At 36.3% G+C, this 72,089-nt stretch overlaps 1 protein-coding gene across 1 annotated transcript; it reads left to right on the top strand.

The window, feature by feature from the left end:
- The first annotated feature begins 15,877 nt into the window (after positions 1–15,877).
- LOC141629702 (uncharacterized) lies at positions 15,878–16,876 on the top strand. Its single transcript, XM_074442671.1, has one exon. The coding sequence runs from the start codon at positions 15,878–15,880 to the stop codon at positions 16,874–16,876; it is 999 nt and encodes a 332-aa protein (XP_074298772.1).
- The last annotated feature ends 55,213 nt before the right edge of the window (positions 16,877–72,089 follow it).

Raw genomic sequence — 72,089 nt, 5'->3', positions numbered from 1 at the left:
AGTTAATTTAAAACGTCATTCCCAAAAAAGTGGTTTAATTCCATAAAATGAACACTTAATAATTGAGACTGATTTTATAAGATTCACAAATTAGATTAACTTACAACATCTACCAATATTCCATTTTGTAAGCATTTGACAGTGTAAATGTTGAATGGTGATACGCAAAACAACATGTATCTCAATTATATATGTAGCGGCCTGTTTGGAGGATTTTGGTTAGATCTCTAAAAAATAAAAATTTGTTTTTGGCTATCTATCATTAAGACTGGTTGTTCCCTATGAACTTCATGTGAAATATATAATATAAAATCTAAATTTTTAGATGTGAGATATATTTTTGAGTTAATTAACAGTCAAATTTTTCAAAATTTGACCTCCAAAAAACAAATCAGGAGTTTTGTGTGGATTGGAGGGAGTAGGATATTAGGATACTACTCATAAACTCGATTAGTTTTAGATTAATTTTATTAAAACTATAACTCATTTTTGTTTATTTGAAATGTTATCTATTAACAAAATCAAGTTTCATTATGTAACATTTTTATTCTACTCTTTATTTATAATAAGAAAATGAATAAAATTTCATAACAGAGTTTCAATTTTAAGAAAATGGCTTCAAATTAGTAAATATATATGTACAATCGTTTTACTTCTTAACCAATATATATGAGTTTGACCTAATTTATTATACTAAGGAGTACTTTATATTCAACTAAACCCATATGAGATGCTTCATAGTTAACCATTAACAAAAAAAAGGACTATTTCCACTTTAATTTGCTGCCCTGAGGTTTAGCCTAATTTCACTTTAGTGCCGTGAGGTTTGCATAATTTCACTTAGGTGCCCTGAGGTTTTGACTACTTACCACTTTAGTGACCTATACATAACATTCTTAGTATTTTATACTCCCTCCATTCATCTTTTATCTTCCCACTTCTCTAATATATGTGGGGAGTATTTTATTGAAATGGGAAGATAAAAGACGAATGAAGGGAGTATTAAAAAAATATTTTAACGTAAAGGCTTTTTTTTTTCCAATATTATGTTGATTATACTATTTTGTATGCAGTTTAATATCCAATTTTGCAGTTTATTTTACTGAAAATGTAATTAAGATAAAAGTTGACTATTAAATGTTTTAGGTCTCCAAAATGAAATTTTCTTCAAAACTCAGGTTACCAAAGTGGGAAGTAGTCGAAAACTCAGGACACCAAAGTGGAATTATGCAAACCTCAGGGGATTAAGTGGAATTAACCCAAACCTCAGGGACCAAAATGGAAATTTTTCAAAAAAAAAAAAAAAACTACGGAAAGCTATTGTAAAAACTATTGCACTTTTAAATATACAATCAGTATATGACCAAGTAATAAGTCTAATAACCAGCCATACGCAAACCGCGGTAATAACTAAGTGAATAAAAACACATAAATGAATTGGAATTTAGAAAGTAAAAAGTTGACGTAACCGCATAATTTTGTTTATTTGACAGTTCAATACATTTTTAATGTCTATTATGGATTTGATATGAATTTGAAACCAGTTTGAAGAAAAAAAATCGATGATATAATAGTAGATTATATGTAGTTATTACAAATTTTATATATATTTATCGTACACTGATTTATTCATAGTTAGCTGGTTCTTGGATTATTAGTCCCACATCAAATCGTAATTCTTGACTTTGTTCATTTGTATTTAATTTTTTGGCTCATTTGACAAAATTGATATGAGATTTATTTAATATTTTTAAATGGCACCTCAATTTTTTTTAATCTTATGTGAATATTATTGGTAATCTAATCATACACATTTGATACGTTATAGAAAGTCAGAGTTAAAACTATTTCATGCCATCGTTAAAGTTGTTTATTTTTAATATTGTCATTGTAGAAAATTTCTCTGCCAAATGCTAAGTAAATGTTAATATTTACTTATTTTTCCTATTATGACATGTTACTTTTTCCTGAAATATTTTTTTTTTTCAAAATAAAAATTAGTTTTTTTGTGAGTTTTTTTTAAGACAATTACGGGTTTGGTTATAATTAACAACTCAAATATTTTGTAAATCTTTTAAATATTCAAAAAAAAAATTAAAAAAAATTATCTTTGTTAATACACGAGTTTCACTAAGTAGTAAAAAACAATTTTTGTCAATATTTTATATTTGTAAGAAATTAAGATCTCTTTTTTTTTCTCACAAAGATTAATTGTATGTTTATAAAATAAAAAAAATTAACACTTTTATACGTTTATTATATGATTTTTTTTTGCGTTATAAATATTTCTAAAATAAATATTCTTTATAAAGTTATTTTTCTATTATTATTTTAGTGACGAATAATGATCTAGTTCTGTTAGTATTGTTTTTCTCTTAAATTAGTAGATTTACTTCTATATTAGGATTACTTTCTCATAAATTATTAGATGTACTTTGATTAGGATAACTTTCTCATAAATTATTAGAAGGGAAAAGCTAGATCTACACTTTTTAGGATTTCTAAAAAAGTTGGACTCTCTAATATCGCTCGAAAAGTTCCTACTTTATATATATGTACTAGATTTAATGCCCGTGCGATGCACGAGCCTATAAATAATATCGTCTCATTAAGTTTTTCGTTAGTGCTAATATTATATTATATCATGAAAAAGCTAAATTGTATGAATAAAGACCAATGTTACTGTGCAACACATTGTATTATAAAAATTAGTTCCAGTACTATTATGCTTGGTTTCTTAGATTTCCGATTGTTTTTCACTGCTACCACTTTGTACCTTAGTAGACCTCCATAGTTTACCACCATTTCCACTTTGTACCTTAGTAGACCTCCATAGTTTACCACCATTTCGTATCCTTTACAAAGTTGAAATTATATTTGTAATTCGTCATAGCTCATAATATAACGAATGTCGTACGTTCGGCAAAGTCAATTACCTTTGCAATGAAGTTTTGTGACACCAACATTGGTGATGGAAAAAAGAAGATGAATAGACTTATACTTTCATTAGAAAAGGTAGAATGGAGGGTAAATAATCAAATACTTCGTACATGCTTGCAGTCTTGCACCATATCTCATCTCACATGTGCATTGCTCTTATGGCCGTTGTCTTTTAGCTATAGTAGTTCATCCTATTGAAAATTCAGGCTTATGTCGATTATGATAGTATTTCAGGTTAATAGTGTCACTTGTATTCAATGATATATAAGCAATTTATTAGCAAACTCGCAAACTTTTATCTTGTAAAACAGTTTATTTATTCATGGGAGAGTTGGTATAGTTTTTGTATCAAAGAAGGATAGCTTTGGTTAAAAATTTTGTTAGTGTCCAATCCTTCCAAACATTCAACTAATAGAATTGTCAATCCCAACTCCCAAACTTTCAAATTTAATAGTAAAATTAATTATCTTTAGAATATTGAGGGCTTTGGTCACAAAGAATACGATAATCATGAAAAAAAAGGCGAAGAAAACTATGAAATATTGTTTTCCTCATATAAGCACCATCAAACTAAAATAACGGATTTTCTAACATGTGCCCTTAGGGCTAAACGCACATGATAATACTAAGGAGTCCTTAATTCGATCGACAAGTGAATAGTTCGTAAAGGTTGAGACTAATATGGCTAAAATTCAATCTGTAAACTAATATATGTACACTAATACATCTTTGTAAATCTCTCTATTTGCTATCAATAGGTAGGCTTTGCACATAATGGTTTAGTACGTAAGATCTTATAGTCACAAGATATTTGAGATTCTTTATTAACTTAATAATCTTGCTCGATAGATAAAAAAAAACACTCCGTAGAATTAAGGGATCAAATTAGCTTGCTAATTTGCTTGTGAGCTCCACCATCTACCAAAAGAAAAATATTAGTATAAAATTAAAATTATGTACTGATCAAGTACTCAAAAAAAGAAAAAATAATGGTACACCTGACAATTTTTTATATTCATAATAATTTTACTTCAGATAAAAAAAATAAAATATTTACCTTGGTCACCTAACAATTCTTTAGGTTGATTATATATGCTGAGAAATTTGCAAGTTTATCAAAGTGGCAAAGACACCAGTAAATGCAGAAGTCTTTAATATACACCACATAATCTACATATCTGCTCTCACAATTACAAATTATTGCAATTGTGCAACGTAGCTAGAGTCGTAAAAATCCACGACATTTATTCATTTACCTTGGTCACCTGACAATTCTTTACATTGATTATATATGCTGAGAAATTTGCAAGTTTATCAAAGTGGCAAAGACACCAGTAAATGCAGAAGTCTTTAATATACACCACATAATCTACATATCTGCTCTCACAATTACAAATTATTGCAATTGTGCAACGTAGCTAGAGTCGTAAAAATCCACGACATTTATTCATTTAATGAAATAACTGAATTTATTACCTGCTAATTATAAAATCTTATCAGCGCCCTTTTGTTAATTTATGTCTCGAAATCTGTAAATAAAACAAAAGAAATCGTTAATTCTAAAATTAAATGTTAATAACACAATCACATACCACATTAAGTTTAATGAAAATTAATAATATGCTATGTAATGTACGTACAATTAGCAATACATTGAACTTTATTTGGAGGTGGTTGCTATTTATATGGTTAGTTGTTACGGAGAAATTTATTACTGCTAGTCTTTTACTCGAGCTATAATTTTTTGTTCATAACATATGTTTGATCAAATTCATATTTATCTACTATTTTGTTATATTTATTATTTATTATTTTCAAGTATTTTATTAATATTGGACTCTCTGTAATCGCTCGAAAAAAGTTTCTTTTATTAATATAGATAGATAGATAGATAGATAGATAAATTGCAGAATTGGTAGAAACTTCATATAAATTAAATTGTATGTCACCTCGAATTAAGAAAAATGAAGGAAAAATTATCGTAAAGAGCTATTTGAAGTCACTGGGCTGTTTATTAGGAATGGAAGACTCGAAGACTCCTCCGTGTTATGCATGGATTGATTATATTTTCAATGGGTTGATTTATCTTGTTATTTTATATAATTATCTTTTTATTTTATAAAAATAATATTTATCTTATTTCAATATTATAACTTGAATAATTCACAAAATTTTGAACCAATAATATTGTTCGAAAAGTTCCTCTTTTAAGTATATACTAGATTTAATGCCCGTGCGATGCACGGGCCTATTTTTATGCCCTGTCATGTACAATATAATAACTTAAAAATATTTTTATGGTTGAACCTATATATTAATTTGGTTGCGTGTTGTTCTACCCGTGTATGAGATTAATGTCCCGATCGACGAACAGAGGATACAAAACCAAAGCTTAACATCAATTAAATTTGATAATAAATATTAAAAAAACATAAATTAAAAAAAATATAAGACGGGTACATATAAGTTTTTGTGATATACAATAAGCTTAGTTTACTTTTAGTAGAATCCTATTGTGCATATTATAACTCTTTCATATTAAAATGTTTAACATACAACTTAATGGTGTACAAATAGTAGGAGTCCTTTAGAATCAATTAGTCTTAATATAGACGGATATATTTGTCCAAAGTGAAAGATGGGTCAAATATGCTTAAAGTGATGATATTTTTGTGTCCCACCATGCAACTTGTTGTTTATCTTATACTTAAAGTGAGTCGATATTGAGCCCGTCTATCACTATAGACGGATACCTCCCATCTATAATGAGAATTTGTGTTTAACAATCACCCATAGTCCGACTCACCCTCTTAGATGGGTCGAATATAGATAACGAAAAACACAATCTTGTAAACATGTTTGAAGCTAGAGTATAATTTTTACATGTACCTGTCGACCGTCGTGAAATGCAGCTTGGTAGGATTGAGACCAAAAGTATAACATTATTTGTTTCCAATTTTAACTTAATAACTTGAAACTTTGCATAGTTTGAACTTTTTGGTCACAGGTAAAATTTACTCATGGTTGCTTGATTTTGAGAAGCTATCCCCACAATAACTACCATGAGTCCTTAAGTCCGTAAAATTCTAAAATCAATTCGTGGATAGTATCGTACTATCATTGCATGAACAATAACAAATTCCTTACTATAGTGTATTTACCCATTTGTGTAGAGCTATGTCAATTCGTTTTATAATAAGACGATCCTTTTATTTTAGAAATCATTAATTTATTACTATTATTGAATGAATTTTTTTTATATTCGTATAAAGAAACCGTCTCACAGTGTAAGTCCGTCTTACATCATAATTATTGGAGAAAATTTTAGTTTTCTTCACCTTAGTTCAATTAATGAGCACCAAAAAAATCATAAACAAAAGTACTACCATTACATTACATGTTTCGAGCAAAAGAATAACGGATTAATTATGTAATAAAAACACTAAAAAAGAAAATTTAATTTTCAACTTTATTTTTTAATGTCTATGCCCTTTTGCCTCTGTCTTGCCATGACCGACTGATATAGAGTGCTGACTTAACAAACTAAGTTAATGCAAAATAAAAACACTAACTCCAACGCAGAGACATTTTTTTACAAATTGGAATAAAATTCTACCTGTAAATATTAATGTGAGTTAATTGCCAAAAACCGATATGTTGAAAAATAATTATATGTATACGTCAAAATTTCAATAATGACGTCTACATTTTTTTTAATAATGTCTCACTTAGTCACATTGCTGGGCAATGAGCTCCGTTCCTTAATTTAGACTCGATTGAATAACTCACTTTATTTCTTACTTCTTAGATCCACCTTTTAGATTTATTCTAACTACCACGATAACAATAAGCCAATAACTATATATGAGTACTTGATTAAGAGAGCATTAAAGTTGCGATTCACGGACCGATCCGATTTGTACAAAATTATGAGGCATTAACCTCAAAGCCTCAACGACGAAGACCAAAAGACTTACCAATGGGGTAGCGTAAAATTTACGTCCCAAAATCGCATAAACATTAGTTCATTACATGCCATATCTGCAAAAAAAAAAAAAATAGAGAAAGAGAGGGAAATAGGTAAATCAAGCGTGAAAGTAAAGACGTAGTAGTATGCATAGATGATTTATTGAATTAGGAGACACTATATATACACACAAAAACTTGTTGGTGTTTAAGTTAAACATGACATCTATTAAGTTTATGAGTTTAATGTATAGTAGGAGTTGGTCGTAGCTGGAAAGCACATATAATAAAAGGATAAAATTTACTTTAATTTGATTTATTTGCTATGTGTATCAAACCGGAAATTTGATTCCTTCGCGGCTTGCATTTGTAATGATCTGAAATATTAACTTATCTCAATTTCAGTTATTAATTTATTTATTTATTTCTTTATATAATAATGCCCGAACGTCTTTTACATAAGTTGGGCTCTTTTAAAATCGCTCGAAAAAAGCTTTCTTTAATAATATAGATAGATATTGATACATCTGAGCTAGTACCTCTTATTGTTTATTTTCTGAGTTTTATTTTAAAGTTTTTGAGTTTTGCTTTAGTATAAAGTTTTTGAGCACAATTACTAAAATATTACACTAAAATAATATAATATTTCTCAAAAACTATATTTATAAATGGTAATATCCTCAGAAAAAATGTGTATATGCTCAAAAACTACAAGGTCAGATGCGTAATCCTTTTTCTCTAAATTGTTGGGGTTAACGAATGTTCGCCATTAGAGAGGGATTCCAAGCTTTCATTTCCATAGGTGTTCTTCGTAGGGGGTTCTCCTTCGTATTGCTTTGCGATGTAGGCCATCATGTGTGACATCGCACAATTTAACTAAAATTAAAATTAATTAATTAATTAATTAATTAACGTAGTAGTTTACTCTTTTATGGACTTTTTGCCATTGTTTTCCATATCTTACCCTTTCCAAAAAAAACAAAAAAGAGCAAACACTCTCTAATTCTCTCCCTCATAACAGTAATCTTCCACAAAAAATTAATCAAATTCGTCAGATTAATCAACGATGGACGCTAATTCTCATGTCGATCAAATAATGATACGAAATTTACGGCAAGCTTTCGTTGTAGCCGAAGCAAAAACAACAAACCGAAATACTTGCAGCGGAAATTTGGCAGATTGAACTCACAGACGGTATGTTTACTAACGAATATGGCACGAGTCTGACCCAAAGCAACAAACTTGGAGACTCTTTCTACGAGCAGCAGTAATGAACATTAAACAACAACGAGAAACAGAGATAACGAGAACAATAGTGAAGGCAACAAACAAGAACACGAACACAAGGAGTAATCTTTTTGGTGTTTTTGAATTAATGTGAACAATAAAATAAAAAGGATATTTGTGCGATCCAGACCTATAGATCGAACAATATTGATTGAATCGCAAGACCTATTGCTATCAATCGGGCTAGAGTTTAAAACGCGTCAAACAATAACAGTTTCAGAATGAAACGCGTCGATCCTATGTTTCCAGAACTTGCAAACACAAACAAAGCAACAGCTTTAATTTTAATTCAATCTTCAAACGATATATAAATAACATACAACGACCTCTTATTTATACTAAAAAAATAAACGACCTAGTGCTGCCTTACTTCACAAGTCAATCTTTTCCTAAAATTGACTTTCCTAAACCGAATAAAGCACAACTTTCCTAAACTCAAGTTCCCTAAACCTAATAGAATTGACTTATTGTTCTTATTCTGAAAATTGAAATTAGGAAATAAAATAAACCAACTTATTACTAATATGAAATTCTAATAATAATAATAATAATAATAATAATAATAATAATAATAATAATAATAATAATAATAATAATAATAATAATAATAATAATAATTAAATAAGATGACGATATTCCATTTTCGAGCTGAACTTGAGCTAATTCGCTTCCTCGTTATGCGTGATTTAGTTCTAACATTCTGACAACATCATTTTTGGATCATCCCCTCACCCTTAGAAGAGAATTGAACTCAATTCTTGTAGCTTCAACCCACCGGGATCAAACACCAATACCACAAGCATAGAAGCGAAACGAACGATGCAAACAAAGAACAAATTCGAACTTAGCAACGAACCACCTCGAGTGTCGAACTCCAACACCGTTGTGCTTTTGAACTTCGAGAATCCCTTGTTCCATGGCTGCTTGTGCTTTCCACCCCTCCACCCTCCTTGCACAAGTCTTGAAATTCTACCACGAACCACTTTAGTTTTACATTCAAATTTCGCCCCTTCAAGAGTTCTTCCAAGCTTGTCTTCTTGATGATTATCAAGAGAAGAAATAACAAATTTTGTAACTTGAAGATCGATAACTTCCACTGGCTCCTCCTCCTCATCATAATCGTCAAAAATAGGAGGTGATGTCGGATCAAACTTAATATTCCCCTCGTAGATGCATTGACTTGAGAACACTCCCGACATGTCTTCTTTTTTTTTTCCCCTTTTTTTTCCCGGATGAATAGTACCACGTGTGAACAGTATTTTTTTTATTTTTTTTATTTTTTTTTACTAACAACTTAGTTTTGACATGCCTAGGACCGTCTAGATTTGAGGAAATCAAGAGCCGAAGCTCTGACACCACTTATGATACGAAATTTAAGGCAACCTTTCGTTGTAGCCGAAGCAAAAACAACAAACCGTAATACTTGCAGCGAAAATTTAGCAGATTGAACACACAGACGGTATGTTTATTAACGAATATGGCACGAGTCTGACCCAAAGCAACAGACTTGGAGACTGTTTCTACGAGCAACAGTAATGAACAATAAACAACAACGAGAAACAGAGATAACGAGAACAATAGTGAAAGCAACAAACAAGAACACGAACACAGGAGTAATCTTTTTGGTGTTTTTGAATTAATGTGAACAATAAAATAAAAAGGATATTTGCGCGATCTAGACCTATGGATCGAACAATATTGATTGAATTGCAAGAACTATTGCTATCAATCGGGCTAGAGTTTGAAACGCGTCAAACAATAACAGTTTCGGAACGAAACACGTCGATCCTATGTTTACAGAACTTGCAAACACAAACAAAGCAACAACTTTAATTTTAATTCAATCTTCAACGATATATAAATAACATACAACGACCTCTTATTTATACTACAAAATAAATGACCTAGTGTTGCCTTGCTTTACAAGTTAATCTTTTCCTAAAATTGACTTTCCTAAACCAATAGAGCACAACTTTCCTGAACTCGAGTTTCCTAAACCTAATAGAATTGACTTATTATTCTTATTCTGAAAATTGAAATTAGGAAATAAAATAAACCAACTTATTACTAATCTGAAATTCTAATAATAATAATAATAATAATTAAATAAGATGACGAGATTCCATTTTCGAGCTGAACTTGAGCTAATTCGCTTCCTCGTTATGCGTGATTTAGTTCTAATATTCTGACGTCGTCATTTTTGGATCAAATAATAATTCTAATTTATTTACTTCATTAACGATGTTATATTAAATTAGGTGAGTGAAATTAGTTATACTAATAAAATTAGGGTTTTCAGAAATTAGGATTACAGCAAGCACCCTTCAATGGTGATTTCCAATTGGTCTTGTACACTCCTTTGTTAATGGTTTGAATGCTGTTTTTTTGTCTCTCAATATAATAGTTGCCTTTCTCACACTGTAGTACGAGTGGACGACATGCATACAAACCTTTATGATTAAGCAATCAAAATAAACAGACAAGAATACATTGAAACATCAGAAGAAAACCATTGGTTACCCATACACGATACACCTCATCAACCACCTTGCTAGATGCGTGACAATTGAAATTAGAGTAGGTCACCAAGACCGGCCGGTGGCACAGGGAAGACGACGGTGAGGGTGGTGCATGGTGGCTAACGGGTGATGTCAACCGGTGGTGTTTGGATGCACGATGAAACAAAAGAGTGAATGAAGGAATTAAAATAAAAGGGATATAATGATCATTTATGTCCATGAAAGAGTAAAACCCGTCCATGAATAAGCACCACTTGAAAAAATTGACAATAATAATCTCACCTTTCACCTATCTTCTCCAAATAATCTCACCTTTGATAATCTCATAATAATCTCACCGTTATACCCTGGCCTATCTTCTTGAAACGAGCCAAATGACTTATTACCTCTATAACTAGTTATTTTACTTTAGTAAATCTTCATTCCCCTACTAACTTTTTTAGTCAACCTATACCCAATTCACCTTCAAACTTGGTGCTTTCCGAGCAAACCCAAAAATCTAGCATTAGACCAACTCAATCCACCCAATTTGCAAACATGTGCCTCCTTCGTTGCTTTCTCCTTCAATTAATGCTCAAAGCAGTACTTCATTCACCATTATCAACCCATAAACTCCACCTCAATATCTACCATCACCAAAACCACCAAAATCACCATTGTGCTGTGTAAAAGTGGTGACAATTGATTCATTTCTTATTAATAGATTAAGTTATATGAATACAAGTGGGTAGAGTACCCTCGTGTAACAAACTGATGAAGCTAACTACATGATAAGTAGTGTCTAAGTACAAGGGATTACATGTTATACCCAAGGATCAGATTACATACTAACTGAACTAATTTACAACAAATAATGGGAAATTCCTCTAATTATTCTCAACATGACGCTCCTCTTTAGCCATCGGCGACGGGGACCACCTCTGTGCACATCTCAGCCCACATCACCTGCCTGGAAGCATGGGTAGCTGCTATTCAATGACTAACTTCAACATTTTAATTGAAGAGCTTAAACTACTCCCAACCATGGCGAGGAAAGACTAAAGAGAGAAAAAGTGCTTAAAAGGTGAGTACAGAATCAACACTAAGAGAGGAAAAATACAAGCAAGAGAAGGAGCTACGAGATGGCAGATATTAATGGAGGGAGAGGGGGGTTGAAGATGGGAGTTAAAAGGAATTTTTTTTTTTTTTTTTTTGACAAGTGGAAAGATTCGAGTTTTACATTGTAGTGGTATGACTTATTATATCATACCTATAAACGACAACATAAAACAACGAAGTACAAGTACTTAGATAAAAACTACTACAAAAGAGATGACTTCTTCGGGTATCAACGACGTGTTGTAGAGAACGGTAGACTGGGCACGAGAATCATCAGCCGCAGTAGAAACAAAGATAGTAACTTCAAGAGGAAATCGAGATAATTGAACTTCCAGGCAACGAGAACAAGATGCACTTACGCTTAGATAACGTAGAAATTTTTGGTGGAATGCAAGTCGACAAAGACTGCCTCCGATGGAGAAAGATCCCCTACATCTTGAAGATCGAACAAGGTAATCAATGGACCGACATATCAAGAAGCCCAACCAGTTGATAAACACGAAAGATGAGCACCCAACATCCAATCCCTTAATCAAAAGCATCCTAGAGATCCAATCTAGGAAAAATCCAACACAACCCAAAACTACAATCACCTTCACCATAACGGAAAAGTCCACCCAGATACACCAGAAGCGGTACCCCAAATGAAGCAACAGACCAAAGATTAAAGGACAAGACACCCTCAACCACCAACATGGGTTTAATCCGCGAGTGGAATTTATTTTTAAACAAAGAGAACACACTAAACATCTAAAACAAAGTCTCCCATTATAGGAGTTTAAAAACAAGAGCAACAAGGAGAAAAAAGTGAGAACAAACAGCATTGAGAGGTGAAGACTTCCACAACCTACCCAACCATCGCCACAATCAACTCCCAAACAACAATCTCATCCAAATCACAACCACCAAAAGAGCAAAAATCATACCATTAAAACCCACAAAACAGACAGACACTAAAGAAACCGATTTTCCATCCTTAACACCAACCTGAATACACCCAATTAAACCAACACACGAAACAAAAGCCTTGAGAAACCCGACTGACCCATACTGATACACAATCACCGAGATTCAGAAATGCATGCAGAGAAGAACACAATGAAAACCATTTAGAAAGCCATTCATGCACCACAGTTAAGGACACGACAGGTGGGGGAAGGGGCGAGGGGGAACTCCATCTCGGACCCTCAACCATCATCCATAAAAGTTTTGTTTGTTTTAAAATAAAAATCAAGTTTTCATTGTAAAACTTACCGGAGAAGGTGGGGGGAATGGGGGGATCACCTTCAACTGCATGCAAGGCGTGTAACGATAGATCGATACCAACATATAGGTATATGATCAGGACATCAAAACAAAGGACTGATTGACAACAAAAACCATGCAACAACGGTGTAGGATGGACCAGAATCCCCAAAAAATTGGATAACGAGTGGGCTAAAACGGAAGAAAATTGAAGATTTTGGGGTTGAGATCTGAGTCGCTGGAGATTGGCCATTGAACGGCCGGATCTCCGGCGATCGAGATGTATTGCAGGGAGTGTTGGTGGGAGGAAAGGAGGCGGCGGCGGAGCAAAGAGGGGCTGTGTTAGGGTTTTTTTTGGGGAGGTTTATCTCTCTCTACGCTTTAGAGAGAGAAGGAAGTTGTATTGAGGAGTTAAAACGAAATTAAAAGAACGAAGGATGAGAATGGTGGCTTGACCTGTTCACAAATTCTCACGGGCACTATCCGTCATAAGCTGAAGACAGATAATGCCCCTCTCACAATATGCAAGTGACAATATTCATAGGATGCTCAATTTCCCCTTCACTAAACCTTTCACTTGCTTTATTGTGACGGATAATGTCCGTCACAAGCAAGACGCTTTGTGACCTGTTGTTGCAGGTAAGTTCTCCATATGGCTTGTTTTCAGAAGGTGGAGTATAATGGTTGGATTATTCTTGGGAATAATGAAAGATGGGATTACTTGGGAAGATAGATCAAATGTCGGATTATTCTTATCAATTTTTTCTTAATTAATTACACAATTGATTTTTACTTTGAAATTACTTTTTCACATATGAATTTTACTCTTTCACATACATTTTTTCATTAACTTTTCATCTAATATCCCACATACCTAAAACTAAGAAAACTAACCCTTACGTTAATCTTTTCCTAAAACCTAATTTAATTGCTCCAATGACTTCAACAATAGAGCCAAATCCACTATTGTTTACCATATCTTCGTATCCATGGCTTCGACAACAAGCCAATGTACGTAGCTGCCACTTCGCTATTTCCCATTCTCCAAATTTTTTCCCATTTGAGTCGGAGTTTCCGATAACACTAGTACAAATAGTATTACGTACTCAACAATCTCCAATCAAAAATATGGAGTAAAATTCTGATGAATATTGTTATAACAAACCAGAAAATTGATGTTCTAAATATACAAAATTTATCAGTACTATAATTCAAATAAAATCCAACACTCATGAAGCACGGAAATAAAGAATTTTGTATGAAATATGGATATTCAATTTTGTGGCCAACTTTATGTACATCATTACGTACTTCTCAGGCCATCTTGTGCATCTCCTGTCAACTTATGTGCTCGTTGGAGCATGAAGGGTAGGATGGAGGGAGGATAAGCCGGTGGATGGGAAGGAATCAGGAAAGAGGTTGATGTAAAATAACCACGAGTTTTACCAAATTGATATAAAACTACTTGGATTTTGGTGTTTGATTTTTAAATAATAAAACACGCAGCGGAATTAAAGTGTTTTTGGTGTTTTTTGTATGATAGATGCACGAAAAAATAAAAGGGATATGAATTAGTTGTGAAAATCTTGCAAGACCCCTCAACTAAAACTAGGATATGACATGTACAAACTCTCCTCCCTCGCAAGGAACTCGAAGATACACACGAATAGGTTGTAGGGATCTCACCTCGCAAGGATTGAATCACACTCAAATCTCTCCCTCGCCAGAAAGAAATCAAACTTATAACTCGCAAGCAATAAGTATAGTACAAGAAACTCTTGTATTAATTCTCAAACTCGATTGTATAAAACTAATTACAAAGCTCTCTATTTATACTAAAATAGACAACTTAGAAACTCCTAAAAACTGATTAGGAAATAACTTCCTAAGTTCGAATCTTACCATAAGACAACTTGCCTTATTTCTTGATGCAGGAGCGATGTCGAGCTCTAGCGCACTCTTACTTAACACTGATCCGAATCCTTATTTTGGCGCTAGAAGAAATACGAGCTATGTCACAATGATAAGTTGGACGTCGAGCTCTAGCTGATCCGAGAAGCACTGTCCAAGAAATGCCGTCCAAGAGGAGTGCCGCCCAAGTGAGAGGATGATTTTAGTCTTCCTCACCTAGTTTTTACAAAAAAATCTAGCATATTTTTTCTACATAATTTTAAATAATGCCTTGGACCCCAAGCATGCTTAGGAAATTGCCCCTAGCATTTAATGTTGCCTTGGAGCCCAAGCACATATTTGCTATATAAGGGCCAAAATACCTCATTTGTAATCATCCAATTTTCAGAAAAATAAACCCAAGTGTAGAGATTTTCTCTCAAACTTTGAACGCTTGCGAGTGTTCTTGTCTTCCTTGCGAGGTCGGCGCCTTATTTCATCCTTATTTACTGTGTGTTCTTGGTTGAAATATCCTTTGTTTCCCTCCTTGTTCCTGTGTGGTCTTGGTTGGAGATTTCAGTTTTAGTTGAGTTATCTTGCGAGGTTTCTTAGCTAATCCATATCCATTTTACTTAACATTTTCCGCTGCAATTTAAACTCATAAAACATCAAAAATATCACTCACAATACTTTACCAAATCAGCCCTTTTTGTGTCTAACATTCACACCGATTTGGTACCCGGTTTTACATCAAATTGGTTATCAGAGCCTCGCCTCTTGATTTTCCATAAGCAAGACGATCCATTGCTAGTGTTGAAAAAAAAAGAGATAAAAAAAAAACTTACTGTTCACCCGTGAAAAAAAAAAAGATGTCTCATGATGGTTCATATCAAGAACCATGAGAGGAACGTATGGATGACTTAACAAAACGAATGGCACAAATGAATTACAAGATTGATCAGATTTGTAATCATACTCTTAGAAAGAAGGGGAGGAGGCACGTTGAAAGTTCAGATTCCGATGAGAGCCATCATTCCATTCCTGAACCAAGGGGGAATAATGATGATGATCGTGGATTAAAACTTGATATCCCGGAGTTTGAAGGAGAACTTGATGCTGAAAAATTCCTTGATTGGGTGAGACAAGCGGAGAGAGTCTTTGAATATAAAGGCTATGATGAACACAAGCAATTCATGGTTACTACCTTGAAAATGACCAAGTATGCATCCTTGTGGTATGAGAACCTTAAGAAGCAAAGAATGCGTGAAAGAAAGAGTAAGATTGAGACTTGGAATAAGTTGAAGAAGCACTTGCAAAAACGCTTCGTGCCAAGAGACTATGAACAGCAGTACTTGATGCTTACATCTCTTTCTCAAGGTAATTTAAGTGTGACTGATTACATTAAGGAGTTTAAAAGACTAATTATGGTGTGTGACCTTGAGGAACGGGAGGAGATACAAATTGCTCGATTCATTAAGGGTTTGAGTCCTTCATTGGCCCAACGAGTTGAAGTTCAGAATTTCCTTGATTTTAATGATGTGTGTAAGCTTGCTCTTAAGTTTGAAAAGAAGGACAAAGAAAAGAAACCCCTGGTTGCTCGTGATGGTTCTAAGGGTGTTAGTCCTTTTTATAAGTCAAGCGCTACATCATCGTTCAATAAGGAAGCAAAAAAGGAAGAACCCAAAGACAAAGGCAAAGGAGTTGATACTGATTTCAAAGATATGCGTGCTAGGAGATGCTTTAAGTGCCAAGGTTATGGACACATTGCTAACGAATGTCCCCAAAAGAGAGCGCTTACTCTTCAAGAGTTAGGTGAGATTACTCCATGTTTCATGGTGACAAATGAGACGGAGGTCAATTCTGTCCAGAACGATGGAGATGAAGAAGATGATGAGGTTCTCACTCATATTGTCGAACCATCATATATATGACACTGATAAGGAGATGTTCGTGGTGAGAAACTTGCATATTCAATCCACACCGATTGAAATGGAGCAACGTGAGCAGATTTTCCATGCTCGTTGTAAGGTGCATGGTAAGACTTGCAATTTGATTATTGATAGTGGGTCTTGCACAAATGCGGTTGCTACTGAATTGGTGGATTCCTTTAAGCTTGAGACTCGTAATCACCATAAACCATTTATGCTGCATTGGTTGAATGAAAACAGGGAGATTAAAGTCAAGAAACAAGCTTTACTTTCATTTGTTATAGGTCCCTATGAAGATGAAGTATGGTGTGACGTGTTACCCATGAGTGCGTGTCATATTCGATTGGGACGACCATGGCAGTTTGATGGAGAAGTTGTTCATCAAGGAAGGGATAACATTTACATTGTTAGTAAGGGTAAAACCAGATTCCACTTGAAACCCTTGTCACCTAACAAAGTAAAGAAGAAAAATGAGAATTTGTTTATGAATGCTAAAGAATTTGTTGAAGCATTAGAACAAGGGGAACAAGCTTATGTTCTTATGGTTCGAGATGTGGAAGAAGGAATTTGAGTTCATGACGAGACTGTCCAAATGTTGTTGAATGAGTTTGGTGATGTGTTCCCGGAAGAGTTGCCACTTGGATTACCTCCTAAGCGTGGCATAGAGCACCAAATTGATCTTATTCCAGGAGCTACACTTCCAAACAAACCAGCCTATCGATGCAATCCAGAAGAGGCTAAAGAGTTGCAAAGACAAGTGCAAGAGTTGATTGATCGAGGCTATGTGCAAGAGAGTCTTAGTCCTTGTGCCGTACCTGCTCTTTTGGTACCAAGAAGGATGGGACATGGCGTATGTGTATTGATAGCCGAGCGGTGAACAATATTATAATCAAGTATCGCTTTCCTATGCCGAGGCTAGATGATATGCTTGATGAGTTGAATGGAGCTCGTGTGTTCTCGAAAATTGATCTTCGAAGTGGTTATCATCAAATGAGGATTCGAGAAGGTGACGAATGGAAAACAACCTTCAAAACAAAGCAAGGGTTGTATGAGTGGCTTGTTATGCCAATTGGGTTCTGCAATGCTCCTAGTTCTTTCATGAGGCTGATGAATGAGGTCCTAAGGCCATTTCTTAATAAGTTTGTTGTTGTTTATCTTGATGACATTCTTATTTACAGCAAAAATAAGGAGCAACACTTGGAACATTTGAGAAAGGTGTTTGAGAAGTTAAGAGAACATAAACTTTATGGAAAGCTCGAGAAATGCATGTTCATGGTGCCTAGTGTGACCTTTCTTGGTTATATCGTTGGAGAAGAAGGGGTGAGCGTTGATCCTTCAAAAGTGGAAGCAATTCAATCATGGCCTATTCCTAAAACAACTACTGAAGTTAGAAGTTTTCATGGATTGGCTTCGTTTTATCGAAGGTTCATTCAGAATTTTAGCTCTATTGTTGCACCTATCACCGAGCTAACAAAGAAAGGAGAGTTTGTATGGAATCCAAGTGCACAAAAGGCATTTGATGAGATCAAAGATAAGTTGTGTTCAACACCTATTCTAGCTTTGCCCAACTTTGACAAATTGTTCGAAGTTGAATGCGACGCTAGCGGAGTTAGAGTCGGAGCTGTTCTAATCCAAGAGAAACGACCTATTACATTCTTTAGTGAGAAATTTGGTGGAGCAAGGCTGAAGTATTCCACCTATGACAAGGAGTTCTATACGATTGTGCGAGCACTGGATCATTGGGCTCATTATCTTCGCTCAAAACCATTTGTTCTGCATTCTGATCACGAGGCTCTAAAGCACATTCATGGACAGCAAAAGTTGAATGCAAGACATGCCAAATGGGTAGAGTTCCTACAATCCTTTACCTTTTCTTCAAAGTATAAAATGGGAAACTTTAATGTTGTGGCTGATGCGCTTTCGAGGAGGCATTGTTTGCTTGTTGCACTTGATGCGAGGTTACTTGGATGTGAGCAATTGAAAGAATTATACAAAGATGATCCTGATTTTTCAAATGAACTTACTAGTCCTACTAATTTGTTCTTGGTGCAAGAAGTATATTTGTTCAAAGGAAACAAGCTTTGTATTCCTAAGAGCTCAATTCGAGAGCTATTGGTTAGAGAAGCACATGGAGGAGCGTTGGCTGGACACTTTGGCGTCAATAAGACTTATGATATCCTTGGAGAGCACTTCTATTGGCTTAAGATGCTCAAGGATGTGCAAGATGTGATAGCAAGGTGTGCTACATGCCAAATATCGAAAAGTTCATTCACTAAGGGGCTTTACACTCCCTTACCAGTTCCTACACAACCATGGAACGAGGTAAGCATGGATTTTATTGTTAGGTTGCCGCGCACTCAAAGAGGTAAAGATTCAATCATGGTGGTGGTTGACCGATTCTAAAAAATGGCTCATTTCATACCATGTCACAAAACTGATGATGCTTCTAAAGTTGCCGAGTTGTATTACAAGGAAGTTGTTCGTCTACATAGCATTCCTAAAACTATTGTTTCCGATCGAGACACTAAGTTTTTAAGCTACTTTTGGAAGACGTTGTGGCGTTTGGTTGGTACTAAGCTGTTGTTTAGTACTTCTCACCATCCCCAAACTGATGGTCAAACGGAGGTGACAAATCGAACTCTTGGAAGTTTGTTACGAGGTTTAGTGAGTAAGAGCACAAAGGATTGGGATGTGAAGTTGGCACATGCTGAGTTTGCCTATAATCGTACACCGTCTATGACTACTGGCCGTGCACCATTCGAGGTCGTTTATGGAATAAATCCTTATCTCCCTATTGATCTTATTCCTATTCCAAAGAAGGAGATGGTAAGTTTTGAAGCTAAGGAAAGACAAGCTGCATTCTTGCGTACTTGTGAGCAAATCAAAGCTCAAATTGAGAAGGCTAATGCAAGATACAAGGAGAAAGCTAATAAGCATCGAAAACAGCCTACATTCAAGGTGGGAGATCTTGTTTGGTTACATCTTCGTAAGGAGAGGTTTCCCTCGAAGAAAAAGAACAAGTTAATGCCAAGGGCCGATGGTCCATTTCGAGTGCTTGAGCGCTACGGTGAAAGTGCTTACAAAATTGAACTCCCTGGTGAATATGGTGGTATAAGTGCTACTTTCAATATTGGTGATCTATCTCCATACTTGGATGATGAAAATTTGAGGACAAATTCTTTTGTAGAAGGGGAGAATGATGCAGGAGCGATGTCGAGCTCTAGCGCACTCTTACTTAACACTGATCCGAATCCTTATTTTGGCGCTAGAAGAAATACGAGCTATGTCACAATGATAAGTTTGATGTCGAGCTCTAGCTGATCCGAGAAGCACCGTCCAAGAAATGCCGTCCAAGAGGAGTGCCGCCCAAGTGAGAGGATGATTTTAGTCTTCCTCACCTAGTTTTTACAAAAAAATCTAGCATATTTTTTCTACATAATTTTAAATAATGCCTTGGAGCCCAAGCATGCTTAGGAAATTGCCCCTAGCATTTAATGTTGCCTTGGAACCCAAGCACATATTTGCTATATAAGGGCCAAAATACCTCATTTGTAATCATCCAATTTTCAGAAATATAAACCCAAGTGTGGAGATTTTCTCTCAAACTTTGAACGCTTGCGAGTGTTCTTGTCTTCCTTGCGAGGTCGACGCCTTATTTCATCCTTGTTTACTGTGTGTTCTTGGTTGAAATATCCTTTGTTTCCCTCCTTGTTCCTGTGTGGTCTTGGTTGGAGATTTCAGTTTTAGTTGAGTTATCTTGTGAGGATTCTTAGCTAATCCATATCCATTTTACTTAACATTTTCCGCTGCAATTTAAACTCATAAAACACCAAAAATATCACTCACAATACTTTACCAAATCAGGCCTTTTCGTGTCTAACATTCACACCGATTTGGTACCCGGTTTTACATCATTTCTACTTGCTAAGATTAGGAAATAAACAAGAAGGAAATAAACAACTGCCTAAAATTTATTAGTTAGAATATGGAAAACTGAAATTAGGAAAGAAACAACAATTACCTTAAACTAATTAGGAAACTAATTTTAGGAAACTAAATTATGAACAAAGAACTTGACATATTTGCTAATACACGGTTTAGGAAACCGTGTGGACAACTTTAGCTTCCTTGCTCTCCAAGTAACCTGTGTTCCTTGCTCTTTCCGAGTATGCTCCCACATCATACTCCCCTTCTTCAAAAAATAATCGACCCGATTCTTGGACCATCAACCTCCCGGATCAAATATGAATCTCACAAATCTGGACGCAAGATCGTTGATAAGGAATAGTAATGTACTCGAATCATCTTTGAGCTCATCATCCTCGTTGCAAATTTTAAGCTCATTTATCTTTTTTGATTCCAAGCTCTTATTGTGCCATCGTATCTTCAACCTCTTCTTCTTATACTTGCCATGACCGTGGCAATTCATATTATGCCTTCCACCCCACCACCCTCCATGCACGAATTTATCGAAAACAAATTTCAATCCGCAAACTTTAATTTTATCTTCAATTTTCCCCATAACAATTGACTTTAATAAGAAATAACGTTGACAAATCTCACCATATAACTTCTTATCAATGTATTTATCGATTGGTGATCGATATGGCTCCTTAATCCGAGAATCCAAATTAAAGTTATTGTCCAAAAACTCCTCTTTCAAGATTGGCATAAGATTAAGATCATCAATGAATTGCATCGTCATAACTTGTAGGATAAATTTCTTCCACGTGAGCATCACATAAACTTCTTCAAATTCTTTGTCAAAAACAATCGTTAGGATCAAATAACGAAGTACCTTCTATATGGGATTCCTCCTCAAAAGAAAATAAGACATCACCAATTGCATCTTCTGTTTGATCATCATCACTCAATGGTTCAACAATATCGATCTCCTCGTACTGTCAATCATTATTGACTACCTCGAATGGTTTTTGATCTGGTTCTGGCAGCACACAATAAGGCTTCATCTTCCCCACATCTTCTAGATGCTTCACTTCTTGTTCCTTGTGAAAAACATCAAAAGACTCAATCTTTGTCTCTTGTTTTTTCATTTCACAAGATTGATGAAAGTCACGCTACAACTTTTCTATCTTGAATGAAACTTTGGCAAGTCCTCTTTCTATATCTTTCAACAATAATCTTTTCTCGAATTCCTCGAACTCCTTCAAAAATTGTTTGAATTGCCTTCGAGACATGTGATACCGTCGCCAGGTACCAAAAATAAATACCTATTACTACTAACAGAAGTCCGTGGCAAGTAAGGTCGATCTCCACATGGAAATGGGAAAATGTCAGCTTAACTAAGTCCGTCAAGGTAACTAGTTCTTGGCGGTTTTTGATTGTTATTCTAATCTAATAAGGTCAAAGGAGAGAAGGAAAGCAAGAGAGTAGAAGGTAAACAAGCAGGGAGAAAACAGATAAGACAGTCGGTTCACCACGATTCTCAAGATATGTAATCTAAGGTCTCCGGTCAATGCAAGTTCGATCCACAGGGTAATGAATATCTCCTTCCGGTCTCAATTCGCCCTAAAGCACTAGTAGCTTAACTTCTGCCCTCACTAAAGTGCCCTAATGTTCGCTACAGGTCTTACCTTTTCCAGTCTTCCGATCTAGGTCAAGGTGTACCGTAATTTATTGACTAATTGCGTTGAATCATATAGACAAGAACAGTTATATGTAGCGATTAACAACATAGACCTAATTTGCATCAAACCTAATTACTCATTTCACAATTCCCTTAAAATCATGGCTCCCCTATGTCTTAGCAAGAGTGATTTAGCTATGCATAGTCATTGAACAAGCAACAACAATACATAAGCAATAAATATTAAGCATGATAACAAGGATAAAGAGAGATTAATGACAACAATTAAAGATTAAAGAGGAGAAAACAATAGAGAGCAATAATGAATTAAGATTAAGAAAGGAGTAAAAATAGCAATTACATGTAGCCAAAATCCGAGTTAGGGTTCTAAGAGAAGAGTAATAGAGAGTACAGAGAAAAATATCGAAGTAAGGGAGAGAGAAGAAGGGATGAGTAAGACACTGTCGTCATAGCTTATATCTGAATTACAAAGCCCAAACTCGAAAATAGACTAAAACTCGCATAAAACACAAAGTCTCTCGATCGAGTGAAATGAAACCACTCGATCGAGGACAAGCCTTGAAAATCCTCTCGATCGAATGAAGATAGAGTACGATCGAGTACTCCTTGTAACAACTATCTCGATCGAGTAACAGCAAAGCTCGATCGAGTGATTCTTAATGGATAAAGCATTCAATCAACCATATAGTGTAGCAAAACTGGTTGATCGAGCTATATTAGCATGTGTGAACTCCTTGGCACCTTCCAAGGCTACTTCACGCATCTCTAAGTGAAAGATTCCGGGCTCCGATTCCTTATTCTCCAAAATGCATACGAATAGGACAAGTTTAGGCTCGATTTTGCTCCTTTCTGGTCTGTACCTGCAATTTACACAAGACAAACCAAAGTAATCTATTCGGGGGCATTTATAGCTAGATGCCACGTAAATAACACAGAAATGCGTGTAAAATGAGATAAAAACCTTATATAAAATACACGCATCAAATCTCCCCAAACCAAACCTTTGCTTGTCCCCAAGCAAACTATGAACGCAACTAAAGACAACTAACGAAACGGGACCAATTCATAAGCTACAAATCTACCCAAACCATTTTAATGCAACAACTGACAAAGTAGCAATAGGTAAGTGCAAATGAGTTAAATTAATGTCTCAAACTACTCAACCGTCGACCTTGCAAGACTCATAAATATCGGACTCTCACGGGTCGCTCATCACACAAATTAGGCACAAGGTGAGTATATAAGTAAGAGATAGAAAGAAGTAAAGACACTCACCTGACTCGACCTATAAGAACATGCATGCAGTCTAACATGAATAAAATCTCTACAACCATACATATGCGTTCCAACCAACTAGGGACCAAGACACATGTCGAGGACTTACATTTGGGTAAGTGAGGTAATGGGTAAGAAGGGGCTATAATGAATTTGGAGATGTGGAGTTAGCAGCCAAGGTAGCAACAACGGGTCCAAATTAGAAACACTTCCCAACTTCATACTCATTATATCAATACAAAAACAATTCCAAATTACAGCACACAACTCACTCACTATCATAAAATTGTTAACTCCCCATAAGATACAAATAAAGCATGGGAGCGTAAATCACTGAAATAGTATTTCTTAGCTCATGATTTTTCATAATCTTTCTTTTTTCCTTTTATTTTCTTTTCACATTCTTTTTCACAACTTTTTTTTCTTTTCATTCATATTTTTCCATTCCCTTCAACATTTCTACCAGTCTTCTCAAACCAGATATGTAACCATATTGCAATGAAACATTCCCAACAGCTACTATTACTAGCTCGGCTAGGGTAGGCAAAATTATAGATTGTAGCTATATAGGACAAAATGGGCAATTTGGCTATGTGGAGCTCATGGGTAGAATGAAATAAAGGGAACTGCCTCTCCTAAATATGTCACCGACCACAGACCGAATGTATACAGGCATCAAGCAGACTGAATTCATGTTTATGAAAATTGATGTTACATGCCTTATAGAGAGTACTACTCACATCCTATATGAAACTGGTCATGGATGTCACCAGTTTATTCAGCTCTAACCTTAGAATGTAAATGTAGCTTGCCAATATATGAGTCAAGTCTATTCGTTCAGATAAGTGTGAAACAAAAACTCGTAGGTTATGCACATTACCATGCCAACAGAATGTCAAGAATATGCAAGGTAAGGGTAAAGGGACTCAAAGTAGCATAGAAATTCAACATTCCGACTCAACCTAATTGCAGTAATAAATGTGAAATTTTGAATTTTACGGTTTTTTTTGAAATAGAACAGCAATGCATGCAAAAATAAATAAACATGCAAACTGAAATGCAACAAAACATGCAGACACAGATATGGATGCATACCTCCCCAAACCAAACTGTACAATGTCCTAATTGTACCAAAAATAGGGAAAGAAATGCAAACTAAACAGAATAGGACAACGGGAGTCAAAAAACTTATAAGACAACGTAAAGGAGGGACCTCCCCAAACCGACCATGAACATGGGCGGTCACATATAGCCTCTTAGCATCGCAGGAGGCAAGAAAGAATAGCAAAACTCGATCGAGAAGGGTGGAGAGGTTCGATCGAGTAGATAAAGTGCCAGAAGTGCTCGATCGAGGAGATGGGGTACTCGATCGAGAAGTGTGGATTTGTAGGGATTCGATCGAGAGCAGAATATGTTCGATCGAGTAGAAATCCCAGCAAAAGTGTTCGATCGAGTAGAAATCCCAGTAAAAGTGTTCGATCGAGTGATAAAACCACTCGATCGAGCCAATCACCTGCAAAATCGCACACAAGAAGTACAAGACTAACACGAGCGGCACAAGTTCAGCGTTTTAAACACACAGCATAAAATGAAATAACAAGTTCAAACGAAATTACAACAAAACAGTCCTGGTTGCCTCCCGGATAGCGCAGGTTTAAGAGGTCCTGCACGACCTTTCTGGCTTCAATTAGCTGGCTCATCAGGATTGTCGAAGTACAGGACTTCAACTTGGTTATCCGCATCATTTGCTTCATGGTAATGCTTCACATATTGTCTATTTACCTTGAACCTATTGCCCTCGGAACTTTCTAACTCGACGGACCCAAATTTAGTGACAGCTGTCACCGTATAAGGGCCATTCCACCTGGACTTCAGCTTGCCAGGGAATAAGCTCAGTCGAGCATTAAATAGTAACACCTTCTGCCCGACATGAAATTCTCGAGGTATGATTCGTTTATCGTGCCATCTCTTTGTCTTCTCTTTGTAGATGCATGAGCTATCATAGGCAGTTAGCCTAAACTCCTCCAGTTCATCTAGCTGCAATAAACGGTTCTGACCACACAACTTAGGATCAAAGTTAAGTTCACAAAAAGCCCACCAAGTCTTACACTCTAGTTCAACAGGTAAATGACAGGACTTCCCATAAACCAGCCGATATGGTGATGCACCAATCGGTGTTTTAAAAGCAGTCCGATAAGCCCATAATGTGTCTTCCAGTTTAAGATTCCAATCTTTCCGTGATGTAGAAACTACCTTAGCCAAAATCTCTTTATTCTCTCGATTAGAAACCTCAACTTGCCCACTAGTTTGGGGATGATACCCCAAACCGCGCCGGTGTTGGACACCAACCTTAGACAAAATAGAAGTTAGTTTCTTTTCTTTAAAATGCATTCCCCCATCACTAATGACGACCCTAGGGACACCAAATCGGGGAAAGATAATCTTTTTGAACATTTTAATCACGGTCTTGGCATCACAATTAGGTAAAGCAATCGCCTCCACCCACTTAGACACATAATCTACAGCTACCAAGATATACCTGTTACCTTTGCTAGACGGGAAGGGTCCTTGGAAATCAATGCCCCAGACATCAGAAACCTCGACCTATAGGATACCATTTTGTGGCATCTCATGTCTCTTAGAAATTTTCCCGGAGCGTTGGCAAGCATCACAAGCTGAAACAAACACCTTAGCATCAGCAAACAATGTAGGCCAGTAAAAGCCAGACTGAAGTACCTTAGCCACGGTACGCGATGGACCATGGTGACCACCATAAGAGGATGAATGAAAGCCCTCCAAGATTGCCCTGGTCTCCCACTGCGGAATACACCGTCTGTAGAGACCGTCTACACACTCCTTAAATAGATAAGGATCATCCCAGAAGTACTGCTTGACATTATAGAGAAAACACTTCCTCTGCTAATAAGAAAGGTTAGGTGGCAGCGCGCCACTAACAACATAATTAGCTAAATCTGCATACCAAGGGTCATGGTTAATAATAAAAGACAAAATAACAAATAAAGAGTCATCGAGAAAAGAATCATCAATAGGTAAGGAATCTTCTCCCTCTTGCTGTGATAGTCACGACAGATGATCAGCTACTATGTTCTCAGCACCCTTCTTATCTTTGATCTGCAAATCAAACTCCTGAAGAAGGAGTATCCATCTCAACAGCCGTGGTTTAGCTTCCTTCTTAGCGAGAAGATGCCTCAGCGCTGCATGGTCAGTAAAAACAGTAACTTCTGACCCTATCAAGTAACAACGAAATTTTTCTAGCGCATAAACCACAGCTAACAACTCTTTTTCAGTGGTGGTGTACTTCACTTGAGCCTCATCCAGAGTTCGGCTCGCATAGTATATTGCATTCAAAGCTTTGTCTTTCCTCTGGCCCAGCACCGCTCCTAGTGCATAGTCAATAGCGTCATACTTTGTTGCATATGAAACTTTCAAAGATGTCTCAAGGATGTTCAAGAATGATCAAGAGTGTGATGATTTTCTTATCGAAGATCAAGAAGTGTGTCTATGTAATATTAGTTTAATGTTGTAATAGGTACGAGTTCATTTGCTAATGCAACACTGCACTGTGTATGCTACAGTGGTCGTCACTGCTTTTTAAATCGTTTTGATAAATCTGATTTCGTAAATCATTTTATTGAGTTATTGATTTCAGAAATGTTTTGAGCAAAACTTATGAGAGTAACGTGCTTTCTCATATAGAAAATATCTAAGCTTTTTGGGTTCAAATAAATTCAAACTTGACATATCCTTTTCCATAAAAAGAGGAACTTTGTCTTCCTTAAATTATGAAACTATGTCTTATGCTTTATCATGAAAAACTTACAAAGTTGCTGAAATCTTTTATTGAGCCTTGTGTTGATTTGCATCAACCACTCTACTCTAAAAGTATTTTTAAATAATGAAAGTTTCATCTTTTCCAAAGCTTAGCATTTTTATAATAATTTCTTTACTCTTAGGGTTTGTATTCCTTGGCTATATAAAGAGATATTTCCACATTTACAATAACTTAAGACTTTCTGAGCATTTAAACTTCATTCTTTGCAAAAGATTTTCAAAGTTAAAGCTTTTAGTTTTCTGGTTTTCTTTCAAAGTCGTTTTTAAGTAAAAGTCTTCAAGTGATTAATATTTGTCTTATCTGTTCTTAAGTGAACAAGTGCGAGACGATAATAATATAATAGTCGAGAATAGAACGACAAGTCTTAAAGCGGAGTAGCTGTGAGAAATAGTGAAAGTCTTGAAACGGAGTAGCTTCAAGCAAGTGCAACCGGGGTTGGTTGGCGAGTTATTTTCATTGTAAGGGGTTTAGTAGTTTGAGTAATTTCTAAACAAGTAATAAAATAATGGTTGGACATAGGCTTTGGAGTAGAAGCTGAACCAATTTTTTAAACATCGTCTTGTTTGTTCATTTACTTTTACGTTCATTTACCTTTGCTTATTTCTTATTAATCTTGCTAGTAGTTCTGTGTCACAGTCATTCATACTGTGACATAGACCTGCTGTACCTACTTGTGAACTCATAATCAATTGAGTTTCTCGAGTCGTGTACTTCATAGCTCTTACTTGTGTTATCAATTAAGCAAGTTGGTCTATTAGTTTATCATTTTATTGCTTTATGTCCTTTTCATTTTCAGTTTGTGAAAGGGTTGTAGGGTCTCTTTTGCTGCCATTTTCTTATAGTATAACAGCTCCTTTTGTGGCCTTTAGATTTAGCTTGTAATCAAGGGTCAAGATTGTAAGGCTCGGTCTATATAAACCAAGCCAACCACATGAGAACTTCAGATTTGAATGAACCTAATTACAAGTAAAAACCCAGATTTCTCTCTTAAATTCTTTGCTTAGTGCAAGAAAACCCTCCATAGCTTAGTGCTTGGGGCTGAGTGAGTTCATTGCTAGGTGTTTGAACTAGCTCTCAGTCTTAAACTTTGGTTTTGTGCTTGGTTTAATTCATATCCAATTCACTCAACCTCGAGCATTTGAGCAGGCGTTTTAGTGTCATTTTCATCCAAAATTCGAATCTTTTATATTTTACTCCAAATTGGTACAAAGAGCCTAGGTTATAACACAATTACATCTCGTGTTAGTCTTGGGAAAAAACTTTCTTGTGAGTTCATTATATCCTAACTACAACAAAAACACAAAAAACAACCATGAGTGAAGAGAGCTCACCGGAATTCAAAACCAAATGACACAACTTTCTGAAAAATGTGACTTGTTCCTAGATTCTTTCAACACCATAATGGCTAACATTCCAAAACCAACAAGGGATGGGAGACCACCTCGTGGCAGGGGTAGGGGCCGTGGCCTCATGGGGAGAGGAAGAGCTCAAGGTGGCTGTGATGAAGAACCATTTTCAGATTCAGAGGATTCCATGGCCGAGGCATTTCAAGGAGAGCCCAACAAAGAATTAAAGGTAGAAATTCCTGATTTTCGTGGTAGCTTAAACCCCGAGGATTTATTAGATTGATTTATGACTATTGAAAGAGTCTTTGAGTTTAAAGGTTATTCCGATATCAAAGCTTTTAAAGTTGCAATCTTGAAACTCAAAGGCTATGCTTCCCTTTGGTATGAGAACTTAAAAAATCAGAGAAGAAGGGATGGTAAGGAACCTATTAAGTCTTGGTTAAAATTGAAAAAGAAGCTTAATGAGAAGTTTATACCTAAAGAGTACACCCAAGACATTTTCATTAAGCTCACACAACTTAAACAAGACCAACAACCACTTGATTCATATCTTAGAGATTTTGACCAACTTACCTTGCAACGTGGAATCAATGAGAAGCCGGAACAAAAGATTGCTAGGTTTGTTGAAGGTTTATATGCTAAGATTGCTCATAGAGTCCAAATGCAACAAGTATAGTCTTTTAATGAAGCCGTAAACTTGGCTTTAAGGGTTGAGTAATTGGGCAAGGGGAAGACCACCACCACTAAACCACCCGTCAAAACATCCCCATACAAAGCTCCAACCAGTGTCAAAATTAATGAACCCACCCCTCAAAACAAAACCTCCATACTTGACTAGGGCAAAGCAACATAAAACTCACAAAAAAGACCATCCCTCTCAAAAAATGTTACCAATGCCAAGGTTATGGTTACTTTGCTAAAGAATGCCAAATCAAGAGAGCCCTTAGTAGCTTTGAAGTGGTTAATTGGGGTGATGATGAGGTCCTTGTGTGTGATGAGGATGAGGAAGGGACGGACCATGAAGAGACTGATTTGGTGATGCCGGATGTGGGTCTTAGCTTGGTTACTTAGAGAGTGATGCATACCCAACCCCAACCCTTAGAAATGGACCAAAGACAACAAATCTTTAGGTCTAGGTGCACCGTTAAGGGAAGCGTGTGAAATCTTATCATTGATAGAGGGAGTTGTACCAATGTGACTTCTAGTACTCTCATTAAGAAGCTATCATTGCCTACACAAAACCATCCTAGTCCTTATAAATTGAGGTGGCTCAACAAAGGGGCTGAAGTTAGAGTGGATAAGCAATGCCTAGTGTCCTTCTCTATTAGTAAGAACTATTCGGATGAGGCTCTTTGTGATGTTCTACCTATGGATGCTTGCCATCTTCTACTTGGTAGGCCTTGAGAGTTTGATAGGGACTCGGTACACCATTGGAGATACAACACATACACCTTCAAGTTTGGCTCAAGGAAGGTCATTTTAACACCACTCCCACCCGTCCTTAAGCACACCACACCACCCTCCATGCTTGAGCCTTCAAAAGAGGTATTGTTGATCAATGAGGCCGAGATGCTCCAAGAATTAAAGGGTGATGATGATGTATATGTTCTTGTTACAAAAGTTGTGTCTTGGGGGAAGAATATGTCACTTCCTAAGGAGGTCCAAGAGGTTCTCCAATCCTATGTAGATGTGTTTCCAAATGAGCTTCCAAGTGGCTTGCCTCCTCTTAGGGGCATTGAGCATCAAATTAATTTCATTCTGGGTGCCACATTACCAAACAAGGCTGACTATAGAAGTGATCCTAAGGCTACTAAAGAGCTACAACAACAAATTGGAGAGCTTGTGAACAAAGGCTTTGTGAGGGAATCACTTAGCCTGTGTGCTGTCCCGGCCCTCTTAGTGCCAAAGAAAGATGGGTCTTGGACGATGTGTACGTTTAGTAGAGCCATCAACAACATTACCATCAAGTATAGGTTTCCTATACCTAGGCTTGATGACATCTTGGATGAACTTAGTGGAGCCAAATTGTTTTCAAAAATTAATTTAAGGCAAGGTTATCACAAAGTAAGAATCAAGGAAGGTGATGAGTGGAAAATGGCTTTCAAAACCACAAAACCAATCATGTGTTATATTAGTGGCCTGTGATGCCTTTTGGTCTTTCTAATGCAACAAACACCTTCATGAGGCTCATGACCGAGGTGCTTAGACCTCATTTGGGAAGATTTGTGGTTGTCTACTTTGATGATATCTTGGTCTATAGTCCTTCCAAAGAAGAGCTGTAACACCCCATGAAATGTGAGCAAAGTTGTCCCACATGGAAAGAATAAGGAGATCATGAGAAGCTTATAATGGATTCTACCCACCACTTAGTAACAAGGCTTTCTCCTTTTGGGCTTAAGTGAGGACAAATAATGAGCCCAGAGGGAGCATCCCATCGTATTGGGATTGTGTTACGACGGTGGCGGGTCGGGTCGTTACAGGTGGTATCAGAGCAACCCTGCGACCGTGTGGTGATCGGAGGCTGTTGTTATACGCTCCTGGAGGCAGTGGTTATACGCTCCATTGTGATCACCCACCTAGCAGGGGAGGATTCTGGGTAGCGGTTATGCTTCTAGACACAACGAGGACGTTGTGTTCCTTAAGTGGGGGAGAATGTAACACCCCATGGAATGTGAGGAAAGTTGTCCCATATGGAAAGAATAAGGAGATCATGAGAAGCTTATAATGGATTCTACCCACCACTTAGTAACAAGGCCTTCTCCTTTTGGGCTTAAGTGAGGATAAATAATGAGCCCAGAAGGAGCATCCTATTGTATTGGGATTGTGTTACGACGGTGGCGGGCCGGGTCGTTACAAGAGCACCTTAAGCATTTGCAAGTGTTGTTTGAAACTCTTAGGGAGCACAAATTGTATGGCAAGGTAGAGAAGTGTTCTTTTATGCAAAGTGAAGTCCAATTCTTGGGTTTTATCATCTCTGCCCGGGGCATTTTAGTTGATCAAGAGAAGGTTAAGGCTATCAAAACATGGCCTACTCCAAGGAATATCACGAAGGTGAGGAGCTTTCATGGGTTAGCCTCTTTTTATAGGAGGTTTATCAAAGATTTCAGCACCATCACGGCTCCCATAACCGAGTGTATGAAGAAAGGGGAGTTCAAATGGAATGATAAGGTCGAGAGCTCCTTTCATGCTATCAAGGGGCTGCTTTGTGAGTTTCCAATTTTTTCCCTACCAAATTTCGATAAATTGTTTGAAGTAGAATGCGATGCTAGTGGTATTGGTATAGGGGTTGTCCTCTTGCAAGAATGCAAGCCCATTGCTTACTTTAGTTAGAAGTTGGTGCCAAGCTTAATTATTCAACCTATGATAAGGAGTTCTATGCCAATGTTCGAGCCTTGACCCATTGGAGCCACTGCTTGAAGCCATGACCATTTGTCCTCCATTCGGATCATGAGGCTCTCAAATACATTAATGGCCAACAAAATCTCAACCATAGGCATGCTAAATGGGTGGAGTTCCTACAATCCTTCAATTTTTCAAGCAAGTACATAGAGGGGAAAGACAATGTAGTTGCCGATGCATTGTCTAGGAGGTTCATTATATTGAGTTTCATGGAGCAAAGGGTCCTTGGGTTTGAATATATGAAATAATTATATGTGGAGGATCAAGAATTTAAAGAAGAATGGGAGCTCCTTCAATCTGGCCGAATGAAACTTGGGAGCAAGTACTTGGTTAAAAACGGGTTCTTATTCTTTGGAAACTAATAGGCTATCGTACACCTATGCAAAGATAATTACTCTAGACAGAAATTTATGTAGTAATAGGGGTCGAACACAAGGAGACGGGAATTGCGTTTATGAAATGCTATGAAAAGATTCTTATCAAGGTCGATTACGTTTGGTTTGGTTGGTTGGTTTAATGATTAATAATTATAAAGATGTAAACTATATGATAAAAGGAGTCTAGAGGAGTCGGGTCACACATGCAAAGGTAAATATATGTTCATGTTAATCTCGGTAATAATATCATTATCAATTGTTTAGGCTTAGAGACACCCACCTTACGATATTAGTGTCAACTATAGACCGGGTACTAGAGAAACTCTCGTTTATGACTAGGTCGTCCTACTACACATGCTTAGTCTAATACGATTCCATGCCTCTCGACTTATAGAATGAATTAACAAACTTAATCTATGATTAAGGCCAATAACCAAAAGATTAAACGTTGTGGCGCAAACATGTGATAGAAACAATTAGACAATATTATATCAACCTAATTTATCATTTTACATATTTGATTTTGCATGGCTTCCCTAGCCCCTAGACTAAGGGAAATTAGTTACTCATGATGAAATGTAAACTACCTAATACGATGTAAGAAATGCTAGACATAGTTGTAGAAATGGTGTAAACTAAATGGTGAAACATAAAATGTAAACAATACTAATGCGATATAATAAAAGTACTAATTATAAACTATGTGAAAACTAAATTAGAAATGTAAATTAATAAACTATAATTAGAATTACCGAAATAAGGAACTAGAACTTGAATTGCAAAGAAGAGTAAAGAGAACTAAATACTTGAATAACTTAGAACCAAATGTTTAACATCAAACAAAAGCTTAACAATATTGAAACTAAAGATAAAAACTAATGAGAGAATTTTGCTTAAAGCTAATATAGTGTATGAAAGACGTAAGAAAAGATATCCCTAGTGACGGATTAAGGCCCCTATTTATAAGAAAATAGGGGCATAACGTAAGAATTCAAGAGGAGGTCAACCCCAATCGGGGGCGTGGTTATTCAGCTAATTACCCTTAATTCCTCGCTTAAATGCTAAGGGAATCCTAAGTATGCAATAAATGCCTCGTAATGCCTCCGGTAAATGCTTCATAAATCCTTCTTAGAGTATCCAAAGGAGCATCCTAAGCTTGGAACTCTCTCATAAATTTGGACTTCTTTTGGGCTCTTTTGTAAGATCATTATGCATTATCTCATACACTCTTGCTTGGGCTTGGAAACACACCTTCCATTGTCATACTTGGTCCATCTTGTTTTCACTTAGCTTAGTGAACTTGGTGCTTGCTAATGTGATAGGAAAAAACCTCTAAATGCTTAGATTCCTACAAAATATAACAAATACAAACAATACACCTAGAACACAAGATTAGCTCACAAATATACTAATTAAAGTATGATATACAATAAAAACCGAGCTAAAATGAGGGGTAAAAGTATATATAAAATGAACACATCAAACTCCTCCAACCCTTGCTTGTCCCCAAGCAAAAAACCATGTCCCATCAATTGCAATATCCTAAGACAAGCTAAGCATAATGATTCAAAACCCAAAACAACATGGGCATAAGGAATAATGCAAAAACAAGGATGAGATTTATACGACGGCGTAGCATGGAAGACCTTGAATGAACCTATAAGCTATTGCATGATCTTTTGACTAATGGACTCTCGCGATGCACTAAAACTCATTAGTATGTGAAAGGACATTTTTGTAATAAACACTCATATATCCTCGACTCATGAGAATGTGCCCGCAATATAATATGGTAAACATTTCAAAACTACAAGCCAAAAACAATCATATGCAAGCATGAAAAAGAAGCCAAATGGGTAAAAAGAAGGCAATATGTAATGGGTAAGAAAAGGGAACAAATGAATTATGGATTGTGGAGCTAATGTCAAGCTAGCAACAACCAAATGTAAGGATGCTCAATTCCAATTCTAATCCCAAATTACAATACAAATCATAAGTAAACTCTCCAAAATATGTGAATAATGCATGAGAGTTTCTTACATCAACCTCTTCTTCTCTTTTCTTTTCAATTCATACTTCTTTTTTCATTTTTTTTTTCATGCTTTTCCATTTCTTTTTTCAGTTTTTCTTTCTCATTTTTCTCATTCCAATTCTTCATTTTTTTCTTTCATTTTTTTCTTTTTCATTTCTTTCTTAAGCATTAAGACCAAGCTCACATGATATTCCAAACTTTAAACCAAATCCCAATTAAGCACCCAAACAAAACCAAGCAAAGCTACTAGCTCAACAAGGTAGGCAAATTATAATGTAGCTAGGGATAAATGTTTGTGAAGGGGTAAAAAAGGCAATTATAATCATGTGAATGGCTCCAAAATGCTAACAACATATGAATGCATGCTTATAAAGAGATGAAATGAAGACCATACTTGTGCGTTTTGATGAAACACACATCATAAGGAGACACCTACACTCACCTAAGAGAGACCGGATATGGATGTATCAGTCTAAAGAGGCTCTACCTTACCATTTTGTAGCTCGCCAATAGTCAAGATCAATCCTATTCGGTTCATTTTCCATCTCCCATCTACTATATCAAGACATCCCCATGTAGCAATTATCCCATCATAAAAGAACAAATCATTAGCTATAAGCTATCATTAGGATAAGCAAGAGGGAAAGTAGGCTACAAGCAAGCAAAAAAAAAAAACACACAAATTCTCCCAAAATTTTCAAATTTTCTACATGCAAATGCAATCCCCCCCCCCCCCCCCCCCAAGCTAAACACAACATTGTCCTCAATGTGCCAACAATTAAAATACCCAACTAAACCATAAAAATGGCTCAAAGCACATAAACAAGAAGGACTAGGGGTCATATTTAATGGGTTGCGAGAAATAAACTAAAATGCAAAACAAAGTAAACTTACTAGACTTGCTAGCCTCCCCCCCCTCCAAGCTAGTATGTATACGAGGGACTCTTCCTTCAACATTCATCTAATAAAAGGGCCAAAAGTTGAACCCCTTCCTTCCTTTCTTCTTCTTACCACTTCCACTTCCGGATACTTCACTTTGTTGACCACTTCCACTAGAGTCATCCTCTTGGAGAGGAGTGACATAATCACCAATGTTTTGGCCACTTCCAAGACCATTACCATAGCTACTATAACCACCATACCCACCATATCCACCATACCCTCCATATCCTTCATATAATGCCTCAACTCCATTATCCGAACCACAAAAATCCGGACCGGGAGCATATGTAGTAAAAGTATCTGCATCATTGTTAGGAGGGGGAGAAGGAGGAGAAAATTCACCCGGGGGATAAGTATAAAATGAAGGGCGTGGCCCCGCGGGTCGGATTTGTTGGAGTGTGTGTCCTCAACAATAGTGCGATCACATGATTCAAAATCATAATTAAAAATCATAATAAGAATACGTAAGGGATGATTCAATTTATATAGTCAACTGATCAACATTAATCAATAACGATTGGCTTGCTAGAGTTTGACGTTACTGCCGTAGGACGGTGGTGGTCAGTTGATCCCTTAAGGTCACATCTATAGGATGATGCCCTTATCAGTAAAGTTGATTAGTTGTATATTGATACAAGTTAATTAATTCCTTAAATTTAATCAATTCATTTGTAAGTGAGAATTTTTATATCTTATTGTAATTTGATTAAATAAGATTTGTTTTAGTAATTAAAATATTTTATTACTAAAATTGATTATTGTTTATGAAACAATAGAGATAAGAATGAATGGTTAATTATAATTACAAAATATTGTGAATTATAATTATATGACCCATTTTATTTATGTGATCAAGAATCACTAGATAATTTGTTATATGTAATTTAATTGATGTATATAATGATATTTATTTGATAAATATGCAGTAAATTAATTAATAACATGTTACATAATACATGTGACATATTATGTGACAAATGAAAAATTGACAAAATAAAATGGAGGTCCATATAAGGTGAAAAACCGGTTTTATAGTGGGTGTTTTAGGGTTTTGAGGTTTATTGTTTTTAATTGTTATAAACACCATCATGACCTATAAACCTAAAAAGCTAATCTACAATTTTGGATAAGATAAATTAGAAAAGGTAAGTGCATGCATTGGTCCTGTGCTAACCCACCCCCACCGGTTTTCCCCTCTTTATTTTAAAGAGAATTTTGTTCTCTTAAACATTCATTCATTCACATGCATAAAATCTCTCTAATACTTAGTTTCTCTTCTCTAAAACTTAAGAAGTTTTAATCTAGATTGTTCATTAACACTACTAATATTATTAATGTAATATATGAGTATTAGTAGTCATTTTTAAGGTAAACTACTAATTAAATATCTAGCAAATATTATTTAGTAGTGATAATGGCTAATCTTGGGTGCATCTCTTGAGGAGGGTTTCTATTATTGAGACCAAGGTTGGAGGATCTTCCATTGACATTTAAGCTCAAGAACAAATAAGGAAGGTGACCTTATTTGTGCCCTCATTTTCGTGCCATATAACAATGTAAGGAACATTGTTTTTCTTATTTTATCTCTTAATTAGTTATGCATGCACTCGATCTTAATGAACTAGAGTTAATATGTTAATTAGTTCACTATTATAAGAGTCTAATAATAGGTATATGAACCTAACAATTGGTATCAGAGCATAGGATGTTGCATGCATAATCGATTTATAGTTTTTTCGAGTTATTAGTAATATAATTAAAACTAAAAATTTGTGATTTATTAGATAAAGTAAGGAAATCATGATGCATTTTATATATTCTGGTCCTAAAATGTATTTAGGTCATTTTTATGATTTATGGTAATTTATTGCTCATTTTAATGATTTTTAGTTATTTTATTACATTTTTATGACTAAAATGGAAATTAAAATGCTAAAAATAGTTAAACTAAGTCTCTGACCTTGAAATTTTTATATGACCTCACATACATATTTTACTTTTTGTATGTAAAATTTAGTATAAATTTGATTTATTTTGCATGATTTATGATTTTTATGAGATAAAAAGGAAATAAATGGAGGTAAAATGGTTAAATATAGTTTAAACTTCGAAACAGGCCATAAAATTTTAATATGTTGTCAGATGCACATTATACTCACCGTGTGTTAAATTTGAGATGAACTTGATTCATTTAGCATGATTTATGAATTTTTAGTGTAAAAATGACATAAATAGTGACTATTTTAGCATAAATAGCTAAAATGAATTACATGGCATGAGAAAATTATTTTAGGTTGCATTTATATCCCAATTATCAGATCTAAAGTTGTAAAATTGATTAGATTAATTTTTTTTATGCTTTAGATATTTTATTTGATAAAACCGATAAATGCAACTATATTTTCTCGAAATAAATTCTAAAATTTTAACCATAATTTTTGACATTATGAGTGTCATGGATATATTCCAGAATGTTCAAAAATTTAAAATTCAAATTTTGAAATTATTGTAATTTAATTTGGATTTATTTCATAAATGTTATGATTTTAGGGTAAAAAATGAGTATAAAATCAAATCAAGTTGAATTATTGTCGAAAATTGAGTGATGACTAATTTTTGAGACCTAAAAGTGTTAGGATAATTAACTTGGACTAAAATTAGATTTTAGTATTATTTAGCGATTTTAATAAGTTAAAATCGTGCATTTTCATAAAACCGGGTTATATAATTGATATAAGTTAAATAGAGCGATTTGGCACATAATTTGGCATGATAGACACATATTATAATGCTACATATTTGATTGTTGAATGTCATATTTTATTTATATAATTTTTGAATTATGTAATTTTATCTAGTATGACCCTAGTTTTAATCATTATTACCCGTAATGTAAGGGAATATTGATTCGGTTGTAATTAATGTGATCTCATATCACTTTTATTTTTACTAGTTTTTCATTTTACAAATGTATAATAGGAATAGCTATGTATTTTTATTATTATTTGTAACTCCGGAGTTCCTTCAAGACGGTGCCATTCGGAAAGGCGTTCCGGCAAGACGGTGTTCTTGGGAGGCATGCTACTTGAAGATTCAAGGGACCAAAGGAGTTGGTTTCCGAATATGTAATAGATTATTTGATTTTATATTTTAGAAAGACCTTAGGAATTTATTATTTTGCTTTGCATTTCGTTTAATATGTTGCATGCATTGCCAAATCGCCATAACAACACATGCATTTCAAATCGAGTCTTCGACCGTGTCAATTATAATTATCGAAAATTCAACTTTTAGCTCACTTAAAATTGATAGATAATAAATTGACAAGACCTTTACTTTTAAAAAGATTGAGACTTAGCCTTACCAAATGATAGGAGCCCATGAGTCTAAATTTCTAAGGGGTACAATACGATTTTTCGGGGTGCTTCTATTGACGTTGGATAAGTGGGGTAATAAGTAGTTATTACACTTCGAAAGTTTGGATGACCTCAACGAAGGTATTTTGCGACTGTAGCCGCAAAAGGTTCGGGCTAAAGATGGATTTAATGTAAAATAATCAACCGAGAGTTCTAATTGTAGAATCGGTTAAGAGGGTTAAACCACCAAGTTATATTAGCAAAGATGTAGAGGGCCCGTAGGCTCACATCCAAGTTAATATGAATTTTGGATCTCGGAATCATTCATTATAGTTGGGTAGAGGTCACTATATGAATGTAATACTTGTATTAATTTTTACGAGTATTATAACGATAAATGTTAATTAATTTCCTTCATATCCGTTTTTTAGTTATCTTTTTCCGCAATGGATTCATCCAACTCATTAACACCGATCACTATTGAATCATGTCATGAATCGTTCGACGAAATTTGCTCTCTAAACAATCTTGATACGACTAGATAAATTCATTTTGGCATTGGTTCCGATGGTACTCTCAACTTCATTACTACTTCCTCACCTCCTATCACAACTAGCAACTTAGTGAATAAGTCTTGTGAAGACAACCTCACTAAATCCATGGGATCCTTGTTTTTGGAAGCAAGGAGAAATTGGGATGTCATTGGGGCGGGGCGGTGGTGGATATAGGCTCCCTCGTACCCGTACCCACCAAGAAAAACTCGTACCCATCCCCGCCCCACCACCCATGGCGGGTACAAGTTTCCAAAGCCATCCCCGCCCCAACCGGTGTAAATATAAAACCGTACCCGCCCCGCTTACCCATTAACCCGTTACACCATAATTTTATTCTATAAATTTTTTCGTAAAAGTTGGTTTAATCATTATTAATTTCTATTTTTTTTAATTTATCTTTATAATTTTAATTTTTCACCAAATAAGTTAGTAAAAAACTTTATAAAATAGTTGTTATTATTAACATTTTATCTTAATTATAACTAAATAAGATTTATAAAATTATCATAATCCTACTAGTTTTTTTAATGATTGGAGGGTAGGCGGGTAACATACAAAAACCATCCCCGCCCCATGACCCATGGCGGGTACAATTTTCGTATCCGCACCCGCCCCACCACCCGCCAAAGCTCTACCCATCCCCACCCCAATTGGGGCGGGTGCGGGGCGGTACCCACTTGTACCCGCCCCGCTGACATCCCTAAGGATAAATGAGAAAGCTAGTGGGAGCTTTTGCAAAAGGCTTGCCATCAAGAAGAAAAAGTTCAAAAGGAGGAAGAAAAATGAGAGGCCTAATTTATACCATAGGGATTTATTGGCTAGTGGGACTGCCAATAATGTATGCCTTTATTGTCATGGCATGGGCCATTGGGTGAGGGATTGCCCCATCTTCTTGGGAGATATCAATGATGGACTTGACGATCCACTTGGTAATAATTCTTCCGAAATCTTTGTTATTGATGTAAATTATACTTCCACCTCAACGTGGGTATTGGATACCGGTTGTGGTTCTCACCTTTGTAATCACATACAGGGGCTTAGAAACGTGGAAAAGCTAAACAAGGGTGATGTAGATCTCCGACTAGGAAATGGAGCTAGGGTAGCCGCCACTTCAAAAGGAACATATGTACTTGTTTTAGCAAATGGCTTTGAGTTGTACTTACATAATTGTTATTTTGTACCTTCTTTATCTAAGAACATAGTTTCCGTTGCCATGTTACACATGGATGGATTTTCTTTTGCCATTAAGAATAATTGTTGTGAAATCTCTAGAAATAACTTGGCCATAGGCCGAGGCACTTCAATTAATGGCATTTATGTTCTTGAAATTTTTGACTCAAGCATAGACATCTGTAACATACAATCCAAAAAGACTCAAAACAAGTGAACCAAATGAATCATACATTTGGCATTGTCGATTAGGTCACATAAATAAGAAATGCATCAAAAGGCTAGTGTCGATTGGAATTATTGGACCCTTTGATTTTCGATCATATGAAATATGCGAATCTTGTCTCCTTGACAAAATGATTCATGCTCCCTTTAGTGGTAAAGGAACACGAGCAAGTGATTTGTTGGGGCTAATACACACCGATGTATGTGGTCCAATGAGTATCACCGCTAGGGGAAATTATGACTACTTCGTCACTTTTACGGACGATTTAAGTAGATATAGGTATATTTACTTAATCAAATATAAAAGTGAAGCTTTTGAGAAATTTATAGAATTTCAAAAGGAAGTAGAGAACCAATTGAACAAGAAGATTAAAGCACTACGATCCGATCGTGATGGAGAATATCGTAGCAATGAATTCTATTCTCACTTAAAAGAATGTGGTATTGTATCACAACTCACTCCTCCGGGCACACCTCAACTCAATAGTGTTGCCAAAGGAGGAATCGAACCCTACTAGATATGGTTCGATCTATGACGAGTCAAAGGGATCTACCGGATTCATTTTGGGGTTTTGCAATTCTAATGGCAATAAAGTCATTAAACCAATGTCCAACAAAAGCTGCAGATGTGACACCCCCCATACTCCAAGTGCCTTACCAGGACCACTTAAGGTATGAGAACGTCACCATCTCGGTTTTCCGAGGCAATGATAATTAAAAGACAATAAGGAAACATATTTAAATAGTTATAAAGTTTATAGTGATTACATGCCAACTCCAAAACTGATAAAAATGAAATACAAGGTTCTCAAAACTGTCTATTATCAAAACTATAAAAATGTCTGACACAGCGGAAGACTTCTAAAATGCAACGTGGTGACTCATCCCAACTATCCCATTCGCATCGTCTCATACCTGCTCAAAAACTGCTCACCACCCCCGAATGGATCACCACAATTTTTAAAACAATTAACGGGGTCAGTATTGATTACATAAAAATAAATGCCACAAAGAAAAAATATCACAAACAGCTCAAACCAATCTCCAGTCTCCATCTCCAATCTCCACACAACCGACTACACACTAAAGTGTGTAGTCCTGCCAGAGTACCCATCGCAACAAGTACTCTACGCCGCCAGTGGGGGACCTCAGCCGTGCCCACCAAATCCCCGCTCATCTCCATCGAGCGATAAACCCAAGTTCATTAATGTTCACATCTCCTCTGTGGCGGGTTCCACAGAGGGCGAATTAAGGGCGTGAAGCCACTTCCGCAAGTGACTCCACTCAGCCAGGGACGTGCCCCGAAGATCACAGACAGTTACACAATAAATCAACAATATACTATCAACAACACCAAAACCAATCCAACATTATAATTATTCAACAATCACAAAAACAAACACCAACAACTTATGTAGCCAATATGGAGTAGGGAAACCCTATCTGGAAATCAAACACCAACAGACGATCAAGCAGCTAATTCAGAATCTTTCCTCAACGAATCCTACTCCTATACATACATACATATAATTGTTGGAATATGTGTCCTCCGACAATAATGCGATCACAACTGTTGATCATAATGATCACATGTTTAAATCTTGTTTCAAGAATACATGTGGGATGTAATATTTTACAGTCAACTGGTCCACACATATCGATAATGATTGGCTGAATAGAGTTTGACATTACTGTCGTGCGACGGTGGTGATCAGTTGATCCCCTTAGGTCACCTAAAGGGTAACACTCTTAATTGAATATTTAATTGATAGCATGACGATACGAGTTAATTAAATTACTTTAAATTGACGGACGATTTTGGAAGTAATATTTACGTATCTCATTGTAATTTGATTAAATAAGATACGGTCTAAGTAATCGAATTGTTTTATTACTTAGATGAAACTATTGTTTACGGAAACAATTGAAACTGAATGAATAATTTATTATAAATACAAGATGTTGTGATTTATAAATTGGTAAACCATTTTGGTACAAGTAATTGTGAATTACTATGTTAATTTTTATAAGTGACATATTTTATTAATATGTTGATTTTTAATTGTTAAAAATACATTTTATATATAAGATGTCATGTAATGTGTCACATGTGACATATTGACAAAATCACAAATAAAATGGACTCATCCATTTTATGTGTGTATACCGAAATGGAGGGTGTATTAGGATAAAATTGTGTTGATTATTTATAAGTGGAAAACATAATTATGAAACCTACACCTAGCCTTGCATGCCTATATTCTTGGTTAGAGAATCAAGCCCATGCATAGGGTACCCTCCCCACACCCACCGGTTTTACCCTCTAAAGAGAGCCAAATGGGTTCTTTCATAATTATTCATACAATTCTTATTACTATAGTAAGAAAAAAAACTCTCTACACATCTTATGAAACTAGAGAGATAAAAACTCCAAAATTCCTTCCTCTATTTTACCGAAATAATAGAGTACAAAATAAATATTTTGGGTCAATTTTTAGTAAGATTATTATTATTCTAGATCTAATAATATTAATCTATTAAGGGGTTATCTTGGGTATTCATCTTTGGGAGAGATTCTATCTTGGAATCTTTGTTCATCCATATAAGGAAAGCTCAAGAACAAGTAAGAAGGAGATCTTACTTGTGCCCTTTGATCCGAAATTTTATAGTAAGGAAAACGATTTCTTCTCTATATTTATTTATGTTTGCATGCATAAGATCTAAATTTATTTTTATGACAAAATTAAATTGCAACATATATGAATATGTTTTATAATCAGATTAATAATTTCTAACAAGCGGTATCAGAGCGCATTAGGTTGTTTGCATGCAAATCGGTTATTATTTTTCCGAGTTATACGATTAACAAACAAAACTTATAAATTTGTGTTTATTATGAAATATCATGAAATTTATTTGCATGTTAAATTTTCTGGTCCTAAAATATATTTTGGATATTTTGGTTTATTTATGGATTTTTATTGTTCATTTTATATAATAATGGCATTAAAATGTGATTTTATGATAAAAATGTCATATTTGGACTAAAAATAGCTAAACTTAGATTTTTCCAGTGGTTTTTGGATATGTTTTCACATATATTATATTCTGATAGCCTGTAATTTTTCATAATAGTATGAGTTGTTATGCTCGAAATATGAATTTTTCAAGATAAAATCGAATTTAAATGAGAAAATAGGTTAATATGAGATATATTTCGAATGTGGTCATAGAAATTAAGTATGTTATCACATGAAATTTTAAAAGATGTGTGTAAAATATTTAGCTATAATGAAGTTTTTATGCATGATTTATGAATTTTTGAAGAAAAATCACATAAATAGTGACTTTAATTAGTAAAAATTGCTAAAACATACTTCATGACTAAGGAAAAACGTCACATGTTTCATTTTATCACATATTTAAGATATAAAAGTGAAAAGTTAAGAAATATAATTTTTTTCATATTTTTATGGTAATAATTGATAAATCGGATAAACCGCAACATTGTTTTTCTCGATAAATTTCAAAATTTTAACCTAAGTTTTGAGCATTATGAGTGTCATGGTATTTTTCCAGAACGTTCATGACTTTAAATTTCAAATTTTGAAATTATTTCAAATTTTTATGATTTAATTTGAAGTTTATAGCATAATTTTGTATTTTTGAGTCCATTTATGAACAATATTAAGAAATCAAGTTTAATTTTTGTCAAATGTTAGTGGAGACTAATTTTGAGTCCTAAGATGGTTAGGGTAATTAACTTGTACATAAATATGAATTTATGTAATTATTGTGATTATAAAAAGTTAAATCACGCAAATCCGTAAAAACCGATTAATATACGATATTGGCTCCTTAAAGGCGATTTAGCATAAAATTGGGCATGTTAATACATATTATAATGCTGCATTTTATTTATGATTGTCATATTTTAAGTTTATGTAATTTTTGAATTATGTAATTTTACTTAGTATGGTCTTAGTTTAATTGGTATTACCCGAAATGTATGGGAATATCGATTTGGTTGTAATTTATTGTGATCTCGTATCACCGTTTTGTAATTTAATAGATTTATTTTATTTTAATTACAAATGTATAATAGGAAATTATGTAATTTGTTATGTAATTTATTTATTCCGGAGTTCCTTGAAGACGGTGCCACTCGAGAAGGCGATCCATTAAAGAATTTGTTGCCTTGAAATGCGTACCAAGACCGAAGTTCAAGGGACCAAAGGAGTTGGTTTCCGAATATGTAATAGTTAATTAGATTTACTATTTTAGGAATGCCATACTAGGATTTTTATGCTTTGCATTTTATTTATATGTTGCATGCATCGCTAAATCGCCATAACTAAAACATGCATCATCATTTTATCGAGTTTATCAACCGTGTCAATTACAATTATCGTAGTTCACCGCTTTAGTTCACTTAAAACGTGATAGATAATAAATTGACACGACCTTTCGCTAAAAATAAACAATTGAGACTTAGCCATACCAAAAAGTAGAAACCATGAAAACCTTTTTCGTGAGGGAGTGCACTCGGCCACACCAGGGTACAAACCTTGTTACTTAGGGGAAGTGGGTGATAAATGTCTATCCACCGAATTCATGTTGATGAGGGATTTATCGGTCACACCGTGCCCAAGTTAATGTGGGTTTGGATCATGGACACATTTATTCGAAATTTAGATTGAGCTCAACGGAAGTATTCGTGACCGTAGTCGCATGTGTTCCGGGCTAAAGATAAATATTAATGTAATTTTATCGACCAAGAGTTCTAAAAGTAGAATCGATTAAAGAGTTAATCCACCGAGTTATATTGATAAGGGATTCATCGGCCACACCGGGCCCAAGTTAATATGAATTTGGATCTTGGAATCATTTATCATAGTTGGGTAGAGGTCACTATGTAAATGCTTTACTTGTTATTTACAAGTATTATTATAACGACAAATGTTCTGTTTTTATTATTCCGTTGTCAGATTGTTCTATTTCTTTACCTCAAATTATACGATATCATTTCGATTTTTAGTTCAAATCTCCATTAAAACATCGTAACAAAAGACAAAATTTGAATTTTCTTCTAAAAACCTCGTATTATCCATTGAAAGGATCTCTTGTGAAGAGTATAGATAAAAGTTATTCGTGATCAAAAGGGTTTTTGATTCTTGACTAACATATCTACTTACAATAAATTGTTTCTCATATGCTTAATTTAGTTAAGTACTTTGAAACTTTAAATCATTTTGGTAACTAGATTTGTTGGAAATCAAAATTGACCAAAATACCGCAACCACTTCAATGAAAGTTTTAAGACTAAACGAACGAATGAAGAGTAGTCTTCATGAAATTCAATTTTGCTTCTCTAAGCAAAGACTCATTGAAATGAGTGGGAGCATTCTCTTAAACCGTTAAGAAAAGGATAAGGTTCTAAGAAGTAAAATTAGAATGTAACTGATTCAAGGTAATGTTAAAAGTAACGTTGTTGAAAATAGCAATACTAAACCTATCAATCCCGACCGATAAAGTTTCCATTGTCTTAATTGTTGGACGCTAGAAAGGAAACTACCCCAAATTATTGAAGAATCAACAAGTTAGTTGTGGGACATCTAATGAGACCTTCTTCTTTAAATGTTTATTTGATTGACAAAAATTTTGCTAATACTACTTCGTCAATATTAGAAACCGATGGTGGTTTTCATCATTGTATTTGATACATAGAATGATTAAAATATGACGACTAGCAACAATGATGTTGAGAGATAGAGTAATTGTGTACTCAATCTAGTTTATGGATTTAAAGTTGTACTTAATTGTGACTATTAAGTGCATAAACTCTAAATAAGAATATAAACTTGTTAAGATACAAAAGGGGTTTCACTTTTGTGACCCTATACACCATAATTGAATGTATGGCTAGCCCATTATCAAGGTGATTATATTCTAAACCAAACTAGAATGACACATCATGTAGATGATGTAAGACTCAAATTGGTATCAGAAGATTAAACCTTAGATTTTGGAATGATGAACGCAAAGAGTTATCAAGTACTCTTGAAACCATTAGATCTTATGGTATATGCGTATCTTGTATTCAAAGCAAGATGTCTCGTGCCTTTTGGTTGAAAAGGAGATCGAGGTGGTAAATCATTGATCCAAAATAGGTTGATCATTTTCTTTTACCAACGATTTAAGTTGACGCTAATGTGTTCACTTAATAAGGTAAATAGAGAAATCTTTGAAGAAGTTCAAAGAGTTCAAGGAATCACGATTTAGTCGTGATGGGATTATCAAAGTGAAGACTTTGATATAAGCCAAATGAAATGTGATATAGTATCACAAGTTAATATCTCTTAACACACATTATGGGATAATGTGTGGTTGGATAAGAAATTAAACGCTATTCGATATGGTTTGGACTTCGATCAAGTTACTTTGAGTTACTTGATCCTTTTGGGGATTTTATCATTTTGTCTAAATTATTTTTCCACTAAATCTAAAACGAATCACATGAGATATGAAATGGTAGGGTACCATGCTTGTAAGTTTTCAAAAGAAACAAATGCTCATTTTTCCTTATTATAATCACGAGTACAACGGGTTTGTGGCTCGTGAAGCTGTCTTTCTAAAATACAAGTTTATTTCTAGAAGACATAGTGGGAGAAATTATTCAAAGAGCCACAAAGATTGATATGTCACAAGAAAGACTCTACATGAGACGTTTTGTGTAAGACGTTGTTTCTTCAAAACCTAGGAGGTTAAAGTCATCACTTGTTGAAGATGATGAATTAGTGTTACTTTTAGAAAGTAAAGAGTTTGCAACTTACAAATAAATTGTTTGATTCAAGTTGATTACTTCTGGAAAGTAATGAACATATGACTTACATGAGAGTGTTTAAGTCACAACTCAATACAAGGCTTAGTGCCATGAAAATCCGAAATAAATTCCAAGTGAATTGTTAGATATAAAAGCTTGATTGGTAGCAAAGGGTTTTGCACTAGTTGAAATGCTTAAGTCTATTTGGATCTTCTTAGGGATTGTGTTTCATTATGATGATATACATATAGCGAGTGAATCTAAAACCTACTTCTTCAATTAGAAGGAATGTATTCAATACAAGTCTTGAGTTTTGTAGATTCTTGCCATTCTAAGATAATGTGAAACTTAAGAGAGAGTCTTAAGTAGGACATCAATGAGTTAAAATCAATGTTTTGATCATGTTATAAAACTTTTTCCGATAAGTTGAGAAGTTGTGTTTATACATGGAGTTTAGTGGGAGTTACGGAAATTTTAATTAGTCTTATATGTGGATGACATATTGATTATTGGGAATGATTTAAGACTAGGAGAAAAATAATACATCTTAATATCCGGATTTATGGAGATAAATCTACATGATATTAATGTCATATAAGGAGTCTTATGTTGATAAGGTTCATGACTAGTTCAATCGAATTGAACATATTTGATTGATTCTATTTGCTTCCGCTGCCGAATCATTTAAATAGGAAATGATGTATAACACTTCATATACTATGAGTATGATGAATTGTTTTAAATCTAATTTAAGTAATAGTTGCCAAGTGAGCCATAAAGATTACCCTTAAGTGCTTGCAGAAACATTAAGGATGTAATGCAAAGTGTTTTTGATGCAATTTTGTGTAAGGGTGTTACACAAGTGACAATTGACAATTGAGATTGCGCATGGTTTCCGACAAAACCATAATCAAAACACATTAGGATGGTTAAGATACCATTGTGGCTATGTTATTTAAGAAATAGATTTTCTAGAATCGTTCTAGGCAATAAAGAACAATGAGAAATATTTACAACGGAAATTGAGTACACTTGCAATCATGAGATGTGCAAGAAGGATGAGTCCCGCACACTGTGAAAACAGTGGGAGCTATTCTAAGGCTAGAGGGTCTTGATTGGATCTGGACACGTACTCAGAAAGTTTTGTAATGCAAATGTATACATTACAAAGGAAAACGAGTATGTAGTAAGGTTGAGTAAGGTACAAGAAGTTGATAAAACCTACTAACCAAAGCCTTCTCATAAGCTTAACATGATGAGTCATGTCATTTCAATTGAATTGAGATGAACAACTACATACAAGATCTAAATTGGATATGAAGTAGTAATCAAGTATTGACTACTCATATGATAATCACATTTGTCGTTCGAGTTTTTTAAAATCTGAAAACTCCTTTTATACTTTGTTACATCCGAACGGGTTGTAGAGACAATATTGAACCCCGTTAAAGTGAACCTGGATTAACATGGTATTCGCCCATAGTCACTTGTATGAGGTGACGTCTCGAAGTGACTAGAGTGTGATGCGATTGATGGCAAGTTCAAAGGCCATAGAGTCATATGAGATGACTAGTCGATCACATAGGCAGACCGTTAGGAACACTTTGTCGGGCCTTATGACCGTTTATAGAGTTCTGTCAAATTTATATAGCCTGGTCGTGGCGAGAGCTACTATAGTATTCTAATGAGTCGATTCTTTGATTTGTGTTACTACGACCTTCGTAAATGGGGTCAAATGGGCACAGTTTAGGTTATGATGGCTGTGGCTAATCGAAGGGAACAAGTGCGATAGGAATTGTCCACCCCCTTGTCAGGGTTAAAACAATATCTCAGGGCCACTCGAGGAGTAATGAACTGGAAATGCGTGGCCACGCTCGGAAGGTATCTATGGTAGATGATTCCGGTCAATCAGTTATTATCCAGATCGAGGAAACCACTCTCAATATGATCACTTGCAAGTACGACCTGAAAGACACCTGGCATTGAGTGGGAGATAGTAATAGGACAAGAGAATTGGTGACGCACACTTGTTGAGGACAAGTGGGAGATTGTTGGAATATTTGTCCTCCGACAATAATGCGATCACAACTGTTGATCATGATGATCACATGTTTAAATCTCGTTTCAAGAATACATGTGGGATGTAATATTTTACAGTCAACTAGTCCACACATATCGGTAATGATTGGCTGACTAGAGTTTGACATTACTGTCGTGCGACGGTGGTGATCAGTTGATCCCCTTAGGTCATACCTAAAGGGTAACACTCTTAATTGAATATTTAATTGATCGTATGACGATACGGGTTAATTAAATTACTTTAAATTGACGGACGATTTTGGAATTAATATTTACGTGTCTCATTGTAATTTGATTAAATAAATATGGTCTAAGTAATCGAATTGTTTTATTACTTAGATGAAATTATTGTTTACGGAAAAAATTGAAACTGAATGAATAATTTATTATAAATACAAGATGTTGTAATTTATAAATTGGTAAACCATTTTGGTACAAGTAATTGTGAATTACTATGTTAATTTTTATAAGTGACATATTTTATTAATATGTTGATTTTTAATTGTTAAAAATATATTTTATATATAAGATGTCATGTAATGTGTCACATGTGACATATTGACAAAATCACAAATAAAATGGACTCATCCATTTTATGTGTGTATACCGAAATGGAGGGTGTATTAGGATAAAATTGTGTTGATTATTTATAAGTGGAAAACATAATTATAAAACATACACCTAGCCTTGCATGCCTATATTCTTGGTTAGAGAATCAAGCCCATGCATAGGGCACCCTCCCCACACCCACCGGTTTTACCCTCTAAAGAGAGCCAAATGGGTTCTTTCATAATTATTCATACAATTCTTATTACTATAGTAAGAAAAAAAACTCTCTACACATCTTATGAAACTAGAGAGATAAAAACTCCAAAATTCCTTCCTCTGTTTTACCGAAATAATAGAGTACAAAATAAATATTTTGGGTCAATTTTTAGTAAGATTATTATTATTCTAGATCTAATAATATTAATTTATTAAGGGTTTATCTTGGGTATTCATCTTTGGGAGAGATTCTATAGTAAGGAAAACGATTTCTTCTCTATATTTATTTATGTTTGCATGCATAAGATCTAAATTTATTTTTATGATAAAATTAAATTGTAACATATATGAATATGTTGTATAATGAGATATAGATTTCTAACAATAATCACAACCATATTCACATAAATCACCCAAAACCCCCAAATCACCCAATTAGGGTTTAACCAACTTTAACAAAACATTATAAAACTTATATAAAAAGCTTACCCTCGACACAAGGATCACAACGGCGTAAAGAACAATGCAATCCGACACTCCTAAGCTTGGGATTTGTTAATAATGCGATGACAATCAAGCTACGTAACTCCTCTTCTTCTCAATTAGGTTTTAAAATAGTTAAAAGAGATTAAGAAAAGTGACGGACATCCTTTTATACTAATCCCGCATCATTAACAAAACCCGTTAAACTCAGCCCGTAAAACTCACTTACTCGATCGAGTAAGTCACTTACTCGATCGAGTACCAAGCTTACTCGATCGAGTACCAAGCTTACTCGATCGAGTACCCTACAGGCAGTCTACTGTTTTGCGTTAAAAACTACTTACTTGACAGAGTAAGCCCCACTCGATAGAGTACTCTAAGATACATAAAACCGTAGTATTACAGTCTTCCCTCCTTAGAAAGAACTTCGTCCCCGAAGTTCAAACCAAAAATAAACAAAAAGACAAACATCATCCCGACACAATAACATCATCAAAACTCAACACAAAAACTCAAAACACATCTCCCAAAACAAAACTCAACCCGACTCAAGACAACTACTAACTATACTAAGACCAACATAAACCATGCAAAAACTTGCAAAAACTCTATGCGACCATCTTCTACCCTCCTAAAAGAAACAAGGTTATGTCCTCGTAACCACACATACCTGACCAAAAAGAGACGGATACCGCTCCCTTATAGCCTCCTCCGCCTCCCATGTAGCCTCCTCAACCTCATGGTTAGACCAAAGCCTTAAGCAAGACCGTTTCCCCATGTCTAGTTTTCCTAACCTTGCGATCAAGAATCTATTTGGGCACCTCAAGATAAGACAAAGACTCATCCAACTCGATGTTCTCTACATCTAACACATATGAAGGATCGCTCACATACTTCCGTAATTGAGACACATGAAACACATTATGAACTCTATCCAAAGCAGCTGGTAAAGCTAACCGATAAGCAACCTCACCCACATGATCCAAAATCTCATAGGGTCCGATAAACTTCTGGCTCAGCTTCACTTTCTTACCAAATCTCATAACCTCACGCATAGGAGACACTTTCAAAAGAACCTTGTCTCCAACCTGAAACTCTATGTCACGATGATGTAGATCTGCATAACTCTTTTGTCGATCCTGGGCCGCTTTCATTCTTTGTTTAATCAGCTTAACCTGTTCAACAATCTCCTGTACCATCTGTGGTCCCAAAACAACTGCCTCATCACTATCATCCCAGCAAATTGGACTCCTACATCTCCTCCCATACAATGCCTCAAATGGTGCCATGCCAATACTCGTGTGGTAGCTATTGTTGTACGAAAACTCAATCAAGTCTAATCTATGCTCCCAGCTCCCACCAAAATCCATAACACAAACTCGCAATATATCCTCTAAAGTCTTGATGGTCCTCTCTGTCTGGCCATCTGTTGCAGGATGAAATGTAGTACTCATCTTCAAAGTAGATCCCATCATTTCCTGCAACTCTTTCCAAAACCGTGATATGAACCTCGCATCTCTATCGGACACTATATCCGTAGGCACCCCATGCAAACAAACCACATGCTTCCTATAAGCCAAAGCCAACTGTATCTTGGTCCAATTATCTTTCATCGGCACAAAGTGAGCTGATTTCGTCAGACGGTCAACTATAACCCATATCATGTTATTACCCTGTTGACTCCTCGGCAAACCCACTATAAAATCCATAGAAATGGACTCCCACTTTCACTCAGGTACCTCAAGAGACTTAATCTTACCTTGTGGTCGTTGTTTCTCCCCTTTCACTCTCTGGTATGTCAAACAACGATCCACGAACTCAACTGTTTCCTTCTTCATCCCAGGGCACCAGAAAGTCTTCTTCAAATCTTTGTATAACTTGTCACCGCCTGGATGTACCGAATATGGTGTGCAATGAGCCTCTGCAATGATTATATTTTTCAACTCCTCATCACTAGGAACACACCATCTCCCATCAAATCTCACACTACCATCTATATGAATAGAGAATCTAGACACTATCCTTTTCTCCACTCTAGCCCTCCACTCCTGAATCTTGGGATCTAAAGCCTGCTTCATATGAATATCATCATAAAGGTCTGGCTCTACTATCAAATCTCGTCTAGCATCCCCTTTCTGGATCATATGTATCCCCATCTTCCCCACCTCATCTCTCAACCTCATCAGAGACATAGCTGTGCATAGAGAATGCACACTCTTCCTGCTCAAAGTATCTGCAACCACATTAGCTTTCCCTTCATGGTATATAATATCCATGTCATAGTCCCCAATCAGCTCCATCCACCTCCTCTGTCTCATGTTCAACTCCTTTTGAGTGAAGACGTACTTGAGACTCTTATGATCTGAAAACACCTTGAAGGTCACCCCATACAGATAATGCCTCCAAATCTTGAGAGCAAACACAACTGCACCCAACTCCAGATCATGTGTCGGATAGTTCTCCTCATAAGGCTTCAGCTACCTAGAAGCATAGGCAATCACTTTTCTATTCTGCATCAACACACAACCCAACCCATTCTTTGAAGCATCGGTATATACCTCAAAGTTCTCACTCCCTTCAGGTAATGCTAAGATTGGAGCTGTGGTCAAATGCTCCTTTAATGTCTGGAACCCCGTCTCACAACTTTTATCCCAACGAAACCTGTCCCTTTCCTCATCAAAGCTTTTATAGAACTGGCTATCTTGGAGAAATCTTTCACGAACCGTCGATAGTACCCTGCCAAACCCAAGAAACTCCTGATCTTTGCCACATTCTTTGGCGCTTCCCACTTGGTAACTGCCTTAATCTTTGCAGGATCTACAGCTACACCTTTCTTTGAAATCACATGCCCCAGAAAAGCAACTTCCTCTAACCAGAACTCACACTTAGACAACTTTGCGTACAACTGATGTTCTCGCAAAGTCTTCAACACTATCCTCTGATGCTCCTCATGGTCCTCCTTAGTTTTAGAAATGACTAATATATCATCGATAAAGACTACAACAAATCGATCCAAGAACTGACTGAAGACCCGGTTCATCAAATCCATAAATACTGCAGGTGCATTAGACAACCCAAACGGCATGACAACATACTCATAGTGACCATACCTTGATGTAAAAGCAGTCTTCGGTATGTCCTCTTCCCGAATCTTCACCTGATGGTAACTCGACCTCAAATCGATCTTAGAAAAGACCGCTGTACCGTTCAACTGATCAAACAAATCATCTATCTTTGGCAAAGGATACTTGTTCTTTACTGTAACTCTGTTCAGCTCTGTATAATTGATGCACAATCTCAAGCTCCCATCTTTCTTCTTCACAAACAAGACTGGTGCTCCCCACGGTGATACACTAGGTCTAATGTATCCCTTCTCAATCAGATCATACAACTGCTTCTTTAGCTCCTCCAACTCCTTAGGACCCATACGGTACGGTGCCTTAGAGATTGGCCCCGTCCCCAGTTTCAACTCAACACTGAAATCTATCTCCCTCTTTGGTGGTAACCCCGATATCTCCTCTGGAAAGACATCTGGAAACTCTTCCACCACTGGTATCTCCTCAACTGACGGACTCTCCACTCTATGGTCTCTCACATGGCATAAGATCAACGGACACCCCTTCCTCAGATAGGACTTCAAGGTCACTGCTGCAACCAACTTAACTTTGGGTTTGACAAAAAACCCACGATAAGACACACTAATCCCCTTAGGACCTCTCAAGGAAACCTTGTTTTGATGACAATCTATCTTAACCTTATACTTACCCAACCAGTCCATACCAATTATCATCTCAAAACCCTCCAAATGAAACTCTAACAAGTCCACTGGTAGGTCAACCTGCCCACCTATCATAGACACGCCTCTATACAACCATCCACAAGATAAAAACTCACCCGAAGGTATAAAGACTTCCTCTTTTACAGACTCATACTCACTCAAACCCAACCGCTTAGCATGACTCGATGATACAAACGACTGTGACGCCCCCGAATCAAACAAAACAAAGGTAAAAACTCCATTAACAAGAAAAGTACCGGTGATAACGTGAGCGTCATCCTCAGCCTTCTTCTTCTTCATCATAAACAGCTTACCACTGGTCTTCTGCCCACCTCCCTAGACAGTACTAGCTGAGGTAGACGGCTTAGTAGCTGACCCCTGGTTGTTGTTCTTGTTCGCTGCCGGTTTCTGGTATGAATTACCGCCATTACGGTTTGCCCCACCATGTTTGTTACTCTGGCCACCCCTGTTGTTCCACGACCCAGCCGGTCTATTACTAGCATAAATCTGCGAAGGACCCTGAGCAAAACTCCCCTGTGATGGTCTCTGGTAACCTCCACTCATAACACTGGTTCACTCATGCCTCTTGTGGCCCATACCCCCATAGTTATAACAGGTCATACCCCAACTGCCGCTACCACTTGCACGACCACGCCCAAAAGAAGCTCCAGCACTAAACCCCAAACCTGATGAGTACGCTCTTGCCAGATTATGGCCGCTATTCTTGTAACTGGATTGGCCACCGCCCTCACTCTCAGCTTTCCTCTTCTCAGAAGCTCTGCAGTGTAAACCCTATGGACAGGCAACAATGCAGGTGGGCTTTGCAGGATACTTTAAAAATACCAAAATACCTTGGAAAATTCTGAAAATTTGCAGTATTTTAATTTGGATATTAATCAGTGATTGAGCCAAGTTTCATGAATTTTGAAGGTGCCTAAGTATTTTTAATATTAAGAGAAACAGCCTGAAATCCTGAGATTCAGACAAACTGGCTCAACTGAGAATGTGATTTGTTTGAGTAACTCAAGGATATAGCTAAGACCCTAAACTTCCATAGATAGTTCATAGGAAATTTAAGATCATAAGTTAACAAATTTCAGAATCAAATCCACAGATTGACACAGGATTAAAGCTGAAATTTGCTCAACACAATTAAAAGGAACCACAGAGGGACACAGGTTCAATTTAATGATGCCAAACTGACTTTGATCAATTAACCACAGAGTTCACAGGTTAATTATCAGGCCAGGTTTCCAAACTATAGTTTAACACAAGTTTAAAAGAAATGAGAGAAGTCTCAAGGCTATTTTTTCATTCAAAAACAATCTGCCTGAAATAGATGAGACACAGGTCCTTATATAGGCCTTGTCTTTGCATTACAATTCGAAACCCTAGCATCCAATGGTCCAGAATTAATATAAGATGAATACAAACAACATAAATTATCTTAAAAGCTGGTAAATAAAGTGAACAAGTGAAAACAAAAGCAATTGGGGTAAAACAGACTGAAATAAAGCATGGTTGCGGTACATCACATCGATTGTCCTCTTGTGCACAGTTTCTGTTTATTTGGTGGCTAGCTGAAGTCAAGGCATCTTGGTGTTGCCTATGGCAGGCTTTGTGGAAAAAGTTGCAGCAACTCTTTCAAGGAGCCTCAACATTGCCTCACTAAATAAGGAAATGTTGCTTTATGCTTTAACTTCAACATGTGACTGCCTTGCTTCCCTGTTGCTGGAATTTCTGCTGAATTACATTGCATTTTAGGATGACTGGTAGGATGCTTAGGGACCTTGCTTGGACTTTCAGTTGAGGCCTGCTCCAGCTGGCCATATAGGCAGCTGATAACTGGACTTGGTGAATCTCTTGGTTGGCTGAGCTGGGGGTGGTTCAAGGGGTGTTGCTGGGACTTGGACTGTGGTCAGGTCAGGATTGGGAGCCCGTGATTCAGCTACTGCTACAGCCTCCCCTTCTTGAAAAAGGCTTGACCTCAAGCCTGGCCCCCCTTCATCATTAGACTCACCATAGTCAGGATTCAGGTCTCCTATATTAAATGTGCCATGTACCCCATACTCACCAGGAAGGTCTATCTTGTAAGCATTTAGGCCAATTTTCTCAATGACCTCAAAAGGACCCTCTGCCCTAGGCATCGACTTGTTCTTTCTCTTAGCAGGGAACCTATCCTTACTTAAGTGGATCCATACAAGATCTCCTAGCATGAATTCTTTCTTCTGCTTAGGACTCTTGCCCTGTTTCTTATACCTGTCATTGGCCCTTTCAATTTGTTTCTTGACAGTTTCATGGAGCTTTAACATATGTTCCATCCTCTTCTTAGAATCATAGTTCATTTCTTCCTTAGGTAAACTTGAAAGATCTAAGGGCATCAGAGGATTGATCCCATAAAGCACTTCAAATGGACTGTGACCATTTGCAGATGCAGGAGCCCTGTTGAAAGCAAACTCAGCTTGTGGCAGTTTTAAATCCCAGTCCTTCAAACACTTGCTAACAATGCATCTTAATATTCTTCCCAAGGTTTTGTTAGTGACCTCAGTCTGGCCATCTGTCCGTGGGTGGTGTGATGTACTGAACATCAACCTGGTATGGAGTAACTTCCACAACGTCTTCCAGAAATAACTCATGAACTTGACATCCCTGTCTGAGACTATGGTCTTAGGAACCCCATGTAGCTTGACAATATTAGTGAAATAAAGCTCAACAACACTCACAACATCCTCAGTTTTTTTACAGGCTATGAAATAAGCCATTTTGCTAAACCTGTCAACTACAACCATCACTGAGTCATTCCCCCTTGAGGTCCTTGGTAAGGCTATGATAAAATCCATGCTCACATCCTCCCAGGGTTTGTTTGGTACTGGGAATGGGGTGTAAGGGCCTCCTTGGAAGGAGCTCTTAGCCTGCTGGCAGATGGAGCATTTCCTGAGTGTCACCTGGACATCTCCCATCATTCTGGGCCAATAGAACTGCTCCTGTAAGATATCCAGAGTCTTTTGGACCCCAAAATGACCTCCTAAACCACTGGAGTGGACTTCCTTGATCAATAGTTCCCTGTATGAACCCCTTGGAACACATAGCTTGTTCCCATGGAACATGAATCCCTTCTGTAGTAGGAATTTAGTTCCCTGAACCTTAGTTCCTTCTGTTTGAGCTAACCAATCCTCATAGAAATCAGGATCATCTTTGTACAGCTCTTTCATGAACTCAAACCCAAGAAATTTCTGTTCCATGACTGTCAACAATGAATATCTCCTAGACAGTGCATCAACAAAAAATGTTTTGCTTTCCTTCCTTGTACTTGATTGAGAATGTGAAGGATTGTAAGAACTCAACCCACTTAGCATGCCTGTGATTCAGCTTGTGCTGGCCATTTATGTATTTCAAAGCTTCATGATCTGAATGCAGCACAAACGGCTTTGGCTTAAGATAATGACTCCAATGCATAAGAGCTCTGACAATTGCATAGAACTCCTTGTCATAAGTGGAGTAGCTCAGTTTAGCTCCACTCAGCTTCTCACTAAAGTAAGCCACTGGCTTCCTTTCCTGAATTAGTACAGCTCCTATGCCAACTCTACTAGCATCACATTCTACCTCAAATAAGCAGTTGAAATCAGGTAGCCTGAGAACAGGTGCCTCACACAGCATTCTCTTGATCAGGTTGAATGGTTGTTGAGCATTCTCAGTCCATTTGTACTCTCCTTTCTTCATACACGCTGTGATTGGGGCAGCAACAACACTGAAGTTCTTAATAAATCTTCTGTAAAAGGAAGCAAGGCCATGGAACCCCCTTACTTCAGTGATGCTCTTTGGGATTGGCCAAGATTTTATGGCATCAATCTTATCTTGATCCACAAATATTCCCCTCCTAGAGATGATGTACCCTAAGAACTTAATTTCAGAAGCCAAGAAGGTACATTTCTCTAACTTTCCAAACAGCTTGCTGCCTCTCAGGATCTGGAACACATTATCAAGATGGCTCAAATGTTCTCCTATGGATTTGCTGTAGATGAGGATATCATCAAAGTATACCACAACAAACCTTCCCAAACAAGGCCTCAACACTTCTGTCATTAATCTCATAAAAGTTCTGGGGGCATTTGATAACCCAAATTGCATAACCAACCACTCATAGAGCCCTTGCTTAGTTTTGAAGGCAGTCTTCCACTCGTCACCTTCTCTGATTCTCACTTGGTGATAACCTTGCCTAAGATCAATTTTAGAAAAGATCTTGGTACCACTTAACTCATCTAGCATGTCATCCAATCTAGGTATAGGGAACCTATACTTGACTGTGATGTTGTTGATAACTCTTCTGTCAATACACATCCTCCAAGTGCCATCCTTCTTAGGTACCAATAGTGTTGGGACAACACATGGACTCAGGGATTCTCTTACAAACCCCTTATTCATTAGCTCATTAATCTGCTTCTATAATTCTCTTGTAGCATCAGGATCACACCTGTATGAAGGTCTGTTAGGGAGTATAGATCCTGACACAAGGTCAATCTGGTGCTCAATGCCTCCTAGTGGGGGCAGTCCACTGGAAAATTCAGCAGGGATGACATCCTGGTATTGTTCCAGTAATGGTCTAATTTCTGCTGGCAGATTATGCTCCACATCCTTATGAATCTCCCTGGACAGCAAGAATAGAACAGGCTGCTCTTGCTGCATTTGCTTGACCATTTATGCTTCAGATAGAAACAAGACTCCACTGAGTCCATCAGTTACACTTGGACTACCATAGTTCTTCTGATTAGGTGGTAGAGGGGTCAATGTGATCTTCTTGCTACCTTGCTTGATAGAATAGGTATTGCTGTTGGAGCTTGTGTCCTCCACAAATTAGTGTGATAACATTTGTAAATCTCTTACAGGTTCACAAGGGTATATTTCGTATTTTAATCAGTTGATTAACGATTACCTAATAACGGTTGGCTTGCTAGAAAGTTTGACGTTATTATCATACAGATGGCGGTGATCAACTGGTCCCTAAAGGTCACACCTATAGGATGTGTTTGAGAGATGTGGTTATGGAAATGTAATCACATTGATGCCTTATCTGACTAAACAGTTAGTCAATGTGTTGATGAGACAATTATTTAATGCAGATTAAATAATATTAGTTGAAACGAATTAACTGTCAATTCGTAAATTGAATATAATAAGTTATATTTAATTAATGTATATAATGTTAGCTTGGACGAATTAATATGTTAATTCGTAATTAAATGTAATCGGTTATATTTAATCATCAAATGATAATTATACGATATTGTCATAATATATTATTATTGACCCGTATTAATAAATCAATCGCAAGCTGTTGTGTAGACACTTGTTAATGCGGAATAATATAAATGACAATTTATATTTAATGCATTTTATACATTTTGTATACTACCAAAATAAGAAGATTTAATCTCTTTATTTTGGGTAAGTACAAAAACCGAAAAAAAAAGAGAAATTAATTCTCTTAATTTCGGAAATGGGCCGAAATATTAGAAGAAGAAAAATATACCCTAATTGCCTCTCTTACTCGGTTTATAGGGAGATTACGGAGGATTTTTCTAACCTAATTTTTTTCCTAACTCATTCTTGCCTCTCATCTAAAAACACAAAAAGAAAAACCCTAGCAATTTACTAAAAATTCGGGGATCGATTCTAGCAACAAGTTAAGGGCATATCTCATATCGTCTTGGGTGCAACTGATAGGCGAATATCAACTTTGATATTGTTCTTAGGCCGTTTTTGCTAGGATCGAAGGTTATTTATTAATCCTTTACGATTTTGTTTATGCAATTTATTTTATGACTAGTTTTATCATTATAAATTTCGTTATAATCCTTAAAATTAAGGGGATGCATACAAATAAATCCCACAAGTGGTATCAGAGTCAGGCTACGAATTTTATTTTGATGATTTTCATAAAATTGGATGTAAACAATTTTAGGGTTTCGAATAAAAAAAAATCCTTTACGATTTTGTTTATGCAATTTATTTTATGACTAGTTTTATCATTATAAATTTCGTTATAATCCTTAAAATTAAGGGGATGCATACAGATAAATCCCACAAGTGGTATCAGAGCCAGGCCACGAATTTTATTTTGATGATTTTCATAAAATTGGATGTAAACAATTTTAGGGTTTCGAATAAAAAAAAAAATTTTGGCACGGCTGAAATTTTTTTTATGCTGAGAACAAAAATTTTTTTCCAGCCGTGTTGTAGGGTTTTGTTGTTGTTTTATTTCCATTTGATTTTCATATTGTTGTTTTAATCAGTTAAGATAATAATTATGATAATTTGTAGATGTTTCGATTTTATAAATCGAGATGTAAATGGAAATCGTTTTGTCGGATTGATAAATTGTTTTTGCTGTTTTTGGCGTATAACTTAATTTAACAAAAGTTCAAATCTATTATGATAATCGGTTTTATCATGATTTAGATATTCTTTTAACAAGTTAAATTTGTATAATCTAGTTTGAATATGTATTTAAATTAAAAGTTGTATATGCCAATCTTGTTAATAGCAACTTTAAAACAATTGTTCAATTTTTTTTTTCCTATGCTTGCGGCTGTTTTTCAAAAAGAAAAAAAAATTTGGTTTTTTTTTGGTTTTAGGGTTTATTCAGCCGAGAGAGAAAAAATTTTTTTTTGGTGTTTTTGTTGAAATGCCGTAAAAAAAGGGGGGAAAGAAAATTCTGTTTTTTTTGTTTTGCTCTTTTCCGAGAGCACAAAAAAAAAAATTCTGTTTTTTTTCTTGTTTTTTTATTACCGAGACCAATTTTAAATTTTTTTTTTTTTTGAGTTTTTGGCCTAGAATGATTATACATTATATTTACAATGTATGATAAATTATTGTGAAGCGGTTCATAATTAATAGATACCTAATTATTTTAAAGCAGTTTAAAATATTGATGGATTAAATTCATATTACAAGTTTAATGTGAATTAAGATTAAAATTATTGTGATTAATTGAGGAATTGTCACTTAATTTGATCAATTAAATAGGTGGTTTGGATAAAATTAATCTACATAATTAAAGAATTATGTCTTGTATGTTCAATTTTTTTTAGTTGATGCATTTTATTTAGTTGAATGAATCGTTTGAATGGTTTAATTTACGTATTTTTGCAATCGGTTGTAATTTGTAATACCCAGTGTGACCTTAGTCAAATTATGTTTTCGTAATGATGGGAACATAATTTTTAATGTAATTTGAGATCTCGAATCTCCTTTATTTTTCTTTAGTTTTTGGGTTTTGAAATTAGAATGTAATAAATAGGTTTATTATGGAAATTTATTTATTGTAATTTTCAAAGAAGACTAAAGATGGAGATTGGAGTTCACTCCCGCTACATGGATCAAGATGGAACATCAAGACTAGCTTTTCGGGTCCATGGATGGATTCCAAAGTTGTATTTATGTTCATTTTGATAGGATAGGCCACACTAGGACTTTATTTTTTTTACGTTTTACCGTTCTTACTGCTTTTCATTCACATGCTAGTTAATGCATCATATTCCGCCTAAAACCAAACCACCTACTAAAATGCATGAAAATTGACACATATAGGTTGTATGTTAGTTTTCATAGACATACAAATGTCACATGTTTTTAAGCCATCACCTTACTTTATTCATTCACGCATGCTAGATATTAGTTCACTTAAAATGAATTAAAATAAAGTTGATGGGATTTTTCTCTAAAACGGAAATTGAGATTAGTCTTTAGAAGGGAAAACAACTATGAATCCCTTCTTCGTCGGTAGGCATAATATGACCCCTTCTACGTTGGGTAAGTAGTTTGTGTTGACTTAGTTTATCTCAACATTATAGTCCGAAGAGTTTCTCGTGATTATGATGGACTAAAGATAGAATTTGCAGAAATTTATCGACCAAGAATTCTAACAGTAGAATTAGCCAAAAGGTTGGCTTATCAATTTACAGATAATTGAGTCTTGGGATCATTTATATAATTCTTGAGGAAGGTCAATTGTATAAATGCTTGAGTCTTCGCGTTATGATATTAGATCATTAGACTTAAATTAAAATCGATGCACATGCTTATTATTTATTCTTCTTTTCGCAGTGTAGAACACGTTTATTTTACTGTTACAACAAATGGCTGGAAATAACGAAATCCCAATGCCTAGTGCCACACTTGGACGCGAGTCCTGCCTGAAAGTTTTTATGGACAACATGAATCAGTACACGCGAGTGAAGAATGATGGGTCCAACTTTGCGGATCGGGAGGCAAAGACTACGGAATCTTTGCCATTCGACGGTAAGCTCAAGTACTTAACTGAGCCAATACCGGTAAACCCAGGCCCCAAAGCTGGAGTTAACGAGTCACTTGCTTATAGTGATTTCGTTATGGAAGCGGGTGCGATAAAGAACGTACTCATCTTTGCAATGGAAACCAATTTGCCGAGACGCTTCATTGCCCAAGGTGCGAACAAGATTTTCACCACGCTCACTAACGAGTTCTCAAAAGCACCGAGGATCTTTATTTATGAGCATACCTGTCGCTTCTTTGATGCGAAACTCCAAAAGGGCCAGCCGGTTAGCCCACACATTCTTAACATGATTGAGAATGTAGAGAAGTTGGAGGCACTTGATTGCAAAATTAGTGAGAGCATTGTCATTGTCCGAATGCTTCATTCTCTTCACGATGGTTTTGCCCTTTTCAGGGAGAACTACTACATGAATGACTTGAAAAAGAGTCCTCATGAGCTACACTCCCTTCTCGTACAGACCGAGAAGGATATGAAATTGAGTGGGAGCATGAAGCAGGATGTTCTCACGATTTACAACAAGGGTAAAGGTAAGGGCAAGGCTCATGGCGACCTAGCTGTAGGTAAGCCAAAGTTTAAGAAGCCAGGAAACGGTAAGAGTGCGCCTGGTGAGACTAATGGCTCACAGGGCAAGGCAAAGAGCAAGGGCGGTGACATTGAGTGCCACCATTGTCACAAGACTGGACATTGGAGGAGGAACTGTCCCGTGTACCGTGAGGACATCAAAGCAGGCCGCGTCGTTCCTGTTGGTATGTCATCATATATTCATATGATTGAGATTAACCATGCAAGTTTCGGAACTTGGGTACTTGATACTGGTTGTGGTTCTCATCTGTGTAATCATTTGCAGGGCCTAAAGAACATCATACCTCTCGAAAAGGGTGATGTGGACCTGCGAGTCGGGAATGGAGCACGAGTTGTTGCTGTCTCGAAGGGAACATATGTAATCCAACTCCCTAGTGGTTTTGAGTTATTTTTAAATAACTGTTACTATGTACCCAGTTTGTCTAAGAACATTATTTCTGTTTCCGTACTTGCTAAAGACGGTTTTGCATTTTCAATAAAGGATAATAGCTGTATTTTCTCTTTCAATGAAATGATTTATGGCAAAGCAGTTTCCATGAATGGAATTTACATCTTAGATCAAACCACGGAAGTATTACACATGAATAATAAGAAATTAAAGGTTGGTGACAAAGATCAAACCTATCTATGGCATTGTCGAATGGGACACATAAATGAGAAACGCGTAAAGAAACTCGTCGATAATGGGACTATTCCCGCATTCGAATTTTCTACATATGGCACGTGTGAATCATGTCTCATTGGCAAAATGACTCGAATTTCCTTCAAAGGTGTTGGAATGCGCGCTAGTGACCTATTAGGACTCATACATACTGATGTTTGTGGACCTATGTCAATTACCGCTAGAGATGGCTATAGATATTTTATCACTTTCACGGACGATTTGAGTAGATATGGATATGTCTACTTAATGAAGCATAAAAGTGAGTCCTTTGAGAAATTCAAGGAATACCAGAACAGGGTTGAAAACCAACTGGGTAGAAAGGTTAAAGCACTCCGTTCAGATCGGAGTGGCGAATATCTTTCAAATGAGTTTGATCAAAACCTTAAAGACTGTGGAATCGTTTTGCAGTTAACTCCACCTGGAACACCTCAATTAAATGGTGTGTCCGAACGGAGAAATCGAACCTTACTTGATATAGTTCGATCCATGATGAGTCACACGGTAGTGCCTGATTTATTTTGGGGTTTTGCTCTTTTGTCAGCTGCTCTTATACTTAACCGAAGTCCGACTAAAGCTGTCGACAAGACTCCAAATGAAATGTGGAAGGGAACGGTACCTAACTTGTCCTTTATTCGGGTTTGGGGCTGCAAGGCTTATGTCAAGTGGAGACACGAGGATAAGCTCGGCCCGCGATCGGTCAAGACATACTTTATAGGTTATCCAAAAGGAACATTTGGTCATTACTTCTATTCGCCTACCGAACATCGAGTTTTTGTTGCGGCTAGTGCGACGTTCTTAGAGAAAGAATTTCTCGAAAACAAGACGAGTAATAGAACCTTCGAGCTGTCGGAGATTCCAGAACCAACAACCGAGGAACAGATGGAGGAAGTTGTTCTTCCAACTGATGACACGGTTAATATTCCTGAGGAACCTAGGAGGTCGGGTAGAGTCTGTCATCCTCCGGACAGATACATTGGTATGGTCGAGGAGAATGACGTTTTACTCCTAGAGAGTAATGAACCCTCTACCTATAAAGGTGCAATGGCCTGTTCTGACTCAAAGCTATGGCTCGGAGCCATGCAATCCGAGATGGACTCCATGTATGAGAATGACGTATGGGATCTTATTTATTTACCTAATAAGGTAAAACCTCTACAGTGCAAATGGCTTTACAAAATAAAGCATTCTGTAGACGCGCAACCAGATACCTATAAGGCACGACTAGTGGCAAAAGGTTTCACTCAAGTGCACGGATTGCATTATGATGAGATTTTTGCACCTGTAGTCATGCTACTTTCCATTCGGATAATCTTAGCGATTTCCTCATTTCATGACTATGAAATTTGGCAAATGGATGTGAAAACCGCCTTCTTAAACGGTTATTTGGAGGAAGAGTTGTACATGGTGCAACCCGAAGGTTTCATAGATCCTAAACATCCTAAGAAAGTATGTAAGCTTAAGCGTTCCATTTATGGACTTAAGCAAGCTTCTTGGAGTTGGAATCATCGTTTCGACAAGGTGATAAAAGTGTATGGTTTCACTCGATCGGTCGAGGAACCATGCTTATATATCAAGTCGAGTGGGAGCAAGATTGTATTCTTGATATTGTATGTCGATGACATACTCTTGATTGGGAATGACATTCCTCTCCTATCTTCGGTTAAAGAATGGTTGAAGAACCATTTCCAGATGAAAGATCTGGGTGAGGCACAACGCATTTTGGGAATCCGTATCTACCGAGATAGATCACGATGGACGTTATCACTTAGTCAGGAGTCTTATTTGGATAAGATTCTTGAGAAGTTCAGCATGACCAACTCCAAGAAGGGGAACCTTCCAATGACGTCGGGATGCGGTTGAGCAAGTCTCGATCACCCACGACGCCTGAAGGGATTGAGCGCATGAGTCGTGTTCCTTATGCATCTGCAATAGGATCAATCATGTATGCCATGATATGCACACGTCCAGACGTGGCATATGCATTGAGTATGACGAGTCGGTACCAAAAGAATCTAGGTGAAACACACTGGATAGCTGTTAAAAATATCCTCAAGTACCTACGGAGGACTAAGGATAGGGTATTGACTTATGGAGGCGATTCAAAGCTATGCGCAATCGGTTACGCAGATGCTAGCTTCCAAACGGATCGAGATGATTCAAAATCTCAGTCCGGATTCGTCTTCACTCTTAATGGTGATGCGGTCAGCTGGAAGAGTTCCAAACAGAGTGTTGTAGCAGATTCTACCACTGAATCCGAGTACTATGCCATTTCGGAAGCAACTAAGGAAGCGATATGGATGCGTCAATTCTTACAAGGACTTACGATAGTTCCTAGTTCGAATGATCCGATCACCATCTATTGTGACAATAGAGGTGCCATCTTCCAGGCTAAGGAGCCAAAGTCTAGCAACAAATCTAGACATGTACATCGGAAAGCTCACCTGATCCGTGATTATGTGGAGCAAGAAGAGATAGTGATTGACAAGATAGCGACGGATGATAGCATCACGAACCCTCTCACTAAACCGTTTAATTTTGATAAGCATGAAGGGCACGTTATTTCCATGGGAATTAAACGTGTTCCTGAGTTGTAGTAGTTGATTATAAATTTGATACATTATCTGTAATACCCCGTAATTTAATAATAATTAATGATAATAATTTATGTAATTTAAATAAATAATTAATGGGGTTTCTAATAATAGTTGCGAGAAAGACGTTAATTAAATAATAAAATAAGTAGCAAGTCGGGAATTGGGTTTAGCTAGTAACTAAGCCTTGAGCCGTGTGTTGTGAATAAATATGGGCTGATTATATTAGGCCTAGTATGAGTGGTAGTCGGGATATGAGACGGGATTTAATAATAAAATAAGAAATATTATAATAATTTGGTAATTCCTAATAATAATTAGAAAAGGCAATAATTTCCTAATTGGCCTCATATACTCCCCAAACCTAGACTATAAATACTTAATAAATCTGAAAAGTAAGTCATAAAAGAAGAGAAAGGAGATTTGGAAGACGAAGAGGCAATTAGCGATAAAGAGGTAAAACCGTCTTAAACTTAATTTATTCCGTTTTAAAGCTTGTAGACCTAATAATATGCAACCAACGTTTACCACCTTAGGAGCAACCATAGGACTTGTAATTTGGACCTAGAGCGACCCTAGACTGCCGTGACTCTTGACCTGACCTTCGTCGACCGTCGTTGACCGTGCTGGGGTGGTGTTTGGGGAGGTTAAAGGTGGCGGGTTTAAGGCTATGCGGGTTAGGTCGTGGATGATTGTGGTGGGTAATTGAACCCGTGTTCGGCCAAGACTTGACCTGGGTAAGGTGGGGTTGTGTTAGGGTGGCCTAGTCGACCACAGTGGAGGTGTCGGGGTGGTGTCAGTTGGTGGTTTGTGGCGGTGGTGGCGGTGAAACAGGGGAAACAGAGGAGTTGTCGAGGCTGTTTTAAGACGAATTTCGTGGCCGCGTTAGTGACTGTACCGGGGACGGGATACCACCCCTGGAGTCACCGTGGGACAGAGGTTTCAATGGTGGTGGCCAGAAGTGGTAGTGGTGGCGGTAGTGATGTTGGTGAGGTGCTTTATAGGCGGTGGTGGTTGATGTCGGGTTTTCGGTAGTTTGTATAGGTTGTGGTTGTCGTGGCTAGGGCGTGTATTTGGAAGCTTTAGGGGACGGTTGGGATAGTGGTTGGAAGTTGTCAGGGGTCGTGGTGTTGCGGGCTGTTGGTAACGGACTTGGGTGGTGTGAGTGGTGGTCTAGTGGTGTGGGAATGGTCGGGGTTAAGGAGGGTGGTTGAACACGGTTTTAATCGTGTATGGGGGCTTTGTTAGTATAGGTTTCTCTTGTGAAAATTATAACACGTGACCATATTATATTATAGTGCATGAGTTGTCAGACCGGTTTGGTTATCGTCGGGTTTGGTTTGATTTAAGACGGGTTTACAATTATTAAATTACGTAATAATAATATAATTAATATAACTAGTTTATAATTAGTTTAATTATTTTATAATTAGTTTAGTTAGTAATTGTGAATTATTATTTATGTTTAGGTGACGGTTTTATTAAGGAATTTTATTTGTTGATTGGATTGCATTATTGGAGTGCGTAATTGGAGTATTTGCTTGCCAGGTAGGAATTTCCTACTCAACTCGGTTTTTTATTGTTAAGTGAATGGATGTTTAAATGTGACGGTTGATGAGACTAAAATTAACAATTATGATTTATTAATTATTGGAATAAAGTATTTGAGTATGATAAATTGTTGGTTGAGCAGTAAGGCCGGATTGTCTTTGAGTATGGGATTGTTGGAGAGTTGATTATTCAGTTGAGCATAACACGGAGGGTGTTACTGCCAGTTGTGCATAGCGAGCAATCGTTACTGCCAGATGAGCATAGTAAGTAATTACTACTGCCAGAGATAGTTGTGCATAGTAAGTAATTACTACTGCCAGGTGAGCATGGTACGCAAGTACTACTGCCAGTTGAGCATAGCACGGTGTTAAGGGGGTTGTGCTACTGCCAGTGATGTAAGTAAGTTGTACGGATGAAGTGATGAGAATTTGAAGGATATTTATTTTGGTTGGATTATTATTGTCGTTGTTTAGTTTATTCCTACTCAACCTCGCGGTTGACTGTGTATTCGTGAACACCTGCGGTGAACCGTTTTATGGGGAGCAGATTTGACAGGTACTAAAGATTAGCTGACTTGGGAGCTATGGGATGCATGAGGACTTGGCCAATCTACCTAGAAGTCTAGACCACATAGAAGATTTTATCACTTTATTTATTTTCCGTTGCGAGTTGTATTTGTTTTATATTAAGTTTAGTTGAATAATTTGTAATAAAAATGTAATCGTTAAAGTTTTAATTAAAGTACTTTGGTTTGTTGTACTTTGTTATTCACTACCTCGGGAAACCGAGATGGTAACAGTCCTATTTATTTGGGAATGTCTAGCTAAAGGCTCTTAAATAAATGAGGGTGTTACAAAGTGGTATCAGAGCAAAACGATCCTCAGGCCTAACCAATGAACATAATAATGAACATAGGATGTGTCTAATAAAATGAACCCGGATAGAAACTGTTAGGAGCCCACTTAAGGCTTGGGATGAGTTAAGGCCCCCTCACACCAAACTTCTGGGCCTTTCAGTTTGAACCGGTTTCCTTGAGAGATATTACAGAGTGGGGTAATTTAAAATGAATATTGTTTATTTTGTCGTAGGAGTTTTGGTTGCTTTGTTTGAATATTGTTTTCATTGATGACTGAGTTTACGGGACGTAACCTTGATTTTAAGGGATGTGGAATGGATGAAATAAGGAGTTGATGTTGAATTGTTTTGATCATGAGCATGAAAGTAATTATAAATTGATATTGATTATGTAGTTGAACGTTGTGTGATAGTAGAATCATGTCTAGTGATATGCGGTTGTGTGAATCCCAAAGCCATGTTATTTATAATATATTATGAAATGATTAAGCTTGTGATATGAATGCTTTAGAGTATATACTAGTCGTGTGTGAAAGTTTATTGACCAAGTTGTGTTGATATAGGAGTAGGAGGGTGTTAATAAGAGCTTGTGACCTAGTAAAAAGGAACCTAGAGCTGAACTTTAGTCCGTCAGATTTTACCTCTATTTGATTTAGTTGCTATTTGACCTCCGTTTATCATACATGGTTGAAATATTTATGAGTGATAACCCACTGAGTTAGCTTACCAATGCCGTTGGTCTTAGGTTTAAAATTTTTACGGTTTGGGAGAAATAAATAATTTAGTGGACAATGGTCGGAACATTCCTGTACAGTTAAGTTTTCGACAAACGATTTTGTAAAAATTCTCATTTTATTTGTACTTAATATTTTTGCGTAATTCCAACTCCACTGTTTAAAAGACTCAAATATGTTTCTAAATTGATAAGTCACGTTCCAAGGTAAATTTTTGACAATTAATAATGATTTTTACAAGTTGACCCAAGATTTTGACAAATTGCTGATCAGTTTTTGTTTCGACCCACTGAATTGTAAAAATCTTTATAAAATGATTATTCGAAATTTGGGCTTAATTCTTTTTCTCATGATTTGAAAACTCTTTATATTTTCTGGAAAGTATAAAAACTCAATGTAGAATATAACGGTTATTTAATGGTGATTTTTGAAAATTACAGCTTGACTTTGATTCCGAAAAACGCGAGTTTACCAAAAGTTTAATATAAATGTTTTGTGGATTCCTAACCTATGATAATTGGGAGGTAGGAGTGATGATGGGAGGACCTAAAGAGGGGTAAGAAAGGATGGAATTAACCAAACCTTGTTTTGTAAGTATAGAATATTTAAAAATGTTGAGCCATCTTTTCCTCGGGTAGAAACTTATGTTGTCTTGTTTTGCTTTTATAGAACCATGCCTCCAAAGAGATCTACACCTACACCCTCTACCATGTCCCAAGAGGAGATTGACCGTTTGATATCCATGAATGACGCTTTGACTGCGGCACTGAAAGCTAAGGGTTCGGTTCAGGATCCAGCAAAGATGAGTGCTAGTATCGCAAGGCACAACCCGACGAAGTATGACGGATTAGGGGAACCATCTTTACTTGGGGATTGGCATAGAGAGTTTGATAACCTTTTTGAGTTGCTAGGATGTCCTGCGGAGTTGCAAGTGGATCAAGCTGCTTACTATTTGAGGGGAAAAGCGGGTTTGTGGTGGAATCGTAGTAAGGAAGTCTTAAGGGAAGCTTGGAGGGAGAGTGATGAACCTTTTATCACTTGGAAGGGTTTCAAGGAGAGTATGAGAGCTGTATTTGTGCCAGAACATATTAGGAGTAAGATGAGAGCTGAATTTGATTCTTTCAAGATGACTGAGGAGATGACAGTAGAGACTTATTATAACAGGTTTATGGAATTGTCAGAATATGTAGCTGATTTGAATTTTAGTGATGAGATGTTGGCACTCAGATTTGAAAAGGGATTAACAACCACTATTAAGAAGAGGCTTGCCGCTGGTCAACCAAGTACCATGGATGATGTTTATCAACGAGCTGGCCACGCAGAGAGGATTGCAGATATGTTAAAGGAAGAGAGGAGGGAGAAGGAGGAGAAGAAGGAAAAGAGTGAGAAGAGAAAGGCTGAGTCATCAAGTGAGGTAGTTGGGGGTAGTAAGAAAAACAATACTCAATCTAAATATTTTTCACCCAGAGGGTTTAGTTATAGTGGAAGTGCAACACGAAGTGAAGAAGGAGGCTCAGGTCAGATTCCAGTTCGAGGATGGAGATGTTTTAACTGTAATAAAATGGGGCATAGAGCTTTTGAATGCAGGAGTGCACCTAGGGGAAGTAATGAAAATAGGAACCAAGAGAGTTATCGAACTCCCGCACCCAGTATTGGGGGAAATAGGAATGCAGGGCAATGGAGTACCCAGAGGAGCTACAACAATAGGCAAGGCAATGGGGGCAATCAGAGTAAGGGTGGAAAGACTTTTGGTACAGCTAGTACGGTACAAGGGAATGGGGAGAAGGGTAACTAGTTTCCTTGGGGGATTAGAGTCTTAAAATTTATATAAGTATTTAAGTTGTCAATAGTTTAATAAGTAAT

Source organism: Silene latifolia, chromosome Y, assembly GCF_048544455.1.
Source record: "Silene latifolia isolate original U9 population chromosome Y, ASM4854445v1, whole genome shotgun sequence".
Taxonomy (NCBI): Eukaryota; Viridiplantae; Streptophyta; class Magnoliopsida; order Caryophyllales; family Caryophyllaceae; genus Silene; species Silene latifolia.
The sequence above is the reverse complement of the archived record's forward strand: the minus strand, read 5'-3'. Positions and strand labels throughout refer to the sequence as shown.

Excerpts from the sequence above, each read along its gene's own strand:
- LOC141629702 (XM_074442671.1), top strand. The coding sequence starts at position 15,878 with ATGGCACAAATGAATTACAAGATTGATCAGATTTGTAATCATACTCTT.